The following is a 60948-nucleotide window of genomic DNA, read 5'->3' on the forward strand; positions in this document are numbered from 1 at the left end:
GTCCCCAGTCCGGGATCGGCAACGAGGGTCCCCAGTCCGGGGTCGTCGACGAGGGTCCCCGCACCAGAGGCGTCACCAAAGTGGGGTGAGCCAGAGGTGGAGCGGGGTCTACGTCCCGCACCAGAGCCGCCACCACGGATAGATGCCCACCCAGACCCTCCCCTATAGGTTCAGTTTTGCGGCCGGAGTCCGCACCTTTGGGGGGGGTACTGTCACGCCCTGACCTTAGAGAGCCTTTTTTATGTCTCTATTTTGGTTTGGTCAGAGTGTGATTTGGGGTGGGCATTCTATGTTCTGATTTCTATGTTTTTGCATTTCTATGTGTTGGCCGGGTATGGTTCTCAATCAGGGACAGCTGTCTATCGTTGTCTCTGATTGGGAATCATACTTAGGCAGCCTTTTCCTCTTTTGTCATTGTGGGAAGTTGTCTTTGTTAGGGGCACTATAGCCCTTGTAAGCTTCACGGTCGTTTTTGTTATTTCTTGTTTTGTTGGTAACATTTTACTAATAAAAGAAAATGTACGCTGACCACGCTGCACTTTGGTCCACTTCATTCGACGGCCGTGACAGTATTGTCCTCAAAGCGAGCAAAGAAGTTGTTTAATTTGTCTGGGAGCAGGACGTCGATGTCTGCGACAGGGCTGGTTTTCTTTTTGTAATCCGTGATTGACTGTAGACCCTGCCACATACATCTTGTGTTTGAGTCGTTGAATTGCGACTCCACTTTGTCTCTACACTGACACTTTGCTTGTTTGATTGCCTTGCGGAGGGAATAGCTGCACTGTTTGTATTCGGTCATGTTTCCAATCGCCTTGTCATGATTAAAAACGATGGTTCGCGCTTTCAGTTTTGCGCGAATGCTGCAAAACTCACTCACAGAGTTAGCGTATACATCAATGTTATTGTCTGAGGCTATCCGGAACATATCCCAGTCCACGTGATCGAATCAATCTTGAAGCGTGGAATCTGATTGGTCAGACCAGCGTTAGATAGACCTGAGCACGGGCGTTTCCTGTTTTAGTTTCTGTCTATAGGCTGGGAGCAACAAAATGGAGTCATGGTCAGATTTGCCAAAGGCAGGGCGGGGGAGGGCTTTGTTTGCATCACAGAAGTTAGAGTATCAATGATCCAGAATGCTACTCGCTCGTGTCGCGCATTAGATATGCTGATAGAATTTAGGAAGTCTTGTTCTCAGGTTAGCGTTGTTAAAATCCCCAGCTACAATAAATGCAGCCTTGGGATGTATGGTTTACATAGAGTCCAGTGAAGTTCTTTCAGGGCCGACAAGGTATCTGCTTGGGGGGGATATACACGGCTGTGACTATATTCAAAGCGAATTCTCTTGGAAGATAATGTGGTCAGTATTTGATTGTAAGGAATTTTAGGTCAGGTGAACAAAAGGACTGTATGTTGTTGTGAGTACACCATGAGTCGTTAATCATAAGGCATACACCCCCTCCCTTCTTCTTACCAGAGAGATGTTTGTTTCTGTCGGCGCGATGCATGAAGAAACCCGGGTGGCTGTATCGACTCTGACAACATATCCCGAGTGAGCCATGTTTCCGTGGATCAGAGAATGTTACAATCTCTGTCTCTCTGGAAGGCAACTCGTTCCCTAATTTCGTCCACCTTGTTATCTAGAGATTGGACATTGGTGAGTAATATGCTCGGAAGCGGTGGATGGTGTGCTCGCCTTCTGAATCTGACCAGTAGGCCGCTCTGTCTGCATCTTCTGCGGCGACCGCATTGTTTTGGGTCGGCCTCTGGGATAAGATCCCATGTCCAGGGTGGAGGTCCGAACAAGGGATCCTCTTCAGGAAAGACGTATTCCTGGTCATAATATTGGTAAGTTGACATCGCTTTTATATCCAATAGTTCTTGTATGTAATAACACTTGAGATGTTCTGGGCTAACAATGTAAGAAATAATACATAAAAAAACAAATAACTGCATAGTTTCCTAAGGACCTGAAGCGATGCGACCATCTCTTTCGGCGCTTATATTTGGGGCAAATCCAACACATCATTGAATACTCTCCTTATATTCTCAAGCATGGTGGTGGCTGCATCATGTTATGGGTATGATTGTCATTGGCAAGAACTAGGGAGTTTTTAGGATGAAAAGAAACGGAATAGAGCTAAGCACAGGCAAAATCCTGGATGAAAACTTGGTTCAGTCTGCTTTCCAACCGACACTGGGAGACAAATGTACCTTTCAGCAGGACAATGACCTAAAACACAAGGCCAAATATACACTGGGGTTGCTTACCAAGACAATGCTGAATGGTCTAGTTACAGTTGACTTAAATGTGCTTGAATCTATGGCAGGACTTGAAAATGGCTGTCTAGCAATGATCAACAACCAACTTGACAGAAGCTTGAAGAATTTGTAAAAATAACAATGGTCAAATATTGTTCAATCCAGGTGTGCAAAGCTCTTAAAGACTTACCCAGAAAGACTCACAGTTGTAATTGCTCCCAAAGGTGATTCTAACATGAGTCGGGTTGAAAACATATCAAGATACAGTATATTAGTGTGTTTCATTTTTTCATTTAAAAAAGTAATGTTATTTTTTATTATTCCAATTTGACATTAGAGTATTTTGTGTATATCGTTCACAAAATAATGACAATCTCACTTTGTTAAACAACAAAATGTGGACAGTCAAGAGTTGGGAACACTGGATGAATTTACACAAGATATACTACAATTTTTCTACAATATAGAAAATAGTAAAAATAAAGAAAACCCCTTGAATGAGTAGGTATTCTAAAACGTTTGAATGATAGTGTACATTCACTATCGTTCAAACGTTTTAGAATACCTACTCATTCAAGGGGTTTTCTTTATTTTTACTATTTTCTATATTGTAGAAAAATTGTGAAGACATCAAAACTATGAAATAACACATATGGAATCATTTTAGTAACCAAAAAGGTTAAACAAATCAAAATATATTTACATTTGAGAGTCTAACAATAGCCACCCTTTGCCTTGATGACAGCTTTTCACACTCTTGGCATTCTCTCAACCAGCTTCATGAGGTAGTCACCTGGAATACATTTCAATTAACAGGTGTGCATTCTTAAAAGTTAATTTGTGGAATTTATTTCCTTCTTAATGCGTTTGAGCCAATCAGTTGTGTTGTGACAAGGTAGTGGTGGTATGCAGAAGATTGCACTATTTGTTAAAATACCAAGTCCATTTTATGGCAAGAACAGCTCAAATAAGCAAAGATAAAGGACAGTCCATCATTACTTTAAGACTTGAAGGTCAGTCAGTACAGAAAATGTCTTTGTGAGACGCGGTGTGGATGAACGGATGATCTCCCAATGTGTATTTCCCACCGTAAAGCATGGAGGAGGAGGAGTTATGGTGTGGGGGTGCTTTGCTGGTGACACTGTCTGTGATGTATTTAGAATTCAAGGCACACTTAACCAGCATGGCCAACTCAGCATTCTGCATCGATACGCCATCCCATCTGGTTTGGGCTTAGTGGGACTATCGTTTGTTTTTCAACAGGACAATGACCCAACACACCTCCAGGCTGTGTAAGGGCTATTTTACCAAGAAGGAGAGTGATGGAGTGCTGCATCAGATGACCTGGCCTCCACAATCAACTAACCTCAACCAAATTGAGATGGTTTCGAATGAGTCGGGCTGCAGAGTGAAGGAATAGCAGCCAACAAGTGCTCAGCATATGTGGGAACTCCTTCAAGACTGTTGGAAAATAATTCCAGGTGAAGCTGGTTGAGAGAGTGCCAAGCGCATTCAGAAGCAATGAAATTCCACAAATTAACTTTTAACGAAGCACACCTGCTATTGAAATGCATTCCAGGTGACTACCTCATGAAGCTGGTTGAGAGAATGCCAAGAGTGTGCAAAGCTGTCATCAAGGCAAAGGGTGGCTACTTTGAAGAATCTAATATAAAATATATGTTGATTTGTTTAACACTTTTTTGCTTACTACATCATTCCATATGTTTTATTTCATAGTTTTGATGTCTTCACTATTATTCTACAATGTAGAAAATTGTAAAAAAAAAAATGGGTAGGTGTTCTAAAACTTTTACCTGGTAGTCTATGTTGTAGTTCTTATCTTGTGGTTCTTATCTTAAAGTCAAGAGCTCTCTTTGTCGTGATGGTTGCAGAAGGAGGTTTAATGGCTTTGGGGAGTTTTTTGAAATGCCAGAATTTAGTCTGTCTGTAGCCCCAGGGCTGGGAGAGAGATTTCAGTCAAAGCTATTTGAGTCCCCCTGAGCACCAATGATTTATTACCCCCAGGGACATCTGCAAAGAACCTTCACTTCTCTCTCCCCCCCCCCCCCCCCCCACCCACCCCTTCTTTCCTCTCTCTTTTTCCCTTCCTCTTGCTCCCACCCCCCTCCCTTGTTGCAGGGATTCAGCAGTAAACTTGAATATTGTCAACTTTGATGTGACATGGTGAGGACAGACAAAAAACATTGAAAAATCCTTCAAACACACTCATAGCAATCTTGGCTCTCCGGGGCCATTTCCTTATGGTTCCAAACCAACTCTGTCCTCAGTCTTGCTTGTCTCCTTCCCTTTTAACATCCTTTTCCTCTGTCGCTTTTTCTCTGTCCAGCTGGACTCGTCAATCTGTGTGACAGCTGGCCATCATCCATCTATGTAGAATGGGAGATGCCCAAGGGCACTGGGCAGAGACAATTAGGTAATGTTTTCTTTCTCTGACTCTGTGGTATATTACAACATAATAAATAAGTGTTGTTTAAAACCATTTAAATTGGACTGTATTGGTATTGGTTACCTATGTCAACAGAAGTCTCTGCTTCATTTTGGTGTGTATATTGTCTGGTACATTTAACCTAACTCTTGTATATTGGAGCTAAGCAGGCTTTTTCTACTGGCCACCCCTGGCATGATGTGATGGGTGAGATTGCTGTGGGTTTGAAGGTTAGGAGGGGGGCTTTAGTTGGCGTCCAATCACCCCATGGTCTCATTTGGTGGCATCTCAGACTCCACCACATCCTGTTCTATCAACGTGGCCCATTAGCAGAGAAAAAAATAACTCCCCAAGCTATTCAAGCAGACCTGGCATCCGGCAAAACTGTAATTCTGGAAAATAACTTTTTTGCCAAATACACATTTCCATCTAGTCCCCTTTTCATGCTATTTTAATTGACTGATGAATTAGATTACTTTAAATAGACATTTTTGCGGCTCAGTGTTTAAGTTGCACTGTCAGATGTATGCACGTGAGTTTGTGTGTGAGGGTTTGCCTAACTGTGATGAGGATGACTTCAGTGGGTATGAAATGTGCCATCCCATGTTAATAATGGAGGTTTTTAATCAAGTTTTTCCAGCAGCCTTTTGGAAAGAGCTGTTCTAACAGATGGTAAATTACAGGCATGAAATGAATCAGATGATTGTGAATGTGAATTCATTTCACTCAATTCAAAATTCAAATTTTTGTTATTCTATTTAACTTTTTATACATTTGATGGATCATCATTTACATAGGACCAGTCTGTATTGTGCGATGTACATGTTAATGTGAGCTTATGACAAGAGCCTCTGAGTCTGAACGTGGTTTGATGCCGTTCATCGCATAAGAAAGAGTGCTTGTAATAATGCTGAGATGTAGCCTACAGTAAATTACATGTGATTCCTCTATAGCGCGCCAGTCAGACTTAATGTCCTTGTAATATAAAACAATGTGTTTACCACAGGTAACATACAGGTAACATACACCACACTTGTCTTCATAGTCATACAGGGTTTATGTTCTGGCTTTAGGAGTTAACAGAATGTCAAAGCAAAGCATACTGGCAGCTAGGCTTAGTCAAAACTCAAAATAACAATTAGACTATTCCAGGACTCTGCATATCAGTTAAAGCCACACTCATCAAAGTGAGCCATCAACAAAATTGTAAACAATGGAGCAAATGCATCCCATGACATTCACACATGCAAATAGAATTAGATTTTTATGACACATCTAAGTCTCATGACAACAAAACAAACAATAACACAGTAATCGGTCCTCAACTCTTTGGTTATGATGATACAAATATCAGTAGGTTCTTAGAAGTCATATCCTTCCAAATCAAGGGGTGTATTTCATTCATTGAAATTACTGAAGTTTAAAATATTTTTTTTAAGACATGATTACCAACGTGACTATCATAAACCTATTAATTGTTACAACTTCAACATCAAACAATATACTTTGGCACTTTTGTGATCATTTTTAGAGGTAAACTTGGAAAAGGGTATATCAGCAAAGATTTTATGTAGGGGTGAGTGATATATTTTATATTAGTAAGATGTGGATGTGCAAAAACTGTCTGCGACTGACAGAATACAGCCTCTCACAACATGTAAACTAGCATGAGTGCCAGTCTGTTTGTGCTATCATGCCAATTCCGTTACACATTGTGCTATAAAAGGTCATCAATTTGATAACATGCCTAACAGAGCAAGTATGTTAAGCTTTACTCCTTTGTATACAGCAATAAGAGCAGTGAATGGAAATCTATTGAAGGAAAGGGAAGGGGTAGTACCAGCAGGGATATTACTTTGGGGGCCTTGGCAAAGGTGTTAAATTCTTCCCTGGCTTTGTCATGGATGGAGTAAGGCAAGGTTGGTCCCCATACGCAACAGTCATTTACTTGGCTGGAAAAACAACAGTCGGTTGCTATGTGTCTCCAACCCCACCCAAGTTCAATTACCATGGAGTCTTCTTTCTGCGGTTTTTAATACAAACCATGCTCCAGTGTAATGCCATTCCTACTTCCAAGATCGTGTGCGTGTGTATACAGCTGTACTTGCACACATTTACATTTACACACATTTACAATAGGTCTGCAATCATATTGTGAATAATTGTAGTTTCGAATGACACTATATACAGTACCAGTCAAAAGTTTGGACACACTTACTCATTCAAGTGTTTTTCTTTATTTTTACTATTTTCTACATTATAGTATAATAGTGAAGAGATCAAAACTGTGAAATAACACATGAAATCATGCAATGACCAAAAAAGTGTTATACAAATCAAAATATATTTTAGATTTCAGATTCTTAAAAGTAGCCACCCTTTGCCTTGATGACAGCTTTACACACTGTCGGCATTCTCTCAACCAGCTTCAGCTGGAATGCTTTTCCAACAGTCTTGAAGGTGTTCCCACCTATGCTGAGTACTTGTTGGCTGCTTTTCCTTCACTCTGCGGTCTAATACATCCCAAACCATCTCAATTTGGTTGAGGTCAGTTGATTGTGGAGGCCAGGTCATCTGATGCAGCACTCCATCACTCTCCTTGGTGAAATAGCCCTTACACAGCCTGGAGGTGTGTTGGGTCATTGTCCTGTTGAAAAACAAATGATAGTCCCACTAAGCGCAAATCAGATGGGATGGCATATCATTGCAGAATGCAATGATCAAGTCCAGTTTCTTCAAGTGCAGTCGTAAAAACCATCAAGCTCTATGATGAAACTGGCTCTCATGAGAACCTCCACAGGAAAAGAAGATCCAGAGTTACCTCTGCTGCAGAGGAGAAGTTCATTAGAGTTAACTGCACCTCAGATTGCAGCCCAACTAAATGCTTCAGTGTTCAAGTAACAGAAACATCTCAACATCAACTGCGTGAATCAGGCGTTCATGGTCGAATTGCTGCAAAGAAACCTGTACTAAAGGAAGAGACTTGCATGGGCCAAGAAACACAAGCAATGGACGTTAGACCGGTGGAAACCTGTCCTTTGGTCTGGTGAGTCCAAATTTGAGATTTTTGGTTCCAACCGCCGTGTCTTTGTGAGACGCAAAGGTGAATGGATGATCTCTGCATGTGTGGTTCCCACTGTGAAGCATGGAGGAGGAGGTGTGATGGTGTGCGGGTGCTTTGCTGGTGACACTGTCTGTGATTTTATTTAGATTTCAAGGCACACTTAACCAGCATGGCTACCACAACATTCTGCAGTGATACACCATCCCATCTGGTTTGGGCTTAGTCACACTATCATTTGTTTTTCAACAGGACAATGACCCAACACACCTCCATGCTGTGTAAGGGCCCTAGGACCTGAGCCCTAGGACCATACGTCAGGACTACCGGGCATGATGACTCCTTGCTGTCCCTAGTCCACCTGGCCTTGCTGCTGTTCCAGTTTCAACTGTTCTGCCTGCGGTTATGGAACCCCTACCTGTCCCAGACCTGCTGCTTTCAACTCTTAATGATCGGCTATGAAAAGCCAACTGACATTTATTCCTGATTATTATTTGACCATGCTTGTCATTTATGAACATTTTGAAAATCTTGGCTCTCTCTAATTCTCTCCTTCTCTCTTTCTTTCTCTCTCGGAGGACCTGAGCCCTAGGACCATACGTCAGGACTACCGGGCATGATGACTCCTTGCTGTCCCCAGTCCACCTGGCCTTGCTGCTATTCCAGTTTCAACTGTTCTGCCTGCGGTTATGGAACCCCTACCTGTCCCAGACCTGCTGTTTTCAACTCTTAATGATCGGCTATGAAAAGCCAACTGACATTTATTCCTGATTATTATTTGACCATGCTTGTCACTTATGAACATTTTGAACATTTTGGCCATGTTCTGTTATAATCTCCACCCGGCACAGCCAGAAGAGGACTGGCCACCCCTCATAGCCTGGTTCCTCTCTAGGTTTCTTCCTAGGTTTTGGCCTTTCTAGGGAGTTTTTCCTAGCCACCGTGCTTCTACACCTGCATTGCTTGCTGTTTGGGGTTTTAGGCTGGGTTTCTGTACAGCACTTCGAGATATTAGCTGATGTACGAAGGGCTATATAAAATAAACTTGATTTGATTTGATTTAAGGGCTATTTGACCAAGAAGCAGAGTGATGGAGTACTGCATCAGATGACCTGGCCTCCACAATCACCCGACCTGGGATGAGTTGGACGGCAGAGTGAAGGAAAAGCAGCCAACAAGTGCTCAGCATATGTGGGAACTCCTTCAAGACTGTTGGAAAAGCATTCCTTATGAAGCTGGTTGAGAGAATGCCAAGAGTGTGCAAAGGGTGGCTACTTTGAAGAATCTGAAATCTAAAATATATTTTCATGTTTTTAAAAAACTTTTTTGGTTACTACCTGATTCCATATGTGTTATTTTATAATTTTGATGTCTTCACTATTATTCTACAATGTAGAAAATAGTAAAAAATAAAACCCTTGAATGAGTAGGTCTGTCCAAACTTCTGGCTGGTACTGTAGGTTTCTTGATTTTTTTAAATTTTTGAACTTGATTTTTAGTTCTTTAGATGAAGCTTGTTTGTGCCAGTTCTCTTCCTGATTTAGGTTTTTGAGGCACAGGATTTGACCTTTTGCTGTAGCTTATGCCATTATTTTGGAAATGATGTCCATGCACATTCTGATCAATCAGCTAAAAGTTTGCCTTTATTACACATTTCTTGTGGATAATCCAATGTGATCAATTTCAAGTCTGGAAAAGTTAATAATATAGATTTTAGCCCTAGATGGTATGGACCTTTTATCCAAAGCTAATGATTGCAGAGTTGTCAGATTACATGCATGTCCAGATCCAACCACAGTCCTTACTGCACTTATGGCATAAAGGCTAAAGGGACAGCCTCCACTTCAGTCTTGGTATGTGTGGGACTCCCATTGACAGAAAAGGTGATCTTTCACATATTGAATGTCCCCTATAATAGATAGTTAAAGATTTCATATCCTCTGAGTTTGCATCCCAATAATGGTTTTATGCAGCAGTTACTCTGCCTATTTACCCAGTAACTTTATCCCTTGACTACTTGCTCTTGTTTTCCTAATAATGCATGTGTGATACAACCAAAATAATCAGGATGTAAGATACATTGATGTAGTAAAATTAATACTATATTTAAATATGTCAAATGCTACTGTATATCATTTAAATAAACGAATTTTGTATGTTTTGTCTCGGCAGGCACTTTAATTGAAACCCATAAAGAAAGACGATTTCTTTATACAGCCAAGGGAACCAAACAGGTCACTCGGTGAAGCCTGCACAAAGTTTTAAAAAAAGAATAAAATAATTTCTGTATTACTAACAATTGCCTACATCTCTTTTATTGGTTCGTTATTTCAGTTCAACGTGTTGTGTTTAGCTGGGTTACCCACACAACTCTTTAATAAGTAGAAGTAAGTAAATCTCAGATATAGGTAGGCCTATATCCAAGCTGCATGTACGCAAGCATAATTAGCCTTTATGGGAGATAAACCCACATAGTAGGCCTATATTACAAGATACTGTTAAAAAGTGTTTTTTTTAAACCGCAGCAAAACATATATAAATGAAGATAATATCTCCAAACAATTTAATAAAACTAGATAATCTTACTAGATACTCAACTGGAATTGGTTTCATCATAACTTGACATTTAAATGATTGACATGAATGGAGTATATGGCAGTCTGTTTTGATAAGCCACTGGATGACTTCTACTTCGCATAAAATGTTTAACTACATAACCACATGTTGTTGAGCTTCACTGAATTATCACGGCAGAAATCACGATCCTATACCTCTCTAAAGTGTGCTTAAAATGGCCGAGTGATGTCTAACGCTTCTCATATTGAAATGTAAGACACGTAACAGTACACCTCTACTCATAGACTGCGCGTAAAACTGCCTCGATCTTTTTATTCTATAGGTCAAAGTCGCATGTTTGGAAAGACCTCAGTGAACCGATGGCGCACTAATAGGGCTATTTTGTTTCAGTGAAAATGACATTCTTGAACGTTGGCCGTGTGAACTATATTACAGAGTAAAGATTACACATTTTACTTGTTTGTCATTGGTTAGGCTTTCATTATTGTCCGTTTATTAGGCTATTTATTTATTTATTTATTTTAATCTTGATGCGTGTTCGAAAAAAGTATTTAAGCTCTTCATATGCATCAGATTTTGTTGTAATTGTCCTTTTGATTTTGCTATGAACATGAAACCATGCATGTTCAAGCGGGCAGCGTCGGTCAATGCATCCAATGAAGATAAACCGATTAGGAAATGTATAGAATAGCCTATTGTACACTAGACATACGATTGTTTCTTGTGTGTTGGCTGTTAATTGTGTGCATTTTGCCATCCATTGTATCTGACAAATCATATTTTGCGTGCGCGTTTTGTAGGCTGCCTTGACAAACAAAATATTTTTTCACCATAGTTGCACTGTGTCTGATTATTTCGTGTTTTATTTTATTAGACTCATGCATGTAAAGGGTTTAGGCTATTGATTTCAAGATGAATACGATAAATCACAATCAGTTTAAACTTCATTCATATTCAAGGTTTTTGAAGTATTCCACGTGTATTGCTCGTTATATCAGACAGGCTCATATGTTTTTGCAAACCACTTAAAAACAGAACATTTTTTGCAGGATATATAGCCTGTCATAATTCAATAAGATGCCTAATTTGCATCCCTTGAGGGTGAGGATTTAGCTAAATATTATAGGCTTAATATCAAAGTAGTTTGACACGTGGCATTTTCCGATAGCATTGTCTCTTTTCCCGAAGGTGTACGAAATTAAATAATTCTGAATTAAGGTTTGTAAAATGTTTTGATTTTAAATTGTCTTTTAAAATGAACATATTGTTTATCAATTCATGTTATTTGCTCACTTTAAGAGGGTGAATGGGATATACACTGAATATACAAAACATTAGGAACACCTTCCTAATATTAAGTTGCACGCCCTTTTGCCCCCAGAACAACTTCAATTCGTTGGTTGGTGCATGGACTCTACAAGGTGTCAAAAGCGTTCCACAGGGATGTTGGCCCATGTTGACTCCAATGCTTCCCAAAGTTGTGTCAAGTTGGCTGGATGTCTTTTGGGTTTTGAACCATTCTTGATACACACGGGAAACTATTGAGCTTGGAAAACCCGGCAGCGTTGCAGTTCTTGACACACGCAAACCGGTGCGCCTGTTTGTGGACGCCAGGAAGAGTAGCTGCTGCATGTGCAGTAGCTAATGGAGATCCTAATAAATTAAACTTAACCTAATACCATACCCCTTTCAAAGGCACTTAAATATTTTATCTTGCCCATTCAACCTCTGAATGGCACACACATAATCCATGTCTCAATTGTCTTGAGCCTTAAAAATCCTTATTTAACATGTCTCCTCCCCTTCATCTGATTGAAGTGGATTTGACAAGTAACATCAATAAGGGATCATAGCATTCACCTGGTCAGTCTGTCATGGAAAGAGCAGGTGTTCCTATGTTTTGTACACTGTCTATGTAAAGTGTATTGACAACTTGTCTCCAAATTGCCCATCGATTTACTTTGACACAGATTAAATTATTAATTATTTAGTATTATTCATATTGATTGTGTTCCTATCTATTCTGTAGGATAGGATACTATAGGATTTGCTGTGTTTTTTTGTTTTTTTGTCAGCTAAATAAAACGAACAGGTCTTCATTTCATGTGCAGGCTGTTGTGTCTGATGAGTCACAATCTTGAACTTGAACTTTGATCTTCCATTGATCATTCAGAAGTCGGCATCAACGTCCTAGCTGCAGATATATAGGCTACAGCACTGGATATGGGCCCATAATTTAGTTTGTAGATTTCAACCACCATTATCAGAGAATGCTATGAGCATATGCAGAATATACTTGTTTTTAACATCATGATGTCCAATATAGTTAGAACGCTCTGTCCTGATTCTAGATTTATTACAAGACCCTATTCTATAAAGTCTAAGATTAGACAAACTTCTGGATTGATGGGTGGATGGATGGAGGAATTAAGGAATGGAGAGAGAGATGGATGGATGGATAGAGATGCTGCTACAAGTAGGTGACTACAGTAATGCAATTATTTACCACTGCATGCGCCAAACTGTGCTAGTACCACATTACACAAAGTAAATATAATGTGTAGCAGATTGTGATGGACCTCTTTACTCTGGGTCATGTTGTATGGCTCTGTTGCATCCCTCTTGACTTGCACTGCACTACAAAGTGGTAAGTACGTTCAATTTAATTTCATTGCGAGACTATATGTCAAGACGAATGTGTCTTTCCATTTATTTTAATCTACTGCTACTATTAGTAGTACTATATAACTGATATGCCATAATGCCCCATTTGCAACTCTCTGTATGTTACTGTATTTCCCCTCCCTAATGAGGCAGTAGGGTAAGTGCTCTGTAGAAAGGGGATCTATTTCCAGTGCTAGCCCTTAAATGTATAGAGAATTGAGTGACCAGCAGATTCTCATGCATGGCCATCACTATACTGTAAAATGGGACCATGTATGTGTACCAAATGGCAACCTATTCCCTATATAGTGCACTACTTTTGATGAGTCCAAGTTGGGCCCTGGTCAAAAGTAGTGCACTATGAAGGGAATAGGGTGACATTTGGGATGTAGGCCATTCCTGCTCTCCATCCCATGTGGACCAATGCCTCCTCCCCAAGATGGACCCTCTCTTTGCGTCTTCCCCCTAAGATGGTCGCTCTTCTCTTTTTCTTAAGATGGAGCCCAGGCTCCTCCTCCAAAGACGGACCTTTTCCAGTTACGCAGGGCCATATGCTCGGTTACACCTGACGTGTCACACACCCTTTCTTGTCCTGTACATCTCTTGGTTAGTCTGTGCATGACATTAAATTGTTGTTTTAAGAGGCTGCATAACTTTTAACCTAGCAGTTGGTTGCTGAGAAATATCTAACTTGATTTCTAGGTGCACTTACCGCTTGTTTAAGATGAAGACTATAGTTTACCTTTGTATACTGACTATGTTCTAGTTGGCTATAAGGGGCATGTTTTTAACTGCTCCGTGTATAGTGTTACCATCATTACCATTATCCTCAGATGAAACTCACAAATAAACTCATTCCGTACCACAATCCCCTCTAGTGAAAGTTAAACTACCTTTACTTACTGACTGTTTGACAGTATGACTACACTTGTCCAGAGAGATCAACTCACACACTTGGATTGACAGAGCTGCTGCTTTTTTCTTAGTCAGTGTGTCCCAGAACTATATCCCTGACATTAACTTCCAATTCACTTCTCTTTGCAGCTCCTAAAAAATAACCCTAAGCCTACTTTTAAAATCTTAACAAGCTTCCATTGCAGGCTATAAGTGTTGCTCTGGGCGAAGGCTCAGACACTTAAACAAATGTGTCCTCGTGTTTTATTAAATCTGTTACTTTTCCACAGGCTTAAATCGGGGGCTCTATTATCTTACCATACCCCTGAATAAATGTTTTATATCACCTTAATGTTGACATCGTTTGTAAAGCCCTGATGGCTGTTGTTTTATCTGCTTTGTAAGTTACATGAAGTTACTTCAACCATTCTAAATGGTTCCAGGAGCTGTTCATATATATTTGACATGTTTACATGTATACAGGTGTATTTGATCCTTTATTATAGTTCTTTATATACGTTTTAGGTAGGGAAGCTAGTGTAATTATATTCAACACAAACATATTTATTATACTGAGCCAAAATATTAAACAACATTCAACAATTTCAAAGATTTTACTGAATTACCGTTTGCCTTTACTAGTATTAGCTGACCAATAAAGAGGTCTGTAGAGCGTACAAAAACATTTTCAGCATCTCTGCTTTGGCAAACCAGATAGTTGTATAATTAAGAACAGTATCTTGCAGGATTCAATAGTTGGAATTGTAAGACTTGTTGCCCTGTCCCTTTCTCTGTGATTGTCATTCTAATGTATTATAGGCTGGTCATCTAGGTTTATACCTGTACACTTTCCATCCCCATGAAGAAAAACAATGCACAATACAGTACTTGAGTACATTGAGACATCAAGTGGTTTGTGATGATGTGGCTCAGTTGGTAGAGCATGGCTCTTGCAATGTTAGGGTTGTGGGATTGATTCCCATGGGGAACCAGTACGTAAATGTATGAAAATGTATGCACTCCTTACTGTAAGCTGCTCTGGATGAGCATATACTAAAATGGAGAAGGATGAATAGACCATTTCAGTTTTCATATAGAAATAAGCTGCATTTGCAAATTGTTTCAAGAAACTGGAAAACATATCAAGCAAGTATTTTTATATTTCACAAGTATTATTATTTTAACTGTTTTGTACAGATAATTATCAGACTCGAAGTTACAAATGCTGGTAAACACTTAAATACATTTTAGCTTAAAATTGTTAACAAAAGTAGTGCACTGGGCCCTTACTAGTCCTGTATCAGCAGACCATTCTGAAAGTATTCAGACCCCCACTTTTTCCACATTTTGTTAAATTGCAGCCTTATTCTCAAATGGATTAAATATATATTTTTTCCTCATCAATCTTCACACAATACCCCATAATGACAAAGTAAAAACAGGTTAGTAATTTTTTGGGGCAAATGTATTCAAAATAAAAAACAGAAATACAGATATCACATTCACATAAGTAATCAGACACTTTACTCAGTACTTTAAAGAAAATGTGGCATTGATTTTAGCCTCGGGTCTTCTTGGGTATGACGCTTCAAGCTTGGCACATCTGTATTTGGGGAGTTTCTCCCATTCTTCTCTGAAGATCCTCTCAAGCTCTGTCAGGTTGGATGGGGAGCATTGCTGCACAGCTATTTTCAGGTCTCTCCAGAGATCAAATCAAGTCTAACTTTATTTGCCACATGCGCTGAATACAACATGTGTAGACCTTACTGTGAAATGCATACTTACAAGCCCTTAACCAACAGTGCAGTTCAAGAAAGAGTTAAGAAAATATTTTTTAAATTACCCCTTTTTCTCCCCAATTTCGTGGTATCCAATTGGTAGTTAGTCTTGTCCCATCGCTGCAACTCCCATACGGACTCGGGAGAGGCGAAGGTCGAGAGCCGTGCGTCCTCTGAAACACAACCCAACCAAGCCACACTGCTTCTTGACACAACGCCTGCTTAACCCGGAAGCCAGCCGCACCATTGTGTCAGAGGAAACACTGTACACCTGGCAACCGTGTCAGCGTGCATTGCACCCAGCCCACCACTGGAATTGCTAGTGCACGATGGGACAAGAACATCTCTGCTGCCAAACCTTCCCCTAATCCGCACGACGCTGGGCCAATTGTGCGCCGCCCCATTTGTCTCCCGGTACCGCTTGCCGTGCGGTAGCAGAGTAAACAGTCTATGACTTGGCTAACTGGAGTCTTTGACAATTTTTGGGGCTTTCCTCTGACACCACTTAGTATATAGGTCCTGGATGGCAGGAAGCTTGGCCCCAGTGATGTACTGGGCCATACGCAATACCCTCTGTTGATGCCGAGCAGTTACCATAGCAACCGGTCAGGATGCTCTCGATGGTGCAGCTGTATATCTTATTGAGGATCTGAGGACCCATGCCATGTCAGTCTCCTGATGGGGAATAGGTTTCGTTGTGCCCTCTTCATGACTGTCTTGGTGTGTTTGGACAATAATAGTTCGTTGGTGATGTGGACACCAAGGAACTTGAAACTCTCGACTCGCTCTACTACAGCCCTGTCTATGTTTTTGGGGGCCTGTTTGGCCCACCTTTTCCTGTAGTCCACGATCAGCTCATTTTGTCTTGATCACATTGAGGGAGAGAGGTTGTTGTCCTGGCACCACACTGCCAGGTTTCTGACCTCCTCCCTATAGGCGATCTCATCATTGTCGGTGATCAGGCCTACCACTGTTGTCGTCAGCAAACTTAATGATGGTGTTGGAGTCGCGTTTGGCCATGCAGTCGTGGGTGAACAGAGAGTACAGGAGGGGACTAAGCACACACCCCTGAGGGGCCCAATGTTGAGGATCAGCGTAGCAGACGTGTTGTTGTCTACCCTTACCACCTGGGGGTGGCCCATCAGGACGTCCAGGATCCAGTTGCAGAGGGAGGTGTTTAGTCCCAGGGTCCTTAGCTTAGTGATGAGCTTTGTGGGTACTATGGTGTTGAACACTGAGCTGTAGTCAATGAACAGCATTCTCACATAGGTGTTCCTTTTGTCCAGGTGGGAAAGGTCAGTGTGGAGTGCATTAAGATTGCATCATCTGTGGATCTGTTGGGGCGGTATGCAAATTGGAGTGGGTCTAGGGTATCCGGGAGGATGCTGTTGATGTGAGCCATGACCAGCCTTTCAAAGCACTTCATGGCTACCGACGTGAGTGCTACTGGGCGGTAATCATTATGCAGGTTACCTTCGCTTCCTTGGGCACAGGGACTATGGTGGTCTGCTTGAAACATGTAGGTATTACAGACTGGGTCAGGAAGAGGTTGAAAATGTCAGTGAAGACACTTGCCAGTTGGTCTACACATGCTTTGAGTACATGTCCTGGTAACCCGTCTGGCCCAGCTGCTTTCTGAATGTTGACCTTTTTAAAGGTCTTGCTCACATCGGCTACCGAGAGCGTTATCACGCAGTCGTCCAGAACAGCTGGTGCTCTTGTGCATGCTTCAGTGTTTCTAGCCTCGAAGCGAGCATAAAAGGTATTTACTTCATCTGGTAGGCTTGCTTCACTGGGCAGCTCGCAGCTGGGTTTCCCTTTATAGTCCCTAATAGTTTTCAAGCTGTGCCACATCCGACAAGCATCAGAGCCGGTTTAGTGGGATTCAATCTTAATCCTGTATTGACGCTTTGATTGTTTGATGGTTCATCTGAGGGCATAGTGAGATTTCTTATAAGCATCCGGATTAGTGTCCCGCTCCATGAAAGCAGTGTTCGATCAGGTTCAAGTCATGGCTCTGGCTGGGCCACTCAAGCTAGGCCATTCCAGGACATTCAGAGACTTGTCCCGAAGCCACTTCTGCGTTGTCTTTTCTGTGTGCTTAGGGTTGTTGTTCTGTTGGAAGGTGAACTTTCGTCCCAGTCTGAGGTCCTGAGCACTCTGGAGCAGGTTTTCATCAAGGATCTCTCTGAACTTTGCTCCCTCGATCCTGACTTGTCTCCCAGTCCCTGCCGCTGAAAAACATCCCCACAGAATGATGATGCCACCACCAAGCTTCACCGTAGGGACGAGCGGTGCCTGGTTTCCTCCAGACGTTATGCTTGGCATTTCGTCAGACCAGAGAATCTTGTTTCTCATGGTCTGAGAGTCCTTTAGGTGCCTTTTGGCAAACTCCAAGCGGGCTGTCATGTGTCTTTTACTGAGAAGTGGCTTCCGTCTGGCCACTCTACCATAAAGTCCTGATTGGTGGAATGCTGCAGAGATGCTTGTCCCTCTGAAAGGTTCTCCCATATCCACAGAGAAACTCTGGAGCTCTGTCAGAGTGACCATCGGGTTCTTAGTCATCTTCCTAACCAAGGACCTTCTCCCCCGATTGCTCAGTTTGTCCGGGTGGCCAGCTCTAAGTTGAGTCTTGGTGGTTTCAAACTTCTTCCATTTAAGAAGGATGGAGGCCACTGTGTTCTTGGGGACCTTCAATGCTGCAGAAATATTTTGGTACCCTTCCCCAGATCTGTGCTTCGACACATTCCTGTCTCGGAGCTCTACGGACAATTCCTTTGACCTCATGGCTTGGTTTTTGCTCTGACAAGCACGGTCAACTGTGGACCTTATATAGACAGGTGTGTGTCTTTCCAAATCATGTCCAATCAATTGAATTTACCACAGGTGGAGTCCAATAAAGTTGTAGAAACCTCTCAAGGATGATCAATGGAAACAGGATGCACCTGAGCTCAATTTCAAGTCTCAAAGCAAAGTGTCTGAATACTTATGTAAATATGGTACCTGTTTTTATTTTTAATGCATTTCATAAATTTCTAAAAACCTGTTTTCGTTTTGTCATTATGGCGCATTATGTGTAAATTGATAAGGAAAAACATTAATTTGATCAATTTTAGAATGAGGCTGTAACGTTTCCACATTTTCCAACAAAATTAGGAAAAAGTGAAGGTGTCTGAATACTTTCCGAATGCACTGTTGATGCCTTCAGCGGGGGTAAAAAAAAAAAGATTCAGAAAATCGCAGCCTGGAGGCTAGACTTTACGAAACTGGTGCGGTATTATGTATTCATTTCGAAACCAAAACGAAGTGAAGCTGATTACTTTGGTCAACAAAGAGATGTCCTAATGTCCGTTCAACAAGTGCAAAGATAGCCTAACAAGTATAGACTCAAAACATCAACATGTGATGTAAACAACATTATTGGCCTATATGTTATGAGTCCGCAGTTGTATACTCTTTCCTCAACCAAAACAGTGCTAGCAGATCATTTTTTTCATGCGAGAAGACGGGCCCAATCCATGTCAGATGGATTACAGTGCACATGGTGGCCTAATTAGAAAGGGCTGGAAACTTTGTTGGCGTCTGGACAGAGGGAGGCAGTGGACGTCTCTTAACTTGAACTTGGACTTGAGGGTGCATATGAGGGTGCATATGACATGTCTGTTGCCATTGAGCTATTTGCGTTGATACCAAGAGGCTACACAAAATCACCTCCAATACAGTGAAATGTAAGTGTTTTAACATGCCATAATAATGGATCATGTTGATTAGAAAAGACGGCCCCAATCCATGTCACATGGAGTATAGTGCTCATGGTGACCATCATAACGGATTATGTTGATTTGAGCCAATAGGTCCAGTTTGACCATAGCCCACAAATGGTCTTCAGACATGAGGGAATTGACGACTTTTAGGTATTTAATGTAGGCCTAATTAAAATGCTCTTCTGGCCAGGTGGCAATTTTAGATTTGCACTTGACTCCAAGTAATGCAAAGGTAGCCTAATTTACTAAATTCCCGAGTACAAAGATACCTTACCTCTCAAGATAGGTTGCGTCTCCCCACTTGTCACAGTTCGATCTAGTTTTACCTTTGTACAATTCAGGATGGTGAATGTAATTGAAATTGTAAGAGGAATCTTAATTGTCCCGTTTCGGAGTTTACAGTTATTTGGTAAAAGCTGAATGAAGGGAACCGCCGGTTGCCTAAATTGGCAATAAAGGATCATAACCCCGGGCCTTTTGTGATGGAAGGCTGGGTGCACACCTTGGACGATTTAAATGATCTCATATGCTCCCAGACCATTTACTATTCGCCTGGATAATTATAATAGTAAATCTTTATACAAATACGTTGTGGGCCTTTTTCTGTTACAGCCTTTGTATTCACTTATTTTATATTGGCCTATCTGACATGAATGAGTTTCGGTATTTGTCCTTTCCAATAGCTAATGTGAGATCATGTCTGATGGCCTGGAAGCCTGTTATTTTTCCTCATGCGGAGTGTTGCCTGTTGTATCATTAAGCGCACGGTATTTTCCTCATACAACAACTGCCACTTTCTGTGGTTGATGAAATGATATACTGACGTTATCATTGTCTCTCTTTTTAGGTTGACTGATGTATCTGCAGTTACCCATGCTGACATTATCTGCGCCTTCTAAATCCACTAATTAATGTTGTGCGTAATGAATCATGTTCCAGATTTGGAATTGGAGCCCATGTAGAATATGACAGGAAATGTTAATGCAACTATTGGAGCATCAATGACAAGTTTTGAACGATAGGAAGCACATAATCTTAGAACGATTTGTGTTATTTCAGATTCTTGAATATACTATTGTTGCCTTTTTATTAATTCGATTGGGAAATCCATGGAGTGCTGTCGGCCAAACTACTACATACAAACAGACTATACATTTGGTTACATTCAGCTCAATGCATTAAACGGTCCATACTGGACAGTGGACATGTTTTAAACATATTCAAAATAGATTTCTAAACTTAATACTCACCACTTAGACGTTTCAAGTATGTGGATCTGGCACCCGTTCAGAAGTGAGTGGAACCCTGTAGGCTAAATCAAAACCTAATTTCCCGTTAAGATTTAAACACGTTCGCCAAGATCCCTGGTCAAGATAAATCCAGAATCCCCATCTCATGTTTTGTATGAATCAAGAAAGACTTCATCACTTCTTCCACACAAAAAAAAGTTGCGACTCTGTTTACTATCCAGGTTCTGCAGAGGTGGATGTTCAATCAAATAAGGTTACTGTCAAAACCAGTGCATCATCATAGCCTATACATAGGCAGATGAGCCAAATCGTGTAAGGTTGTTGATACTATTCGCATTAAAACGCTGCAGGACCGGCATTGATTAAGCTATACATTACAACAGTCCAGTTGTATTTTTAGATGAGACTTATTTACCATTGATCATTTGGTGCCATGAATCAAATTTAACAATGACCAAGCTTACTTTTAATCCAAATCTCCACCTGTTATTACAGATTCGACAGCTTGGTGAAGGTGGTAAAGGATATATGGAAAACTCATCTCACCAATTTGACACGTGTTTCTGATAGGCCTACAGAAGGCGTCCCTTGCCTTTCAGAGGAGAAAGTGTCTGCCCACTGAGCAACTTCACTGGAACTGAATCGCGTACATTACCATCCATGCTCCTGGTTTGAACGTATTGCCAGAAAAAGACAATGAATACTAAAAGCGTCTTAATGGGTTTGTTCTTCAGTTACCCGAACTTCACTTTAAATTCATAATCTAATTTAGATGGGGGAAATGTTTTTATTAATGAGGGGGTCGTCATGCACAGTGCTGTCATTTGAACACTACAGAGTCGAGTAAAGTGTAATCTACCGCTGAGGATCATTGAAAAATCTTCCGGAGGGAAGAATCTTTGCTACATGTATGATTGTTGTTTTCATGATGCCACATGGTTTTGGGACAGTCCATTCATTTCACCAGGACTATACATGTTATTAATATAACTTAGACAAGTGTAGGCCATCTTGCATCTATATGAAATTATGTGATTAGTAGCCTGTGCGTCTTAACTTTATTCCACGTGCCGGAAAGCGCCGTATAGGCCCATGCGTTGTAACAAGCAAACACACACAAAATAGACAAGAGAATTACAAACACAACCGAATATAAAACTAAGATTTCCAGATTATGCTCATTGGTTATTTAAGATAATGGTATGCCTCTTTTGCAGAAAATATGATCTCAATGAGACTAACCTACAAAACAAATAACATTAAACAAATTGAAAACTATGGAATATACCCATTGGTTTTGGAAGAATATGTCTTATAAATTAGGATATAACTGTCATGTCTTACTCATGTTTCTTTTGACATTTGTAAACGTTTTATACTAATTATGTAGGAGGACTCCTATCATGTTGCTCTCATGGAATGCTGATTGGCCTACTTGATTTTTTATGATAAATGTAGCTATCATACGAATCCTAGGAAGTGCTATTTATGGATGCACCTTGGAATATTGCCCCAAGGTTTAAGTTATTGCTGGTGTTGGCTCATGTTTGATGGTATGCATATCTTACAGAGTGTAGCTTTAATGATTACAGAACGTATTCTTTTCATGGTCTTTCTTGAGAGAGAAATATATTTCACATTAGTTGGTCCAACAATCCAAAACAAGTTGAAACAATCCAGTCGGTTTCAGAAAAGTTGTTATTTCATGATATGTAGGTAGGTTTAAATAAAAAAAATATGAATGAAGGAAAAATAACAACAAGGAAAAGTTGTTATACTCGGTAGCTCCATAGCATGAATAATTAACGTTAGGGCCTGCATACATGTTAGCATACAAGACTAGCCTACTAAACCATTTGAAATGGATGCTTGGGAAGTAATATGCAAGCAAGCGTATTAGCTTCATTGATACCAAACCCATGCACGGCAACTTCCCAAATTCTGAAAATAAAAGCTTTTAGTTGTTTTGTTGGTTTTATTGGGGGACATAATGCACATGAGTTGTTTATTTATTATGGACTGTACAATAGAATTCCGCTCTCAGCTGCCAATGTTGTTAACCGTGGAAATAAACTAAACCTTACTATATGCTATATGCCTTTCAAGTCGTGAATTTTGAATTACAAAATGTTGGCTTATACTTTTAACATCCATGGATAAAGAAAAATAAGTTAAAGTTTCTTGTATAAAAACGTGTATAAATGAAAGATGACAGACACATGGTATTTTAACTCGAAGCTGCTTTAGATTTTACATTTAGTGTATGTTACAATTGACATTTTACTTATAAAATATGAACACATTTCCGCTATATCTACTGCTAGTAATTTAAAAAGGATATTCCCATGTGTTCATCATATGATGGAATATATCGAACGTTATCACATTGGCCACGTGAAGCACACGTTGCATTCGGCCTATGCGTGTTCGTTAAATAGGGTACTATATCGATTGTATCGTCCTCACTCTTCGTGAAAAGATTAGTAGGCCACCAATTGACTTTGTATCACTCTTGCTCATAATGAAAATGTGAGTATATTGTGAGTAGGCCTAAAAGGCCTATGTGTTCACAAAAACAGTATGAGGTGCGTGTTTTGTTTTGCTATACCCAGATGTTGTTTCTCTGATAGCTAAATGTTTGGTTTGATAGGCTTTGTATGTCAAGCCGACTGTTCCATCCAGATGTTGTTTTCTGAAGCCGCTACTTGGAAGCGTCATTGTTGTCTCTCCTGATTGCAGCGAGGTTGCACGTAAGCTCCACAATGCGGGTGTGAAGTTCATTCTTGCCTGTCTAGACTTATTACGACCATGTCAGTCTGCGTTCCCTACCTTGACCTTGGACTTCCTTGTGTCTGCAATTTAAATGAATGGTCAATATTTGTGAGTTGCTCCGCTGGCAGATTAGTTCCTATTTCCTGCGACAAACCGAATATATAATTCAACGATTTTAATTCTCTTCATCTCTTCAATTCCAATAGGTTGGGATTTGTTTCATGTTGATTTTTGACACAGAGCCCATACCTGGTGCATTTAGCTATATGAGACTGCCTCTTGACCATCATGGCAGGGATTTTAGATGGGCCTAATAATCACAATGTTTGTTTATAAGTGCGACTGTAACACGTTCCCTCAGAGCATACACATCTCTAAAAACACAATTCTTATAATTTAGCAATATCCTACATTTTTGGCAAATAGGCCTACCTTTTTAACTCCGTTTTGTACGTCGTATATGCACTTATTACTACACCTGAAATATAAGGTATTATGGTTGGTCAATAACGATTTGTCCAATGAAATAATGTAGAGACCGGTACAAGACCAAGACCTTGTGTCCCTAACTCAGATTGTTGACTCAGATTACAACAACTGGCATTAGGGGAAAATAAATACACCTTTTTGCTCACTAGCCTACTGGAGAAGATAATACATTCCGTTAGATTGGAGAATATGCATGGACCACTGCTCTGACAAAAAAAACATCCTTGAAAAAAAAATGGTATGTTAGATTAGAGATTATGCATGGACCACTGCTATAACCCCCAAAAAGTATTAGGAGAGGTGGATAATAGCCTATGTTCTTCATATGTTCAGTGTTTTGCCAAAACTGCACCGCAATATATGTTTATTAGGCTACTCCCAAATTATACAGACCAAGCAGTTGCATGTTTCAACAAACCACTTTCTGAGTATACAACTGGGCAAAAGTGGTTTCTCTGTGCCGTGGAGAGAGGTTTTATTTTATATTTTATTTCCATCGTTTATTGTGTAATTTGCCTTTGCCTGTTTACGTTAGTGGTAGTACTATTGGAGGAAAGAAAATGTTGCTATTAGCATTAGATTGGGCATCTTGTCGACCACCTTGAGGGTTGTCGTTAACTGGCCAGGCAAGGTTTTGTGATTTATTTATTTATATACACACACACAGAATTTGAACATTTAAAATGTCAGTCAAGTTAAATAAATTAAGCTGTCATGGAGAATTATCTGAACATTTTCGATATTAGGCTATTGACAACAGGAAGATAATTCCTACCAAAACTTCTATAGGTTACAATTCCATTTTGAAGGGTGGTGTGTTATTCTGCGCTCTACAACAATCTTCTGGTAAAAATGTGAAATTGTGAGTAAATAGATTGTTGTTGTTTGACAGACTAATTGATGTAGCTTAGCCGGTTTGATTACAGAAAAATATTGTTAGAGCAAAGTACGTCAGACAAGTGTAATCTTTACCTTATCAAGAATCGAGAATCTTCAGACGTAGGCCTATCTAAATAGCACTGGCCTGGCGAATTGATACTTTATGTGGTTCAGTTGAAATGAATTTCCGTTTTGTAAAATTTGACGATCATGGCCTCCTCCACCTTAAAACTGTTGGGGATGTTTGATGTCCCCTTTAAGGATACTTGCCGATAATAAGCCAATGAGAGTATCCGCTGGACTTAAAATCGCAATCAAGAAACATGCACCAGAGGCGGTTTAAATGGATGAGCCCCTCGCCCCCACCCCCAACACACCCTCGTGTCGGTCTCGTTATCGTATCACGTGTCGGCGGATCCCAGGGTCTCAATAATGAACTGGACACTCGGGTATTGCGCTGCGCATGCGCAAAAAATGTGCTTGGGGATGAGGTGTCCGTCTTGGAGTAGTTGACTTTTAAAAAGCATTGTCAACCCCTGATATGACAACTTCGATGGTTCTGCATCCACGCTGGGCGGACACCTTGATGTATGTATATGAAAAAAGCCTGAATGAAAGTAATCCGAATAAAAACCAATCCATGGAGGGACTAAGCGGGAATTGTCCTGCTACCCACTGCAGGGAACTGATATCGCACTCGGCGTTGGGACGACACTCCGGCGCCCTAAGCCACCAGGGTTCTGTGTACTCGGACATACCCTCCCACGACACTGGGCGACAGTGCCCCGCTCCCCAGACTTCCTCCAGCGCCACCCTTGGTTATGGCTACCCATTCGGAAGCCCTTATTACGGGTGTCGGTTGTCACACTCGCACAACGTTAACTTGCAGCAGAAGCAATGCTCTTACCACCCCGCCGAGAAATATGCAGAACCCAGCGCGGCACTGCCCACTGAAGAGCTGTCAAGCCGGGCAAAGGAGTTCGCATTTTACCCGGGTTTTGCCAGCTCATACCAGACTGTCCCGGGTTACTTGGACGTGTCGGTGGTTCCAGGTATCAGTGCGCACCCGGAACCGAGACATGAAACTTTGATTCCCATGGATGGCTACCAGCACTGGGCTCTATCTAATGGCTGGGATGGACAGGTGTACTGTTCTAAAGAGCAAACACAGTCAACACATCTCTGGAAGTCGCCCTTCCCAGGTATGACATTTGTTTGAGTGTGTGTAAGTGTGGTGGGGGGGGGGGGGGGGGGGGGGGATTCCACGCGGCTTGCGTTGTGGTTTCTTATAAGAAAGGATCCAAATAACCAAATAATAATACTTTTCTAGTTACATGTTTTGTATATGTCACATTGATACATTTCCTTTTAATGTATATTATTTATGCATTTAAAACCTGTTTCCTTTGTATAGCCATCTCAAATAAACATATGACTGTACAGTGCATGATAGCACAGGGTGAAGGCGTGTTTATTTATGTTCATCCTTGAGTTAGTCCGGAGAGGAGGCCATGGGGTTTTTCAATAGCCGGATATGGGACTAGAAATTAGTCTGCCAAAATATAGAAGCAAAGAAAACAGATTGGAAAGACATAACCTTACCAAAATATTTAGTTTTCTTCAACCTACCATCATTCGTCTTCACGGCTGCTTCACGATATGACCACAACAGATTAAATGCAAAAACAAGACCTTTTGATTTCACATTAGCCTACAATTAGGTTTATGGATTGGAGCAGGGCACCGTTGCTCTCCCGGATAAAATAACAGATATTTGCTCAATGCCAGTAAATCTAGTCACGACAGGGAGTGGTGTATTGAAGCTCACCCTTTTCACGCATTAGGTTTATTTGCAATGGCGAGATGCTTTTTTTCTACATTTCTTTATTTAATATTTCAAATTCAATTGTAATCAAGGATTGAAGTGTATGCGTTCTCATTGTCTATAGTTGAAACGAATTGATCCGTTAGTTATGTGGTAGGCCAATTGCCCCTATTGAATAGCACATTACATTTCTGAATACCAGTATCACGTTCCATCTTGTTAAGAATAGCTCATGGATTCCTGGATTGATTGGTTTATCATTCACAATCTAGTTCAGTTGACACACATGATTTTTGGAGCTTGTATGACCACTTTCCCCAAACTTGTCGTTGGCCAATACAGTCAATATTGGGATAGTGTGAAATTGGCGCTATATGCCCATAACACAGAATAGGTCTACTGTTTTTGAATAGATCACAGTTTTTTTTTATCGTCCTGGGTTTGGTTGTACCAGGACGATGAAATAGTCGTTTATCTCATCTCTGCCATGGATGCACTCTTAAACACGCTGAAATAAAAGTAGAATTAAGGATAAATATGATAGGACTGTTAACCAACCAACCTACTGAGGTTGTTTGCACACAGCTCATCCGCATGATTAAATTAATGGGATGTGATGTCTTGTTATTTAGCTGTATTACATCAATTGTAGCTGCATTCAAGTATAAGATCAGGGGCTATCAATATAGATAGGCTTAGCTACTGAATGCCCAGCCTGTTCCTGCGCTCTCATAGACTAAGCGACTGTATAGCCCCAATTCCGATTATTAAGGCTTAATATTCGTAGTGTTTGCATATCAGTATGCCAATTTATATTTTGAATATGCATAGGTTAAATATCCATGTTTGGACTAAATAGTAATCATGGTAGGCCTAGAGATGGCTGGCATGCTTGATCCGAAAATGTGGTCGGAGTCGCGGTATGGATGGTGTGACGGAATAGCGGAGCCTGGAGGCATGCAGAGACCAAATTGAGCTCTGTACGGCATCGCCGTGCGCCTCTCAAAATGTGTGACAATGCGGAGGGATCCGCATTGACATGATTGGTTGACGGTAGGTGGGGGCGGGGGGTCCTGTATAAACACAAACTCACTTCCTTGACAACTTCCTTCACAACAGCTCTGCACTGCTCTGCTAAACGCAAGAAGTATGAATGCCCTGCCTTCAGCAGAGGCGGTATCACCGTAAATGCTGCACGGCCAATGCAGACCACCGAATGACCATGCAGCGCCTTTAATGGGCTCGTTTACCATTAGGCCCAGGCCTACGTTTAGACATTTAGATTATATATGTTTAAACCCTAATGATTGTGATGTAACAAAAGTTAAGTCCAACCGTAGCCTACTTCAAGAATTTTAGGGCCATCTTAATAAATTAGCATAGCCAATCTACGGGGACCATGAACTTCACCAAATGCAATGATTTGAATGCAATGCATCAGTGCTGGGTACTTTCACATAGCATAGCAATGTTTTTATATATCTTTAAAATTGTTTCTCCTAGTTTCCAATTGTTGTAGGCTACCAATGCTTGTTATGCCCTTCTTTTCTCAGATGTCGTCCCTTTGCAACCAGAGGTCAGCAGCTACCGACGAGGCCGCAAAAAGCGAGTTCCTTACACCAAGATCCAACTGAAGGAACTAGAGAAAGAGTACGCAGCCAGCAAGTTCATCACCAAAGACAAGAGACGGCGAATATCTGCCACTACTAATCTCTCCGAACGCCAGGTCACCATTTGGTTCCAGAACCGGCGGGTGAAGGAGAAGAAATTCGTCTGTAAATCTAAATCAAGCTCTCACATGCATGCCACTTGATTCAGTCCAATCTCACTGGCATGGCAACTCAAATACTTTTTTTTATCACTAACTCTCGATATTTATCTATTGACATTATTCTCACCTGGTATGATGCATTGCAAAACACAAACTTCATCTCACCTCCCTATTTGGACATAAACTGGGGGAAAATACAGAAGAAGATTTACTAAACCTGGTTTGGAACGAATGATCACATCCTTACAGGAGCGTCGAAAGCTACCAGCATTGTTAGTATAGCCTGAGACCTAAATTAAAAACTTTTGTGACTGATAAAGTAAACCGAGGTCTTTGGGGATGTCATACAGTGATCTTGTTCAGACATTTTCAAGTATTGGACGCATCAAGACTGACAACTATATTTCAATGATATTGTATGGCGGTTTTAGTTTGATCCCAAGGGAATGAGCAAGTCTGCTATTGTCTATGTACAGTGCCGTGCATTTATTATTTAATTAAAGGTTTTGTCTCGTGACAGAGGTTGTAAATTGCTATATTTTATGGTTCTCATATTTAGATCATGTTTTTTCAGTGAATGATATGTCTCTGTCATGCAACTGGAATGATTGTAATCAATATAAGAATATTAAAACATGTTTCATATTAATGCACAATCTTTTCTCATTTGGTTTGTATAGTGAGTTAGGTCTTATTGCATCCGGGCTGTGCAGTCCCATAAGCTGTTTTATTCCTTTATTTTGTGCAGTATTTAAACTGTGATGTTATGTTTGATCGACATTTACTCAATGGAAACGTGTTTCATATACAAATAAATATAACGACCAACAAGGTCAAATGACTTTTTTTTTAATAGAATCTGTTTTCTATTTGACCGAGATCTTGTCTGGTTTAATCGCTTAATGTCTACTCTTCTGTCTCTGTATGACATATTCGGTGTCACTTTATAGGATGTAGAAAATAGTAAATGAAAATCCGGGACACTCAAATTAGTATGATATGTTATGTTTTGTATGGTTACTTAAGGCAAAAGCGAAAGGGAGAGTGGTTGGTCGGGAATGTAACATGAACGTCTAGCAACCCAAAGGTTGCGTGTTCCAACCTCATCAAAGACAACGTTAGCATTTTAGCTAATTAGCTACTTTGCAACTACTTACAACTTTTTAGCTCATTTGCAACTACTTAGCATGTTAGCTAACCTTAACCCTAACCTTAACCACTAACCCCTAGCCTAGCTAACATTAGCCACCTAGCCACATAGCTAACATTAGCGTTAGCGACCTAAATTCATAATATTATATGAATTACAGGTCGTAACATATCATACAAACTATAATTCGTAACATATCGTACAAAACAAATTAATACATACAGTACCATACCAAACGTAACATATCATACTAATTTTAGTGTTCCGGATTTTTGTCTACCCTGAGTTCTGGTTGAGAATAGATATTGCACATTGACAATTAGTTGATTGATGACAGCTGAGAATGTATGTCAAAATGTTGTGCAAATCAGAAAAGCATTTGAACATTTGTTGAGTAGGCTAACCAAATGATGGACCCGAAATCAAAACGACAATAATAACCTTTTTTCATATTATTTGGGCTATTATGATTATGCATTTTGGGCAAATTGTCTTATTCGATAAATAACCAGTAGGCTAACGTCGAATATTCACGTGGAATCATTTGATAAAGTGAGATAAGTTGGCCACACATAACTCAATATGATAACATTAGGTCTACCTCTTTGAACGTCATTACCGTTGTAACCAGCTTCAATGACATTAAGCATAGACTACTCCAGGTCTAAATTGTTAAGAACCCCTATACTGAAAATGTTCAATTATGGTTTAAATTCTAGAATGATAAACCCAATCCTGACTTTGACTAGTCCTCATCATATTATCTTAAATTCTGCGTTCGACCGAGAAGTCGATCTACTTCAGGACTAGCTGATATAAATTAGCCTCCCTATATCTTCATTCCATAATGGAAGATTGTCATAACAATGAAATCACTGGGTTTAGTCGGTCTATAGGTTATTGAGAATATCTCCGTGAAACCTAAATTAACTGCATTACAGATTCTGAATATGATTTTCAAAACGCAATGATAGGTTAGATATTTTGTCGAAAGAAGAATTGTCTGTGTAGATTATTAGCAAAGAGTCATTTTAAGAGTAGGCTTTAAAAAACACAGATTATTTACGTTTTTTGTGTCTGCAGCAATTTGATTCACTCATTTGTGCTCCAAGGTGTGGCATGAACTAATTTATTCTGGAAGCCTTCATAAGCTCTCTGTGTATTATTTGGTCGAGAAATGTTTAGTTAATTTGATCATTTAAAACAAGGTACACATACCAAATTATGCACTTGATTAATAATCATCGAGGATAAACACAAAAAGGTCCATTGTGGTTGGTTATACCGAAACATCAAATTTGACTTTCCAAACTAATTTCGAAAAGTTGGCTAGTCAATCTTTTGTAACATATGTTGGTTAACTTGACATTATTAACTTCAGTGAGATTCTCATGACGCTTAGAGGTCTTCTAAACTATTGTCTAAAGGCTATTTATAGCCTACATTTTCCTTTGATATAATTTCGATAATGGAAATAAGTAGCACAATAGCTTTTGAAACAATTGGTGAACAAATTACAAATATACAGCATTAAGGAAATAACGCACGTGTTGAGTTGTGCATAAAATACTCGCTCTTGTATCTCTTGAATACTGTGCATTTTACATGCTAGGCAATTCATTTTAAAATCTCAACTTAATACTAAATGATATTGCTGGTAATATTGGCATGTTGGTAAGATTGCTTGTGAATGACGTGTGATTAGAGTACACGTTTGAGGGATCAATCATTGGGCTATACTTCTCTTTGAATATGCTATCTAAAGTATCTGGAGTTCTCCTAATTCAATCGAGCAAAACGTTTTGCTGACGTAGACCTACACGAGTTTCCTTTTCAAATATCACGTTGACTAATGAATCTTTGTCTCGAAAAATGTGCTCATGGAAATTGTATTTTGAGAACAGACCCATCGGCGTGACCACTTGTTTTCATATTGGTCAAAAAAGTAGCCTAAATTGGCATTGTGGCAAAAAGACAAATGCAAACCTACCCCGTTTTAATATTGAATCGTAGGCTGTATGGTGTTGGTAGCATGCCTTACAATCAGGAATATCGTTGGTTGAATTGTAGCCCAAATGCTCAAATAGTAACACAATCTGTGCCATCGTCGTGTTGCTTATTCGTGTAACGCAGCAAATTCGTCTTGTTTGAACCATAGGCCTTAGCTAACTTGTAAGGCGAGATCCGACCAAACGCATTTAAGAATTCTTAAAATTGGACAAACCTTTCTATAGCTCTTTTGACATAACTGTTGCTTGATATTTTGTTAAATTAACTTTAGGCCCAATCAAAGTTGTTGGCCTAGTAGTAGGCTGGAATGTAGCTGCAGAGCTCCTCGTCTATTGTGTCTGTACGTCACTTCTTGACTACCCTTGACCATGACTATGCAGTCACTTTGACCTTGACATAACAACAGCTCGTGCATAGCTAGGGACATAACTAGGGAAGGGTGTGCTTCCTCTCTCTGGTGAGGTGGGGGTGGGTACCAGCCACGCGGTTTGTTTGCAAGGCAATATAATTTAAGAAATTCTAGTCTAGACAGTAGGTTATCACTATTTAGCATACCATAAACGAAGATACTGTCAGGGATTATGACGCCCCCCCCCCCCCCCATGACTATTTGATATCACCCCCAAATTCCAAGCATTTTAATCTGTTCCTGTCTTTCATTTATATTTCTTACACTTTTTCCTTATGCTTTGCCTGACAGAATTATCAGAATTATCTCGCCCCGATCTCCAGACCTTAAATTATACAGCACACTTACACAGTCATCATTGGGAGTGTGTGGTATTTTGAGCGTGGATAACAGGTAGACAGAGCATAGACGTCTTGCAAGTCCATCACGTTTGACACCGACAAGTTTGAGCTGTGTAGCGTTCTTTTCAAGTCGAGATTTAAAGTGTGCTCCTTGCGATGAGCTGTGCATCTGCCTTAAAGGAAAACAGACGTGGCCCATAAAATCATTTTGAAGGTATGTAGGCTGTTTTTATACTACCTTGAGTTCAAATCGATGTGAAGAACTGTATCGCTATATATCAAGAGCGTATACCTGCCCGTTTCAGATTTAGGACTGTAATAATGGCAAAGATCATATTTAACCCTAGTGCCATGAGACTTGTCCCCTCACGATGTAACTGTATTTTTTGTTTGCATCCACCCCTATGGTCGTATTTTAGCATGTGGTGAGTGCAGTAGCCTAATGTTATGAATTATCACTAATTTTTCTTCCGCAATTTCATGAAGTATGCTAACCTAGTAGGTAAGGCACTGTTAGAAGACAACCTTAAAGGTTCTGTAGGAGTCGCCTTATTTATTTAGTATTTTATGGTTTTGTATAATATTGTTGCAAGTAAAATGGGCAGCTTCGAAACTATTCGATTTGTTGTTTTGTTTTATTTTAAATAACAGGCGAAAACTATTTCATTTGGAAGATATTGGAGACAATCATACATGGGCATATATGGAGACGTTTAGCGCACACTTTTGATAGACTGGACATATTGAATAGCATGGCCTAATTCCTGCTTGATTTCGATGACTGCTCTTATAGACCAAATATCTGAAAATCTACAAATTAATTTCTAGAATGTATATAAGTCACACACACAAACATTTTAAACAATTGCTGAACAAATGGCAACATTTTATGGAAATAGTGAGCCTTTTAAGCACTTGTTTAGTTGCGTAAAATAGTAACTTTCGTGTAGCATTTATCCAATGAAATATAATACAATATGGATTTATTTGTATGAGATATTGAAAACTTTTATCTGTATTTTCAATTTTATTATATTTAGCATTTTGTGAGCTGTGTAATCCGCTTTCCTTAGATCCTCTCTAGGTTAAATTGCACATTTCAGCATCGTTCCCAGAAATTTGAAATGGCTTTTCTTTTTTATTTCCCGGTAAACCACGTAGTTGAGCTCCTTTCTTGTTACATTTCAAATCACAGGGCCTCTATACCGTAAAACTGTTGTTTTTGTCTCACTTCTAGAGTAGCCTGCCTACAATTGAACAGTGTTCCTTAAAAAGTTCACAATATCGTTTTTGAATCATCAAATGTTATATTTCTTTGTTGAATATCTTGACATACTCGTTCATTTGTCATATGTCTTATCTGACATAATGTACATTATATAAATTACATTAAAACAGGGATGTTAATGTCAATATCTTAACTTAGAACCGTGCTGACCGATCTAGGGAAATAACTCGGAGAAAGAGAAGGTGGCTGTCATGGTCAGTCAACCAGGGTTTAGGCCCAAGTATGAGTGAGTGAATGTGTGCTGTCCTGAATGGCAATGCTGAGCACCGAGAAGAAGGAATATGACAGCCTCTGGTGGTGGATAGATGGAAATAGCAGGAAGTTGGAGACGGGATTGTGGATTCACCCTTTTGCAGCATAAAGCAGGTGAGCAGAATTTGAAGAAGAACAACATTGTCTCATGTTTTAGTTTTTTTATCAAATTAGTGTGCTAATGATCAGAGATTCCATCACATATTGCTTTACCCTAATCCAAACAACCACCTCACCCACCCACCGACCCAGAAATGTTTCCTTTTTATCAACAGTAGTTGATAGTAGTAGCCTTGCGAATAATATTTCAATTGACATTCTTATAGCATGTGTCAGTGGTCATGTTGCGTGATTTAAAGCTGGTTTGTCAGCCAGAAGAACTGTCTTTATCCTGAACAGCTGAACTGTGCTCGAGTGGACGTTGCATCAGAAATAGCTGCAGCCGTTCATTGCAGATGATGCATTCTCACGCAGGGGTATAGGACATATTGTAAGATATTATGGCGGGTTAGAGTTTTTTTTTTAAGCAACAATGCTTGGCGACATAATATGACTAACAGATTTTATTGTAATAACTCATTCTGGATTAGTAAATTGGCAGGTAGTCGGCAGCCCTTATGACACACACACACACACACACATGCGGTGGGAGATTTGCATCACAGTGCCAAAACCGCATGTGGGTTTATTTTATGCGGTTGTGCCTTACCAAACAAATAACACGGACTATTGCAATATAGTCCATAGCCTATCAAATAGAAAACAGAATTCCAAAAGTCATTCAAGACATCACAGGTGATGTATTTAGGCTATGTATTCGTTGTGTGTATTCGGTTTAGGTTAGCAATAAAAAGCAGCCTACCAAATAATGTATTGACAGTAGTTAGGATGAAATTGATTCTATATTAATGTTTTCCATGTCGATGCCATGAAGTAGGCTAGGTATATTTTGTGCCCATGAAGTAGCCTATATTGTGTGGTCATTTTTAATCTTGCGTCAAAATACAGGTTTCATAGTCTGAATTGATGATATGGCATTCTTCAATAATTGAGGGTTGTTTATTTAATCCAGCTTCTTTGGCCATATTACTTTGTTATATTATTTTAGCTATCTTTATACGACAATTAATTATACATTACCATTTTGTTTAGATCAAGCCATTGGTTACTGGGTAAATTGGTAGTTAGGCTACGCAATTGAACTTGACTGAAGTAAAAACACTCAGGCCTATGGGAAAAAACATCAGATAGACTTTCTGTTTTTATTGAGTTGTGGACTAATCAAAAGTGGATTACATTTAAAATAGCCTTGTAATCTGTGTAAACGCACATTTAAATTGCACAATCTATCGATGCCATGTTGATTAAGTATGTTTAAATAATAAATAAACAACCAAATACAAACAAGTGCTGTGAAGGCGCCCTGGAACCTGTCAGCATTAAACATTATTAAGGAATTTAAGTTGCAGTTCTTAGCTTGAATTCTTTCACATTCCTTTCCAGAACCAGTGTTTCCTCGACCAGTTTTGTTTATTTTAGATTGCCAATTTAACATTACGATTGGCCTTGGCTTGCCTGTAAGCTATAGACTGAGTAGGCTATAGACTGAATCATTCTATCATTTTATTCTCACGAAAAATAAGATTAAAAAATCGGTCAAATATAATTAGCCTACTCAACAATTAGAAAACTCAAGTGTGATACTTTTTATATTCTACCATCTAAGTATGACCATGCTACCATCTAAGTATGAGCTATAGTCCTAATGTTAATAGGGTTGACATTGATATTTGGCTTCAGTGTGATTTTTTGGGGGACTTTAAAGAATCATTCATGAGTTTCACAACGGGGCTGTAACTCTGACAACATGTAACGAACTCAAAGGAAGGAAACGCTCTTTGTTTACGCTATTGCCCCTGTCTGGACATGGCGAGGGATTCCAAGACAGTTGTGTCAATGAGCCAGCAGACATCAATGCACTAGACAGTGACCTTGAACTGCCGAAGCGCCAATTGGTATAGCGTTCTTCACTAAAAAAGCGGAAAGAAAGAACTTGATAGAAGAGAAACGCGAAAGTTTCAGCATCTTTTTACAATTGTATGTTAAAGTGTTTAAAATGTGATTCCTGGGTCTTGTCTTCAATAGAAAATACCTGTGGTGTTTCTACATTTTGCGTTTCTTCTATATACACAATCATGTTGTTTTTTAACTTCCTGTCGAGACGTCAGGGTTTGGAGTGATTCCTTTTTTTCAATGGCCGTCATTGTGGGGCATGGTTATCTCTCTTCTGTTTCACCAAGGTAACATCCGTGATTGCCAAACGGACTGTTTTTTACCCTCATAATTTGTGATTAGCACAGTGTGCGCTGAGAAATGGATAGGCTCATTAGCATAAACATCAAAGATGTATTGGTCTGTGTGTTTGTGTTCCTAGATATCATAGACTGTTGTTATGAGATTCCCCTTGCTACTTTGGTCAATATCATCCTAGTAGTACACTAATCTGTGCAATGACTGAGCCGTGGATGACTGGAGGTCGATGACTAGTGTTCTTTTCTGATAATGATTATAATATGCCTACAACATTTAGTGAACTTGTGCAGCATATAGGCAGGCCTACTCTGCTTAACTAATCCAAAAGCTAGGCTATTGATCATGGAAAATCAACGGCAATTTTGTTTTTTATCCATATTCGTTTTGTGAAGCAGAACAAAACATGTAATAAGTACAAGACCACAAACAGGCCTAAGAAATGCATGTTATGTGTTTCATTCATTTGCATTTGCTGTCATTTGTTTATGAAAAAAGGTCCTTTTGGGTAGACTATTACGCACGATTTTAAAAAAAATACTGTATCTGATGGCAGTTCAAAACAATGGGCTCTAAAACAATCTCTCAACTCTAAAACTAACTGAGTACCAATTTTAGGATAGTGTCACATAATACACAAATGCTCTACATATTAGGGCATTTTATTAACACGTTATGGAGATACACATACTGTAGACCTACTGCAGACCTACTGTAGACCTAGGCCTATATGTTTAAATATTTCTATATTTACACCTAAAAATAAAAACACACTAGCTTGAAATCAGATATTGTTTCTGTTTTCGTCGATTGTCTTGTCTCATTTGTATAAAGCAACGTTGATTGACAGCTAAAACAGGCTATGCGTGCTCTTGGAATGACAGCATGTATGTCTCATATGCAGTTTCATTATTCCAGACCTGTGGCGCTTTTTCAACTCGCATGTCCCAAATATGAAGGATTTCACGTATGCTGAAGCTATATGTTAACTGCTTCTGTAGCCTTCCTTCCATAGCTCTAATGCGTAGCTTGTATTAGCCCATTTCAAGTTTCAATGGGCCACAGACAAGTAGTGTGAAATACACTTGCAAATGCACTGCCAACCTCCAAAGTTTACGTTAGGCCTAATTTACCATGCCACATTTATAACTATCTTTCCATCCTTCTTGATGAAAATGAATCCTTACAGACACTATTATTTCATTTTTGTCGCATAGCAGCTGCTGCTGCAGAAGCCAAGGCTTCTATATAAAGTGATATGTATAGGTAGGTTTAATTGATTGATAAAATAGCGACTCCTCTCTGTCCTATGCACACATAGCCCCACTATGGCACTGTATTAACAATGGTAAGCCATTAGTAATTATATGATAAGCAATGTTTTCTTGACATCTTACGTAATTGCTATCGCTTGGCAAGTAGGCCAATGATTAGAACGCGGTGAAGGTTGTCAGGCATTTCGAGAATAACAACATTACACGAGGAATGTAAATAATTAAAATGAGTAGTTTCTTAACCAAAAATCAAGTCTTATTCCATTTCCTTGTTGTATTTAGAGCAACACTTTCCACAATGGAACACTCCTTATTGGACCAGCCAGTCACCCATTAAATGTTATCATCCCTCTGTGAGCCCTTTTTTCGCAGTAGGCCTATCATACAGATACCTAATAATTAGATACCTGATAATATTTTCGATAAATCTTTATTCAGTTAAGAACAAATTCTTATTTTCAATGACGGCCTAGGAACAGTGGGCTAACTGCCTTGTTCAGGAGCAGATCGACAGATTTTTACCTTGTCAGCTCGGGGATTCGATCTTGCAACCTTTCGGTTACTAATCCAACGCTCTAACCACTAGGCTCCCTGCCGCCCTTCATCGCTCACTTTACTCAGCTTGATTGTGACAGGGGTGCTCAGTTGCAAATCAATTAATAAAAATGCACTGTGATTAATTTCGACTAATGAAGCGCATTTAAGCTCCTTCGACCACCTTGTTAAAATAATAGTGAGTTTATACCGAGCTACCCAGTGAATGGCCACGAACGTTTAATAGGATATTCCTCAGAGAAGCACGAGTATCATTTGAAATATACGCTCTTAAAATAACCTTACTGCAGATCGTCTCGTTTTTTACTGAGCCAACGGTTTCAACCTACTGACCCCGTTACTGTAAATACGAGAGGAGTGAGGCTGTGGGCATCAGTCGTTCCTTAAAACAGGCCCGTAAAGTGGAGCATCACAGCTTTATATGACATTCCGATTCATCTGTAATTTGCTCTAAAATAAAGTCGGACAAGCACACCCAACAATTGTAGATATTTGGTGCGTCGGAAACAATAGAACACTTACAGACCTTTTTGCAGCTGCCTTGTAACTGTTAAATGACATATTAAAAAGAAAAAGCAAGCTCTGGGAATACTTGACTGAGATCAAGATGGCCTGTAATATTAATGGATTGGGGTATCACTTAAGAATGAAAGAGTATAGTATTTTGAAGCACATGCAATAAGGAGAAAACACAACCCAGATTTCCTTTTGCATTAAATGTTTATAAGTATTTTAAAAAGCTTATAAAACCCGTAATACAGAAGCTAATGTTTTGTTTGGTCAGACATGGACATAGTGGGTGGTACCTTCCGTAAGGCAAATTGGTGGGGACATGTGACCCTAGTTCGACCAATCAGGCGCGCCGCTCGGTTTAACTATGTTAAATGTCAGATTACTATAAACTAGAAGCTCTTGGCCGGGCCCGCCGAAATGGGCGAGCATAATCTTCTTAATCCCGGGTTTGTGGGACCGTTGGTAAACATCCACACGGGAGACACATTTTACCTCCCCAATTTTAGAGCGTCCGGGGGACAACTGGCGGGTCTACCCTCTCTCTCCTACCCAAGAAGGGACAATGTATGCTCCCTTCCTTGGAACGCGTCGGAGCCGTGCAATGGATATCCTCAACCCTACTTTAGCAGTGCCATGTCCATTAACCCCTCTTTCAACCGTGCATGCGAAATCACCAGGCAAGATGAAGGCAAATGTTTTTACAGCAACGGCGGCAACAGGGAACCTTGCGCTGAAAGCGCAAACCTCAAACGTGAAGAGAGGGCAAGAGGAGACTCTTCCTCCATAACGACGGAGCATGGACTGCACAACGGGATTGGCAACAACGGTACATATTCCAAGTACGACTATGGCGTGGAGCAGTTGACCCAAGATCCGCCATCCTGTCAATCCCTAGAATCTGACTCCAGTTCATCGCTGCTCAATGAAGGGAGCAAAGCCTCTACAGGCATCGCTCAGGCGTTGACATCCCCTGGCAATCACGCACCAAGCACAGCAGCGGGCGGAGGTGAGGGTATTTATTTATATACGACAATGCATTGCCTTTTATTGGATGTTAACAATGGAATGTTATACGCTTGTTTTTTTCATTCAAATCTTATTTCTTTATTTGTCTATATAAATGATTAGGATAATGAATTGACACGAGGCTTGCGTGTTGGGATGAGCACCGCTAGGGGAAGCATTCAAGAAAGGGTTCATATGTCCGTTTACACTCAGCCTTTACACACCAGTAAACCCTTACAGCGCCATAAAAACGAGATATTGTTTGTGATAAAAAATAAAAAATAATAATAGAATGTCTTGATCATACTAACGAAACAACAGTATTCGATTTTGAACCACTTCAACCTATGGAATTTCAGGATAAGGTCTGCAAATACAGACTCATGTTTTTTGAGAGTTTGTTGATAATTACACCAATATTTTAACAAAATCATACATCAAAACAATAAATGTTATTCACAAGAACTCTCGTTTGCATGCCTCTTGGCAATTTTATATGCTTGCAGGCTCGAGAGAGATTGGCGACCTTAACTGCCACTGTAAACCTTGTGTGTCACAGAGTATTGTGAATTATAGCTAGTGTCTCTCCACAATCAAATTACAAGAAAGATGTGATCTGTCCCCCTGTCGTCCCACACATTCTTTAGTGAACTTCTAAATTGATAAACAGTAGACCTACTAGTAGAATGTAGCTAATTTGTTTGTGTCCATATTCTAATCTGACAATTTACATGTTGGTAATTGGTCTGCTTTAAGACTGGGTCAAGAACTGCTTACATTGGTGACAAAATCGTTCAAAATACGTTTGTGCTTTGAAAAACGGGTAATCAGCTCTGTAGAACCAACCCATTGGTGCAGTGCAGGATTTTTACCTTACCTTGGCGATGCATGCTAAGCTATATAGCTACCCTCCTGTAGGTTTTCACTCCAAACCCAGTTGTATCTAACCTGGTTCCGTTTATGAAGCAGCTAATTATTAGAATCAGGTGTGCCAGATTAGGGTTTGAGTGAAAACCTACAGGACAGTTGCGCTCCGGGAACAGGTTTGGAGAGCCCTGCTATAGAGCCTCATCCCATGCTCACCCATCCACTTCTCCCTCTCTCCAGGCGCCCCGTGGTACCCAATGCACACCCGAACCCGAAAGAAACGTAAACCCTACTCCAAACTCCAGCTGGCGGAGCTGGAAGGCGAGTTCATGCTCAATGAGTTCATCACCAGACAGCGGCGAAGGGAGCTCTCTGACCGCCTGAACCTCAGCGACCAACAGGTTAAGATATGGTTCCAGAACCGGCGGATGAAGAAGAAGAGATTGATGCTTAGGGAGCAGGCCTTGTCCTTCTTCTAAGAGGGAGAGATATATTTTAAAGAGGAATATAGGCAGGCTGTATTCTCAATTAAACATACTGTTGATTATTTTGGTGTAATCAAATTCGATGGCATATAGCATGCACAGTATGACGTCTGACGTCCTTTAGAAGAAGGATATTTTCTGAAACAAAACGACCTCATCTGAGTTATCACTACATCTATCTCAAAAAACAAATCAAGAGACCAAATAATATCTTTATCTGACCTTAACTCGCATTAAACGTTTATCAATACAAGTAGTGACAGTGCAAGGGCTAATAGTCTTCCCTATATTATGTGTTCTTTGATATAGAACATTCGAAATAGTCAGCGCCCAGGAATGAAAGGCACAGTGCAGTCTAAAGCAACACGAAGTTTCAATTAACATTATTCGGGAAAATACAATTTGGGATTTGTAACTTTTTTCTAAGATTTCTTTGGCTATTTAGTTTCCCATCCTTTTACCAATGCACTAACACTTGTGACTCATTCGGTACGGCAGAACGTCCTGTCTACCATGTTCACAATCATTTCAAACAAATTTAACTAATCAAAGTATATATATATCGGATTTTTACAAATTGATTTGATTTAAGATATGAACAATTTCAGTAATAAGCATAGGCCTGCTTGTTGAGAATATGAAGCTAATAGAAAGTTACGGAATCCATACTAATAGTTATTCAATATTAAAGAGTACGTCAATCAAATTTGCGAATGCATAGCATGTATTTATAAACCTTTTTAGTCTCATGAGTGGAATTAAGATTGAACTGACCCAAATTATGTTTCATAAGTTTGAGTTCACTTAGCTACGTCTATGTAGGCACGGTGCATCAATATGACTATGGCCCATAATGGTTTACATCCAATCTACATTTCACCAGTATTAAATAAGTCATGACATGGTCGACCCCAGAACTCCTAAAACAAGTGTTACAACGTTCATGAAAGGTTGAACTTGGGCTTTGGCATATTCAGCCATTTTTAAAATATTTTTTTATCTCAGTGGATCTTAAGACGGTTTTGGGGCATGCAATTAAAAGCCTAAGTTATTCATTTTCAGTCAATCATGTGCTCTAGGAAACGTGCATGGCCACGGTCAAGGACAACAACTGGCCATACAGCCTACTGCGTCTGTCAGAGCCATCCATTCTAGAGCCGTTTTCATGAGTGCATTTCGATATTGTTTGTAAATTACAACACTTTGATTTACAAAAGTCGATTATCTGCTATTACATTTCTCATCCCGCTAAAACACACACACACACACAAAGTTTCCGAGTTGCAGTCTTAAAGGCTAGTGGGGGGACTACGATAAGCTATTTGAGTTTGTTTTGGGGAGGGGTGAGCAAGGGTACATGCTGCTATTTCTGTGCGGAATGATCCGCGGATTCTCTTGTCGCTTGGGTGCAAAGTAATAGCCTATGTACCGTCATGACTATTTATGGACTGCGATCTGTTTACTGCAATAATAATTGGGGGCTTATGTAGACCAATATCTTTTTTCGTAAACACTCGGATCCCTCTTTAAACCTGTATAAATAACTGAGCAGTTATCATGGAGTAGGTGAACGTGTTCTGATTTAAGTGCGTCCCCTAGCCCTACAAGGGCAGGAATGAGAGCAATGAATCTGGGAATTGCAATCAGTTTTACTCTATTGTATTGATAGTTAATACAAAAAAGGCTAATACATGTTTTGAGAAGTAGGCCAAATTCCTCAAGGCTTGTATAGCATATCCATTGTGACATGTGAAAAAGGCCTAGAAAGTAGTCAACAGGATTCATTCAATTTTATTTGGGCTCATCCGTTCCAACACCAAATACTGAAACTCACTTACCTTCTATGCATTGATGATTATTGCTTGTTGTCTGTTATATATTTTTTATTATCGTTATAATAATTTTCATAATGAAAGCTATAAGTAGATTTTAATGTTATCAAAAGTAGTACCTATAGTCAGTAGCTGTATTATTGTCAACGTGACCGTGTTTGTAAATAATTCGGAATAAATTCTCCCCTAGGAATTTTGTTGATGAAAATGTAAATGTCCTGAATGGCTTGCGCTGCTCTGTTTTCCTCTCATCTCTCCAGTGTTATTCAATACGTTCCCCTTTTGTCTCAATGAAACCAACTCACGTATGCTATATTGTAAAATAAGAATGTTTACAATAACTGCATTTTAGAATGAGCAATATGATAGATTTTCGTTTTGTCTGTGTTATGTAACATCTATATCCAGTTTATAGAATAAATGTGCCTATACCAATATGAATTACATGAATGTTTCATATGTGTAAGGTTTATTATGTCTATTAAAATATGTTAACTTTTATATCATTATCATATTGTTGGTGTAATTATACTCATTGGTATTATTTAGTTGGAGTTATGAGTAACATCAATATGGCAACAAGTAGTGGAGGGGTTGTAGACGTTGTGGTGTGCATGTAGGTCTAACTGTAGAGCGCATATAGGCCTAGAGCACACGCCGTTCTGTTAATCCTCACAACCAACAAAATCATGCAGAAGAATTCAACTTAGATACCCGAGGCAAACTCACAGAAGTAGCCTGGTACCTTTTTGATTCTCAGCCTCACATTTCAAGCAAATCATTTTATAAGGTATAGTGGTACAAGAAATGCTAGCAATAAATCCAGTTATAGTTCCTTTTTTGGTCAAGTTGGCCACAGCAAGCTATGGTTTTACAAGGTTGCGAAGAGGACGCAATAAAATAATATATTAGCAATGAAACACTTTTCCCGCTGCTTGCACCACCACATAACAATATGGTTCAGTGATATGGGCCGATGATCAGAAACTACAATATGACGATATGTTTAGGAGGGATGCTTCAGTCTTTGTTTTGCTTTGCTCTTTAATCTGTAGGCCTAATTTAACTCCAACCACGTGTGTATACACGTTGCTAAATACATAGACTTTTATGATAGGAACTTTACGTTGTGAAAACATTGGTTTCTCAGCGCGGTGGTTATAGGTTTAAACCCATTGAATGGAGCTGTTACAGTTCCGGAGGCCAGAAACATCAAAAGCATCCATCACTTTGTGTTCAGAATTATCACGCTTTTACGCAACTGGATTTCTTGCACTGAACAGCTTTATTTATGGAAATGCATTCAGATTTCCACATTCACACATAGGCTTACCTCTGATCACAGATATATTCACCTTGACATTGGGTTTAGCAAAAAGTATATTCTAGTATTTATTTCAACCTCTTTGACTTTAGTAATATATGCTTACAATTCTTCCCAGGTCAGCTCATCGAGTAGGCGAAAGGCCATCAATAGGCTTTATGGTATATATTAATTTGGCAACTAATTGAATATAAACATTTCCCGAAGGTTTTGACCATATTTGCGTTATACAAACTTATTTATTTAAAAGCCTTTTTGAGATGTAGTTATATGTTTTGATATCATGGTGAGCGGTTCTTCAATCGAACCTACATATTTTGATGTCTCTAAAAAAGAAACGGGAAATAGGCTGCATCGACCTTCCAAAACAATTCGGTAGGCTATAGCGCTAGCTCTGACCGAACACAAGCCTATCTGTCACGTCAAGGTCAAATGCACTAGTTTTAGCCATGCATGTTTAGCAGGGCGTACAAGTGGTAGAAATGGCAGGAATTACTCTTTATTCAGAGCTAGGTGTGACTGCACGGTCTATTCTCCTGTCCCTGCTGTCAAACAAGTCGTGTGGGATTTAGATTTATTCTCAGGGTTACAATTCCTCAAGTATTCAAGTACCAATATCTTAATCTCATTATAAATGCAGAAATACTATAACATATTGCTATATAAAACACTGAATGCGTTTTTTTCACATTTCCATCAAATGAGTTTGTATTAACCTCCTTTTTGCACCTTCTACGTCCAAGTGGAGCTGCTAAATGTATCATGTATAGAAAATGCAGATGTAAATGTATGACATATATCATATTGGATAACCAACAGATAGTTTTGACTTTGAGACGGTCTCCAGGCTCTTTTATGGTGACTTGTCTGTGGGGATCAAAGGTCAGAGCTGTGTACGGCGTTGATGCAGACCTTGAATGTGGGACCAAAGCCTCCCTCTGAGGAGGGAGACGGCCTAAGGAGAAAGGGAATAATAAATAGCCTACTCTGTGTGTCTCTGCGCTCCGTACAATTGCGTCACATGCTAAAGGACCTATTCCGCAAATTGGTCTGAAGAAACTATTTGTGAACTTTTCTGTTGTGTTTATAGGTTCCGTCTGCGTATCCACTGTCCTAAAACGAATAGTCAATCAGTTTTTGAGTTGAGCCTACTGTTCTGAACTATCATGAGATATATTTACAACAAATAGGACAGAGAAACCCAAGAGTCTTTAAAAACGTCGTGCATAATCTTCTACTCAAAATCACACACACACACACACACACACACACACACACACACACACACACACACACACACACACACACACACACACACACACACACACACACACACACACACACACACACACACACACACACACACACAGCGACAAAGAACAAGAGAGACACCAAGTGCATGTCATTTCCTTCTATGCATCCTCAGGATATTCTTCTTATTAACTATGACATGAGTGAGAACTGCATCACTGTTTTTTCCCATAGTTTCGGATGATTTTAACTGATTTGTGTGATATCTTTTGTGACCGTTTATGGAAAAAATGTCACTTTAATCTTGTAGTTAGGAAATTCAGTCTATTCCAAGCTTATTTCTTATATTTTCCACGTTAATGTTAGAATTGACTGATTGGGTGAAATGTAAGCCTAACATATTAAATAGACCATGGTCTAGGGATGGACAAATTAACAAGAGAAAATACATAGATAGCCTAGATCTACAAGAAGCGAATATCAACCATGTCCGTTTTTACGCGTAAGGTTTGTGCGTAAAACAGGATTTTCTGTTAGGCTTTTTGAACTGTGCTTTAAGCAAAAATATTCATGGGTTTGCCTAAAAGTGTTATTCTGTTAATTCAGCATCTTGATTGAAAAAATAGAGACTTAACATTTGCGTGCTTCAGTATTGGCCTGATCACTAACTAGTCATTAGAATTATCAAACGTATGACATTTCAGGATGAAAGGCCGTCATTGTAAATAAGAATTTGTTCTTATCTGACTTGCCTAGTTAAATAAAGGTTAAATGAAAAAATGAAAAAAATGAAACTGCAAATGGCATAGGCTACGTTAATTTGAATAAAGTGCGTTTAGTTTTTTTGTTGTTGCTGTTAACGTTGCTGTAGTATAATTTCCCAACCGATAATACCGACTGTTTAATAGGCTATTTATGAAAATATTGTTCGACGGGTTGTGTGTAGTCGTTATCCATGCTATATGCTAATAAAAAGTATTTGAGAAAATAAAAAATACCCGACATAATACAAACAGTACAAGTAAGAGTAAATACAATGTTTATGCCAATAATGTTTGCTATATTCAGTAGCCTATACAAACATTTTAGTTGCTAATGAAACACAATAGTTTTATTAAAGAGAAATAGCCTAATCTTTACATTTTTATGAAACACAAGGACTGATTATAGGTCCATGTGATTTATATTGCTTGAAATAATGTACATTTATGGATACGTGGTATTTTTAAAGAGGAAGTTGCCTTCATTCTTACGCATCTCCCACCATTTGCTTTTCACTTCCAAAGCCATTTGCCAAGTTCAGACACCATTGTTTGTTTGTGTCTGAGTGTGTGTGTGAGAGAGAGATAGAGAGAGAGAGAGTGCGTGCATGTAAAAAAATAAAATGAAGAGAAAGATGATAGGTCACGATTTAGCCTGGCGAATTCACTGTGTCTTTTGTTGTCATATCAATATTTAACGAGTGTCTGTGTCAAACCATGAAGTTGTAGCCTAGCCTACATAGCTAAAGTCTTCAGATTTTCACCACTAAAGTCGGTAACTCAGTGTCGAGGTCATATTTGGAGCATGTGCTGCTTATTTACAGACACGGAAACACAACTCTCTTTCGAGCAACCAATGGATCTCCAAATGTGGCTTTGTGAACAATATATCAGACAGTGATATCTGAACCACGAATCTGACATAATATTGGATTACACATGTCCAAACCTCACACGCAGGTGTTATCCCACCTTTTGCAGTGACAACAAATGAACTGAAGCAAGCATTTTTTGCGGTTTTTGTTTCATCACCCATATGAGCGTTGTCATTTTGCAATGAAGATGAAAAAGTGCTTAAACACAATGAAAACAAACAATGGAAGGAATTTACATTTTCAAATTTTCTGAGGTGGCCTAGACCTATTTCTTAACTGTTTTTATTTGTATTTTCACAGATAAAATGCAAAAAACAACTGAATTAGAATAGGCATGTGAATGTCTACACCCCAATATAATATGGGAGCATAGTAAAACTAAAAGGTTGCTTATGCCAAATTAAGATTGGACCTATTCTTTATAAATTGTTTTCATTTAATTTGCGTGCTTTTTTTTGACATCCTAGTTCTTTTAGGTAGTTTTCATTCAGATTTTGCTTAGAATCTTCCAAAGATTTTTCGTCCAATATAAGGCCTACGCCTAAACCACCGTGCATTCATTTCAGTAAGGCCAACCGCGCATTGGTACGGCATAGATTCAACTATATAAAACAATGTAAGCTACTTTTAAGGTGATGATGTTGTGACATATGGCTGTGTTGATATGTTTAGATAAAAAAAGGTTTTATACACACATTTTGTCCATGTTTTTACTATATTGCACGCTTATCTGAAAGGCCTATGTGTAACGAGCACCATTTCTCTATTCCTAAATTCAAAGTAGGTATGTTGTTATTATTATTAAATAGCCTATGTCTATGTTGGTATGTTTGATATGTTCAGATTTAAAGTAGGTTTTGCGCACGCCCTTTCTCTATTCTTTTTGCGGTATTGCTGTTTAGACATCCCATATCATGTGCATCTCCTCAGAATATCGACCTTTATGCACGCTGAGAATTTTGACTTTTACGCACGTTTATCAGATAGGTTTTACGCACACCTTATGTCTATTCTTAGATTCAAAGTAGACCTGCTATTAAATCGCCTATAGTTAATCTCCATAATGTCTTGATGAACTAAAACCCATCACCTAAGTTTTTTTGAGTAACTACTGTCACTTGATGTGGAATCTTATTTTCATTTTATTAGCAGCCTATTTACCAAATACAGTTACTGTGGGTTGTTCCGTGTGCTTGTGGGGCTCATGGCTTGGCTTTGCGACATAATCCTTCGTCATATTTGCCATTAGGCTATAGGCCTATATCCACCCACTACATGCCAAAAACGAATTCAGAGGCGTAAATCTGAGAAACTTTTTTAACTTTCCACATGAGTGCGCCATACAAATGGCTGTGCAATGTTTTGATGTTAAAGATTTCCACACAGCTGCGCTTGCGGACGGTGCGGCACATTGTCCATGTTTTTCCTGCGGTCTATGTGGGCGGAAACCCCCCGACAAATTGAAGGTCAAGTTAGTAAGCTCCTTATATGGGGCTCCATTGTCCATCGTCAATGTTTTGGGAAAAGGGCAAGAATGACCGGTTAAAAAAGAGGGGGGAAACTGCTTCTATAAGTCGTTTGGTGGTTGTATTTTATAATACATTTCTCGTTGAGTATAAAGTAAGACTTACAACTTAGGTGGATAGAGAGGGACAGGAGAGGAAAGGTTCCAGGGCGCGTTTTTGAGAGAATAAATTGTTTCTCAATAAGAATAGAAGATGTCATATATCCAAAGTGATCGGGATGCCAACTTCAAAAGCGGCAGTCTCCGCTAGATCTGAAGGCAGCAGTGTGTAGAGTTGGAGAGGAAATTAAACGTCATAAAGAGAGAGGCTTAATTAGGGGCCCAATGCGCTACCGAATCCTGTAGGAAACAAAGACGGATATTTGGTAAGAAAATACAGATTCTATTTCCTTTCTCATAAATCTACTTTACCTTTCAGATACTTAAGAAAAAAGTTTACTGCGTTTTTTGTCTGATCTCAGATAGTCAAATGCCAAACGTCTCAGATCAGCTAAAGTACATTGGGTATTTTGGACATGTCGTGATTTTTGACCTAGGCTATAAGCAATTTTATCCCCGTTTAGAGGATAGAATAGCCTACGATTGTAGATGCACTAGCCTAGTAGTAGGCATAATCTGAGCAAAGCAAATTTGCCATTTTTTTAATGAAGAAATTCACACGTTGATTATTTTCATAATAGTAGCAGGTGATTTTATAAACCCTATCCAAGTAAATAATGGATCACCTGAATTACCGCGAAGGCCTACTTGTGGTCATCCGGAGTCATGCATTGGTACCCACTGAAACTGGTTGATATTCTATCAGTTGATTTGAGGATATGCGCATGCAAAATGGAGACATTGTTGATCGTGGGATATCGACCACATGACCACATGGCTTATTATATATCATATGAACACCACACAAATATATGACGAATAATTCTCAATTCGTAAGGTTACATGACGTCTGTCATCAAATATTGGACCAAAAAATAAACACGATTTGGGGTCAATTCCATTTCCACTCAGGCAGTTCAGTAAATTCAATTATTTTATGGAAACCATCATTCAAAATATAATATGGTAGGCTGATGTATATGCATTTGTCCAAAGCGATGTACGGTCCACGTACTGTATATCCATTCGTATGTTTCCAATGCGGGAATCAAATATAGTTTACACAATCCTGGTGTTGCAGATACCCTGTTCCAACCAACTGAGGCATCATAGCCCTAATATTTGACAATTTCCAGTTGAATCTCAACTAATTACCTGAGTTGGTGTAACCATCACTTACTTGTATGCTCATATTGCGTTTGAGAGCTCCAGGGCACATGGCACATGTAGTCTATACCAGTTTATAATTTTTGGCTCATTTACGAATTGTTGTTTTTTGTTCAGTCGTAGTATAGTGCTGTATAATATACAAGTATATAGTACTTTTATATTAGGTGGCTATCTAGTTTGTTGTTTTGATGCACTGTGCTTTCCACTGGATGTCAGTTTAATATCCAATTTGATCAATATGTGTTTGTTGTGTCATTGTATGGCCTGGCCTAAACTGCATGTCATTGTATGGCCTGGCCTAAACTGCATGTCATTGTATGGCCTGGCCTAAGCTCTCATAGTCTTACGTCAGACCTTCATCCACGTTTCTCAAAAATCACATTTCGAAGTTGTTCCAAATGTAACATTTCAAAGTGTGATTACTTCTCTGTATTATTCCAAGGATAAGTTTAGGCATGAACTCAAAATTCGTAATGTTAGGCATTAACTCTGAACGGTTACGGTAAGGGTTAAGGTTTGGGATAGGCTTAAAACAATTCGAACATGGATGGATCTCTGGATTCGAACATGCAACCTTTAACCATCCACGAAGCCCTAGCAAAACAAAAGGCTACTTGAAGGTAACAGCGCTCACTGTTGCCTCTATTGGCCGGTTTCCACGTCATCTCCCGACGTCCTCCGACATGGATTGACATTAATACTGACTTGTATCATGGGTGACCTGCCTGGTTGTATTTTGTTTTGAAACAAGGCAACAAGTGTATTGTGCTAGTCGGTTAATTTTTCATCCCCTAATTAGTTTTCAACTTTGATGCGACCTTATCACGTTGATGATTTGTTGATGAAATAATGTAGAACTAGCTACGATTAGAGTTTTTGACGAGTTGATTCATTCTCATTATCGCACAGACATGTTGCGTTTATTCCCGTACATGGATGTGCAAATGAAATCGAGACACTTGAATGAATGTTTAACCCTTTCCAAATACTAACAATTTCCAAATATAGGCTATATTAGAATTGAACATATTTCCCAAATTCGGTTTATTCCTGCTCCAATTAATGTTATTTTGATAATCTATCAGTTTACAGATATGGATTGGTTTTATAATCGTCAACATTTGATAGGCCTATATCATAGCTTCCTCGAACACTGTTATCACTCAATGGACCCACTTTATCCAAGTATTTGTAATGTTCTGATGTGTCTTTTTTAACGAAATAAGATGTGCCTACTCAAAATGTTTTCATCAGTTTGTATGCATCCTATTTCAGACAGGTAACGAAATGAACCACAGCTTGGTAATATTAACTTGTTGTTGCTTTTTTTGCATGTTTGGGATCCAAATTAGTATTTGGTAACGACTATAAACCAGCTTCCAATTTTCTTTTTAATAACAAGTGTACAAATCCCACACTCGAAAAGAAAGGCGACCGGCCTTGAGTTTAGTTATAACGTTTTCAATGTTCGTGGATACTAGCTGTTCCTGTCAGCACCTGGAAACCGATTACTGTGCAGAAAATGTTCTTTATGTTTTTCTTAATTTTTTGCCTATTTACTATTTTTCATAATAAAGATGATAGTCCAGTGGGCTGTCCACGCGAGTCGTGCAGATTCACCCCACAAATGACAGACAAATCTCGCAAATGCATCGGTAAATTTGTAGCCTGTAATATTTTTTCTTCTTCATATAATGCAAACGTGCACTAAGTGAAATGACACTATAAATTCGACTCTATATGCCTACACATGACTCTACCACACACGTGGAGAAAATTGCCCTCAACACGCGCAATCCAACCACATCACTGGGTTTGTAGGCTATATTAGGCCCTATTGTAAGTGACAGATGGCAGCCATGATTAAACAAGAAATGAAAAAAACTTGACTATATGGGATAAGCATTTTAAATGCCCTCAAAATTGTTTGTGGAATGTATGCTGTTGCAGTTTTGGTTTTCATTTCCCACACATAAGCATAAAGCAAATATAGCTTGTTCGAGGAGCGTGTTCTGTCAACGCTGACTCTCTCCATGGGCTAGACCACACCTCAGCTAACCCTCCAAAATATTTTTTCATAGCACGTTTGGGTTTGTTATATCCATGAGGTAGGCTACCCTCGCCACAAATTATCCTCAAAACAAGACGGCAAAATCAACACATTTAACGTTACGAACTTTATCGTTAAGTGTTTTATTCATGGTTTATTATTGTTTTAAGCTATATTGTATAGGCAAGTTACAGTATCGTCTATAGTATGGCTAATTTCCACAATAAATAGGCTAGCACATGCTATTTGTTAGCCTATTTAGAAGTAATATATTTCTAATGAATAGTAGCTTAATGTAACATTCAACCTTTCAAAATGCTATATCCTGAAACTGACTTACCAAAAAGTATGTTATAGCCTATACCTAACTCACCTGCAGTCCTTGTATTTTAATTAGACTATTGATAAATCCACTTTTCCGCTTTAGTGGTTTGCAAAACAAAAGTTGCACAATGAAAGACGCACGGTTGGGTGCTTACTGCACAATGAACTCCTGATATTTTCACCTAAGGGCATATGTGTTAAAACCTGCTTGCCATTCTCAGTTGCTGCGGCTCGTTGCTGCAGCCAGGACCTCGGTGTAACCATGGCCTTTTTTTGTCGATGCTTGAAACTGTTCACAGCTCATACAACCGGATTTAATAGGTTGGCTTACATCCAATTAAAATGATCTGGGCCATGAGGGGACAATAATATTATGTCACAAGCTTGCCACATTGAGCGATTGTTTCTGCTCGATTTTTTGTGGGTATAGACATTCACGGAGCTAACTTGACCACTGTCTTGAGAGAAAATATTGCCTATCCAGGTCTCCGTTTGGTCTCCATTTTCATGATTTCTCTTTGGATTAAAAATAGGTCAGTAGTCTTGTTGGATTACTATAAGTGGTGGCGAGGCGTTGCCAGGATTCCGCAGTCAAACACATGTCGTAAAGTCTTCTCCCGAACAGTGGTGTTTTCAAGCAGAGAATGGCAAATATTTACAACACCGCTTTCATTCAAGTCTCAAGACCCAAGAGACCATTGGCACTTTTGGGGATATTAGGCTACCCGCATCAATATTATATTTGCTATGCACAATATTAAACCGTCGGAGATAGATGCACAGTCTTAGGAAAAACCAAACTCAGCAGAACTGTATAGGACAAAAATCTATTTTCAAATCGAACTAATACCTAGATTGTTTTATGTGCAGGGTCCTATTGCGAGCAGTCTTGCGCCAACCTAGCCATAGCTCTTCAAGTGCATGCAGACGCAATCGTTACATTCTGTCAGCCTTCATGAAAGCAATATCACTCACATTCAGATGCTATAGGCTACATGTAAGCGACTATAGAAAGGATCTGTATTGTGCCTTAAAGAAACCGTACATAGCCAGTATGTTCAAATGAACACGGAATAGTGCACTTGGCATCCCTGCAGCATGGAAGAGAGCATTTAATGGTCATACACGGCCGACGGTCCCAGGAAGAGGATACCGTTTTTATGGCAGGCTATTTGTTTATTAGTTCTACTGCTCTCCGGGTGCAGTTTGTGTGCCGACATTCAATCTAATCTTTTGCTGAATTTGACAAGAGATATACAGAAATCTTTAAAAGTTAACACTATGACTAACATTACACTCAATTAAATTCTAGTGTGCACACCTCACCTTTCTTTTCTTGAAGTTCAACAGCTTTGGAATGGCATGCATGGAGCCTATGATATATTTAACACAGTAAACACAATGATGTAGTCTTCTTGTAAATGTCTGTTTCGGATATGCCACATGTTGTGTTAGTGGTCTAAATGTAAGGAATTAAAATGGCACAATTCTATGTAAACTTCGCTCCTTTTAACAAAAGCCTAGTAGCCAAAGAGGTGAAGAAAAGTCTGTTTACTGCAGCTATTCGGCCTTTTATGGTGGTTGCTTACAGGATTTTGGTGGTCAAATTCAAGTGCTGTGTCTGGAAAGCTGTCTGGTTTCTTTGTACTTGATTGCAGGCGTCTTGTGCCTCGACCATTATTCTGTTGAAAGTTGGGCTTTTGAACAAACTGTCCCCCCAAAAAACAGCCACCACCTTTAGAAAGTGATGCAGACCTCAACTATTTGGCCCAGTCAAGTCTAGGGGAGTAGGACCAAGGTCTTGGTCAATTGTCCGATTACAATTAATATAATTTCAAAACACGAAATTATTTGAATTCCAATGGAATGGACCGAGATCGTGAACATGCTCCTGCATGAATCTCAAACTATGCACTATTTATTAGTCCACAGCATAACTCTGAAATATATGTTTTGTACACTTGGCCCTTTTCCTTTCGGAAAATTCAATGAAACCATTTGGTTTTGGTAGCACTGGCATGTCTTATGTCTTGGTATTATGGAATGGTCATCGCGGATTCTCGTTGATGCAAAAATGCAGGGAAGAAAATATATGTGAAACCGGGCTAATGTCTAAACATAATCATGCAGGGCAAAGCATGGGGGCACACGCACACACACACACACACACACACACACACACACACACACACACACACACACACACACAGGTTATAAAATCGAAAACTGTGTTTTTTCTCTCTGACTTCCTAGTTTCCACGTCGCCAAACACTGGGCTGTGTTGCAGCCATATATGTAAAAAAAAAAAATTATATTATTTTCTTTCTTTAAGTGATCTTGGTGCTGGGGATAGAGCAATGAACTGCGTTAAAATTGGGTCCCTTAACGAGATCTTTATACCAGTTATTACAACAGGTTTACTTGCAATTCATAACTTATAACCTGAGATTTCAGGAAATCAAAGATAGTTCAAATGTTCATGATCATATAGTCCGATGGTTTAGTTCCTCGTGAAAGTATTATATGTAAATTGGGCCTTCATGCATTTTCATTCACTAAAGAAGACTGGAATAAATTGTATGTCTTATTATAACGTATTTGTAATAATTCAAGAGTTTATAGAATATGTTCAATATGCACCTCAAGGGTTTTTAGGATAATGGATTAAAAGAGGCTTTTCATTGCTAGGAAAATACATTGGGGAAAGGGGTGAAAATCTCAAACACTGCACACTCATATGGTCGAAATTTTGTGAAGGTTTGCAAAATAATTTTTATAGGCTACTAGTAGTAGCCTAGTAACTATCAAGATATAGGCTTTAGTAGCCTACATTTGCATGGCCCAATACTACTACTACTAATAATAATAATAATAATAACAACAATAATAATAATATTAATTATTATTATTATCATTAAAAACCCTTAGCATACCTGTCAGGGTTATATGCTATATTGCATTGCGCATGTGCTATAAGGTATTCATATTTTGATTACATAGTTATAGGCTACGTATAACGTATAGTTATAGGCTAAGATACCTGATATAGATTTTCATAATGCTCATGCGGTGTTGGAAAACCAATCGTTTGAACCTCCTATATCTTACCAAAGTGAACCACTCCTACGCATGTAAGTGTTCCAAATTGATATATGACAATATCTACTTTCGATCACGTGTCTTGGGGTGACTTAGATGGATAGCGCGTCATCTCGCCTTCCCAAATTTTCTCCTTCTGCAGTTCAATCCAAAAAATCTATCTATAGTGCACGAGAACGGGAAGAACGATGTTTAACTCGGTTAATCTGGGAAACTTCTGCTCACAGACGCGAAAAGACAGGACTTCTGAGTTCGGCGACAGAGCAAGCTGTGGGTCCAACCTTTACCTCCCCAGCTGCACCTATTATGTCCCCGAATTTTCTGCCGTCTCTTCCTTCCTGCCACAGGCCCCTTCTCGGCAAATCACCTACCCTTACTCCACGAACCTCTCCCAAGTGCAACCGGTTCGGGACGTTTCTTACAGTTTGGAGCCTTCAAGTAAGTGGCACCATAGAGGAAACTATGCGTCCTGCTACTCAGGGGAGGAACTGGTACATAGGGACTGCCTTCCGCCATCGTCCACCATGACAGAAATGCTGATGAAAAACGAAAGTGTCTACAGCCATCACCATCACCACCACCACCACCCAAGCTCCAACCACCCTTCCACGGGCTTTTACTCGGGTGTAGGGAAAAACAACGTTCTTCCGCAGGGCTTTGACCGCTTTTTCGAAAGCACACACAGCGGGGCGGATAACAGCTCGCAAGAGAACTGTGCAGAGAAGGGCGACTCCAGTAAACTGGATTCAGCGTCCCAACCGCCTGCCGCCCACCACAGCGCCGCCGACCCGGAGAAAGACCCAGAAGATGAAGAGGAAAACACTAATTCGGGTTCTTGTGCCTCTTCATCGGGCACGAAAGACGACAGCGCCAGCAAAACCAGCCACTCGAGTAGGTACCGAAGCTGTAAATGGGGAAAAGGTTAAGGGACTAGCCCTGTGTTTTGTCGGTCAGATTTTATGTGGAGTTTTATAAGCATTCAAAGGATTTTATTATAACCTACAAAGCTCTTTCTTCCAGCAAGAATAATTTTTACGATGGGAAAGCGCTTTCAAAAAACGATACGTTACACACAGGCAGCAGCTATCCCAGAGTCTGTGAAATTTTAAGAGCGCGCTATTGTGACAAATGCTAACTTTGATCATGAACTTGCGCTGGGCTTTTTAAGGCATGTTTCGCCAGGCTGTCGAGGGTAAAAAGCAATTGGGCAGAACACTGCTTTTGGGCGTCCTGTGATGTTTCCCTTCTCAGCAGCCTCCTATTAAAGTAAAACATTATATTGTGTTGCTTCTGTCGACGTGTTGCTTTACGCCATAACAGCAGATGTTAACGGTTTTATCGAGATTTTATGTAAATATTTATGTAGAATTGTCCAGAAAATATCGGTTGTGATAATAATAATGTTTGGGTTTCTTTGGGATCCATGCTCTTCTCGAAAAGGCTATCCTAGTATTTCCAGTTTGTAGACTAAGCAGTGATTTAAATATTTCAAGCGTTGAGATATTCTGTATATCAGCAACAAACTCGTTCTGCTTCGTCATAGTCCATGTGATAAACCAATGAGCATCGGTAAATTGGTCAAAATAGATATAATTATCTCATATTTATTCGTAGACTAATGAAACGGTGGTTCCCACTTCGCAGGCCAAAGCGCCCGCATAGTGTCATGTGGAAGAATTTGTCTCTAGCCTTTAATAATATGCCACCTATTGGTTATCCTATCTAGCTATCCAGTGTTAATTTGCCATAGATGATCGCAATATGAAAGTAAATATCTTCCTTGATAGTCATATATTGCCATTTTGGCAGTGTATTGAGAGGGGATAAAAGTGCAATGTCGTGTGAATAGCGTTAGAAAACTAGTAAGAGATTTTATAGAGGAGAAGGCTGATTATAGTTTTGCATCATAAGTTCTCCATGTCACAAGGGGATGGCACTGGGGGGATGTATTTAAGGATACAGAGAAATAAAATGTATGCGCAAACTTAAGGGTACATGTTTAGCAAACTTACATTTTATAAAACTTAACAAACCTACGTTTTGAATCCCCACAAGATTCAACGAGTCTCTAAATGCTTAAAGTGTACATGTTGGATACATTTGACCTTACATTCTTCTGCTTATTTGTTTTATATTGCTCTAAGGTACACCACGCACGAGGAAGAAGAGGTGTCCTTACACGAAGTTCCAGATTCGAGAACTGGAAAGAGAGTTCTTCTTTAATGTTTATATCAACAAGGAGAAACGGCTGCAGCTCTCCAGAATGCTAAACCTCACTGACCGTCAAGTCAAAATCTGGTTCCAGAACCGCCGAATGAAAGAAAAGAAATTAAGCCGAGATCGCCTGCAGTATTTTTCTGGCAACCCCTTATTGTGAACTCTAAACTGATAGCTTTGGTGAGAAATAATCATTCATATTATCACCTCTAAAACTGAATTGCCTTTGGAGGACAAAGCCAGAGTCGACTTCAGCTAAAAACAAGTGTTAGGTCATGGAAACGCTGGGACTGAAAAGAAAGAAAAGCAATTATTATTATTTTTTTAATGTTTCCTTGTTTTGTTGAACCAATAACAAGAACCAGCAAAATGCAAGACCTCAGAGAAAAGTATCTCTGACAATAGCAGAGAAATGAAGGTAAAATATTATTTTTTCTGTACAACATTTTTTCCAATTAAAGATTTTGTATTCACACGTTTGCCACATTAAGCCAAATATGTGAAACATTCTAATCGCAAGTACGACAGTTCTCAGTATTTTTTATTTTGTTTGATTATATAGCCTATTTCGATTCACTTGTGAAATGCTGTCTTTCCAGTGACATTTCTCTCTTTTACCTCTGCATTTCATCATTATCCTTTCTTTGTGAAATGACTTCGCTACAAACTGAACGACTTGAGGACAGCCGCACAGATTCTTCATAGGTACCTTGCAGATACAGACACATGTTTTGCCGCAACCAAGAACTTGGACACGAATCATTGGTCCCAAATGAATAATGTCCTTTAAGAGACTATACAATATGACTGACTGTATATATGAATTTCATTTGTTTATCAAATTTTATCCCTTAAACTAATTACTATCTTTGAAAGATTTCAAAAAAATAACTTAAAAGCTCTATGGCTTACAAGCTCTTTGATTCTATAGTGAGCTTTTTGTTAATTGCTTGCCGTTTGCTTGCCGATTTTGAGTTTATGCAGTATGAAGAGATGACGTCGCAAATATGCATCGAGTGAAATAATGTAACAAAAATAAACGAATAGTGATTCTTAAATCAAGCCATTCTTTGAGAGTGTTTATGTTATTATTTCCATTGGGTCTGTATTTCAAAGATCAACCACCAACAACATGCGTTATAGTCTATTTGTGTATTCATACAGAATGCTTGGGCTTTAGTTATCAGTAGGGCTATAGTCCTCAACGCTTGTAGAAGAGCAATGTAATGTTACCTGCCACGTGACTTCTTAAGTAGGCCCTTACTAGCACAGTATACTAGGCTATTTAAACTGGTCACAACGGCCTATAAAAAGTTGTGAAACCCTATGCATGTCCCCGACAAGTCGTTGAAATTTCATGTGAAGAGTAATGGGAAATATGTATAGGCTCTATCGCAGAACTAGGTATCTAGGCTAATTGATACAAATCAAGAATCCATGTCTACCCACAAATCAACAGGCTAAGGGTAAGATGTCAGATTAAAATATTGGCAATGCTTGTAAAATAGTAAAGAATTAGGCGGACTTCGTGCGCAATTTGTCAGGAGTATGAGGGCGCTAAATTTATCTTCATTGTCCAGTGCTCTTGTTTTCACGAAAAAGTCTGCAAGTAATTAGGGGTGCTATAATGTTGAATTGGTTTTCATCCATGTATGACCTATGTAGGCTAAAGGAAAACACATTTGCGTGTGCGTGCATGTTTGCCGGTGTTACTGATGTTGGTGAGTGAATGTGTCAATAAGAGTGAGAGAGAGAGAGAGAGAGAGGTTGATATGTGCACTAAAATAAATATCCAATGGTCATTTTGAAAACTAGACCAGTCCAGTCTAGACACTGTCATAAAGACCAGGGGCACTAAATAGTTACTTTTCTCTTAATTGCACCGTCTGCCCAGTGGAGTGAGATACCTTCCGTCGTAAATGGGGAACTCGAATAGATGGCCTTTTACTCTAAAACATACAAAAATTCCATGTTGATATCATCCCTAGTGCACAATATTCACGTCATCCTTATCCTTATCCATTTTTTCTCGTGATAACAAAACGAACCCAACTAGGATATCTGTTGAGAGGCTTTCTGGCGAGAATAAAACCCTCAAGTTTATTGACCATGTGGTGGTGTATAGGCCCTCCTCATCGATGTCCTGCGGCTGTGGCATGTGTTTTACTCTGTAGCTGTGCATATATCGAATGTAATTCATACCGATGCCCACCAATTTACAGATATGCAGGCCTTGGGGTGTTTAGGTGTATTTTGATGTCTTGCAAGAAAGAAAGAGATATTGTCTTTGAACTTCCGGGAAGTCAAGGCCATCACCTTTAACCCGACGCAATAAAGTTGAATCAGAGAGTGGCTTTGCTCCCGGAAATGCGGGTACCAACAGCCAGCCAATGAGGTTTGCGAAGGAGAGAAGGTCGGGGGAAAGGGGGATGGGGTTTAGAAGGGGATGTTTAGAGAACCCAGCACTGACCTCTTGAAAACTGATGCATATAACGTGTTTTTTAACAGTTGTGATTGTTATATAATTTTGGAAAACAATTTTCAAATGTTTTCTTCTATTGTTTAATATCTGTTTCATTTTAGGCGTGTGTGCACCCAAAATAAGCAAAACAGTTAGTGTGTATTGGATGCACTACGGCGAAGAGCATATGACTAACCGTGTCATCAAACTATTATAATTAATTATCTGTAATTGAAATGGAAAAGCACTTGGAAACCGAAACCGAAAGATAAACGAAATCTGGCCGAGGGATGTGGGTTTTGGATCAATGTTGGAGATCAAGACTCTCACACTACTGCTTTCACACCCTGCCGAGGGACCTTGGACCTGGACTGCCGAGTTTCACAAATCCGGGCCCCTCTCACGGCATCAGATTGCTTGCTCTTCTTGACTCCCGCCTGTCCCCCATTTTCTCTTGTGTGCATGTGCCTATGAGATCAGTGCATTGAGATGGATAGAGCACTCTTCATGGATATAACTCGTATTAACATGGGCATTGCCATTGAGGGCTTCCACCATTTAAAAGTTGTCCAGTTAGTTGGTGAGGATTCCTGTGAATTGGGAGAAATCAGCCAATGCATAAGAATAAAATGTATATTACTTTAAAATGGAGATGGTCTCAATGGCGCTACCCATGCTGTCACTGACGCCATAATGGCACAGATACAAGATGAGTCATCTATCTATCTCTATGAACCAGTGGGATCTGGAGTACTCGGTGTTCTGTCTGGTTGTGTCCAACGTCACTCAAAGGTGTCAAGTCTCTGCTTACAATATTAACGTAATCAAGACACCCCTCTCAATATTGATCTGGGAGGAGTCTTGGCTGTGGTACAATCAAATAAATGTTAATCCAGTGCTCCACAAAATCCTGTCCTGCGCTTTGATTTGGTGTTATGTCAATGTTGTTATGTTCACGAGGCTACGCTTCCGCACTTGATAGACAATTGTGGAACAAGGCCCAAAAGGCTCTATAGCCGTCCTCTAAGGAGAAGAGAACCACAGGGAGGAGAAAGATGAATAGCTTCTTCGA

General features: G+C 39.5%; 3 protein-coding genes across 4 annotated transcripts; all 3 read left to right on the forward strand.

The window, feature by feature from the left end:
* Positions 1-24981: 24981 nt before the first annotated feature.
* LOC120025442 (homeobox protein Hox-C13a-like) lies at positions 24982-28650 on the forward strand. The gene is made up of 2 exons (XM_038969987.1): positions 24982-26035; positions 28212-28650. The coding sequence occupies exons 1-2, from the start codon at positions 25375-25377 to the stop codon at positions 28469-28471; spliced, it is 921 nt and encodes a 306-aa protein (XP_038825915.1). The 5' UTR covers positions 24982-25374; the 3' UTR covers positions 28472-28650.
* A 10110-nt stretch (positions 28651-38760) lies between these two features.
* Positions 38761-40932, forward strand: LOC120025451 (homeobox protein Hox-C12a-like). Its single transcript, XM_038969996.1, has 2 exons — positions 38761-39537; positions 40644-40932. The coding sequence occupies exons 1-2, from the start codon at positions 38949-38951 to the stop codon at positions 40880-40882; spliced, it is 828 nt and encodes a 275-aa protein (XP_038825924.1). The 5' UTR covers positions 38761-38948; the 3' UTR covers positions 40883-40932.
* Positions 40933-55386: 14454 nt separating this feature from the next.
* Positions 55387-57707, forward strand: LOC120025458 (homeobox protein Hox-C11a-like). 2 transcript variants are annotated; one of them, XM_038970019.1, is made up of 2 exons: positions 55387-56093; positions 57359-57707. In XM_038970019.1, exons 1-2 carry the CDS (start codon positions 55387-55389, stop codon positions 57573-57575), a joined length of 924 nt encoding a protein of 307 aa, XP_038825947.1. In that variant the 3' UTR covers positions 57576-57707. The 2 variants fall into 2 exon arrangements, with proteins under 2 accessions (XP_038825947.1, XP_038825937.1); XM_038970009.1 differs by having other exon boundaries at positions 55387-56089; positions 57343-57575.
* Positions 57708-60948: the final 3241 nt, after the last annotated feature.

Source organism: Salvelinus namaycush, chromosome 2 (assembly GCF_016432855.1).
Source record: "Salvelinus namaycush isolate Seneca chromosome 2, SaNama_1.0, whole genome shotgun sequence".
NCBI classification, from domain to species: Eukaryota; Metazoa; Chordata; class Actinopteri; order Salmoniformes; family Salmonidae; genus Salvelinus; species Salvelinus namaycush.

Bases quoted from the DNA above. Each gene is read 5' to 3' on its own strand.
- LOC120025442 (XM_038969987.1), top strand. From the start codon at position 25,375: ATGACAACTTCGATGGTTCTGCATCCACGCTGGGCGGACACCTTGATG. The intron at 26,036-28,211 runs GTATGACATTTG...TTCTTTTCTCAG, and splicing joins CTGGAAGTCGCCCTTCCCAG to ATGTCGTCCCTTTGCAACCA.
- LOC120025451 (XM_038969996.1), top strand. From the start codon at position 38,949: ATGGGCGAGCATAATCTTCTTAATCCCGGGTTTGTGGGACCGTTGGTA. The intron at 39,538-40,643 runs GTGAGGGTATTT...CCCTCTCTCCAG, and splicing joins AAGCACAGCAGCGGGCGGAG to GCGCCCCGTGGTACCCAATG.
- LOC120025458 (XM_038970009.1), top strand. From the start codon at position 55,387: ATGTTTAACTCGGTTAATCTGGGAAACTTCTGCTCACAGACGCGAAAA. The intron at 56,090-57,342 runs GTAGGTACCGAA...TATTGCTCTAAG, and splicing joins CAGCAAAACCAGCCACTCGA to GTACACCACGCACGAGGAAG.